We start from the raw sequence: 63,322 nt of genomic DNA on the forward strand, positions 1-63,322 counted from the left end.
ACTCGGTGTTATTCGAGATCCGCCACACTCTGGTCGTTTTTGTCCATTAGTCTGGACTGTTTCTGACCCAGTTCCAGAGGTGAAAGATTAGTGTCAAAGACAAGCTGTTTTACTGCCTCAATGCACTTAATTTAAACTTTGTGTATAATGAGGGCAATATTGCCAGTGCTCACCACCTCTTTCTGATACTCTCAACTCCCCAGAAGGAAAAAACAGTAAATATGAATACTGGCCCAACCTGGTATTGTATATTGTAGAATGGGGGTGGCAACGTGGTTAGCACAGCTGCCTCAAGCGCCAAGGATCCGTGTTCAATTCCAGCTGTGTGGAGTTCGCACATTTTCCCCATGTCTGCTGGGTTTCATCTGGGTGCTCCGGTTTCCTCTCACATCCGAAAAATGTGCAGGTTAGGTGGATTGGGCATGATCAATTGCCCCTTTGTGTGCAAGTTGCAGGGATAGGGCGGGGAGTGGGCCATGGTAGGATGTTCTTGTAGAGGGTGGGTGCAACGTCGATGGACCAGAGGGCCTCCTTGTGCACTGTAGGGATTCTGTGAAAGCAAGAAGGGGGAGGAGAGCAGAAACAGTTGAAGGAACAACATGAAACATTTGTTCATAACATGACCAGAGATTCACAGTGCGGTCATATGTGTCTCTCTCAGGCAGGGCGTGCTGTGTGGCAGTGAGAGGTGAGGGTTTTCTTGTTCACAACCAAGTTCACTTCATTCCACCGGCTCCAAGAGGGAGTTACTGAATTGCGGAGGGAGCCAATCGCCTTTGCCCTGCTCCTGCTCTTAACGCGTCAAAAGGCTTTTTTCCCCCTGTTGCTCGAGGGATTTATGAGCTGGTGTCTGGGTATTGCAAACTGCCTGCTGTTAATCACAGCACAAAATCCGTTATCAATCTCTGGGGTATTCGCACCATCTCTGTAATTGAAGTTCCCTCCTTTGTGGCCACGTTGACGAGAGGCTGCCTGCATGGACTGGAGACTTTGCCCTTGACTGGAGTTTGAAACTCGGGGGCAATAATAAAGGGGGGGGGAGGGGTGGGGGGGGGGGGGGGAGGGGAGGAGAGAGGGAAACAAATAGAATCATCCGCCATGGCCAATTCGGGGTTTCAGCTGCTTGGCTATTTCTTGGCGCTGGGAGGATGGGTCGGCATCATCTCCACCACAGCTCTACCCCAGTGGAAACAGTCTTCCTATGCCGGGGACGCGATCATCACCGCCGTGGGGCTGTACGAGGGGCTCTGGATGTCCTGCGCCTCCCAGAGCACCGGGCAAGTGCAGTGCAAAGTGTACGACTCCTTGTTGCTGCTGGACGGTGAGTAACAGTAGGGGAAGGGATGAGGGTGGCGTGTGTTGTGCCTCCTGCTCTGTAACTGTGCTGACCCCCCTACGACTTGTGATCTGCGATTGTTTGCTGGCCACAGTGAAATTGACAAACGGGCTTCCAGGTTAAAATAGAAATTGAGAAGTTGGGGGGGGGGGGGGGGGGGGGGAGATGTTTTTGGAGAGCTGTGAAATTGCCCGTTTGAAGGACACATTTGTCTCTGATTCCCCCAAGTAACTTTAGATTTGCACCCCCTTTTGATAAATGGGAGATCGTTGGTTGTAAAATTCGGCATGTGCTTGCTTACTTGTCGACTCGCTGCTGCAAAAAGCTGAGGGATTACTGAGGTAAACCGATTAGAACCTGCCGGACCCTTTGTTTCATCACTTCAACAGGAGTTGCCAACTCTCCTGGACTTTCCAAGATTTAAAAGTTTAATCTCCCGCTGTGAGCAACACGGTGTGTGTGTGTGCGGGGGCGGGGGGGGGGGGGGATAAATCATAGGACGATTATAAAGTGCGGCGTTTTCACTTTCTTTGGAGTCTTTTGCTTATTAATTAAAGAATTGGAGGGGGAGGGTTGGGGAACTGACCAATCTGGAAATGAGGAGCATGTGAGGATGGATGTGCCTCGACAACTAGTGAGGGGAGGGGGGATCTGTTTAATAAAACTCCAGGAATATGTCCAACCGCAGTTGGCAACTCGACACAGCAGCGGTAGAGTGGATTCCCAAGTTCGAATCTTAATATCCAAGTTAGGCTATAAGTTTAACCTGGCGAGGAGTCCGTCTGAAACATACAAGACCATCCTGCAGATGCTGGAGATCTGAAATTAACACAGAAAATGTTGGAAGATTCTGTTGGTCTGGCAGCACCGGTGTAAAGAGAAACAGAGTTAATGTTTCAGGTCAATGATTTAGTTTTTGAAAGGTCACCGACCTGGTACGTTAACTCTTTCTGTGTCTCTGTCACTGCACAGGAGCCAAATTTCTTATTGTCACATGTACCTGTCCGGGCTGTTCACACTCTCCAAACTTCACCCACTGAAATTTGAGCCTGAGATACACTTAAGATGGATTTGCAAATTGAACCTCGGAAAAACGCATCATCCCCGACGACCACATGGAATATGGGACTGAATCTTTTCATGTATTCAACACATTTTCAAATCTAAATTTTTAGTAGGTCCATTCTTCTAAGCGTTCAGGAGGAAATAAATCTTGTCCTTGAAACAACATTCTTGATCGTGAAATTGGAAATAAAATGCGGGAAAGTTACATTTTATTCTGCGATGATGGGTTTATGTTCGATTTCACGAATGGTTACTTTCCACCACCTGTTTTGTGAATTGAATTGGTGGACATTGCATTGTGTGAAATGAATTTAAATGAACTCCTGATACGTCTGGATAAGGAGTGAATGCCTCATTGTTATTAATTTCCCCCTCTGTGCTTTTTCCCATTTTCAGTCCACATCCAGGCGTCCCGGGCCCTGATGATTGTTTCAGTTGTCCTTGGCTTCATTGGCATCATTGTTAGTGTCGTGGGAATGAAATGCACAAAAGTAGGAGACAATAACCCACTCACCAAAAGCAGGGTTGCAGTCTCGGGAGGAGTGCTTTTTCTCATGGCTGGTGAGTTGAAAGTTTACTTCATGTATCTATATCGAGATATTCAAAGGGACTTTGTGTCAGATAGTGCTGGACCAAAAGCATTAACCAAGTTGTCATTTTCTGTGAGTGTTATGGTGCCCTCGTCGTGTTTCTGACTTTGTAAAGACTGTTGGACTCGGGGAATTTTAACTGTTTCATTGTGAATGGAGTCTGATTATATTATGATTGCACTCATTTATTTATTTTCAATCAATGGGGTCGGCTGCTCGAGGCACCTCTCCAGTTTATTAAAAGATCTGAGTCGCCTCTCCTCCCCTTCTCTACTTTCTCACTGTTTAAAGTAAAGACTTGTTGCATTGCCCCCTACGGCAACACATTATTTTCAGGCAGCACAAAATGATGGAACTCTTGACCTGCCTCAATCTTTTGTCCCTCCTACAATCTAAAGACTTTTAAAACTACAATCATCAAAAATGACTTGATGAACTCAATATTTTCCATTCTCTTTTAAACTTCCCTTTTAAACTAACCCTTCACCTGAGTTAATTTCTGTAAATAACTTGTTTGTGGCCGTAAACATTATTGATGCTCACTTATGATATTTATAGGACATTCATTGCAGCCGGGACTCAGTGGATGGCCCTCTTGAGTCACCAAGCTGTAGGTTGGTTTAAGTCCCACTCCTGGACTTGAACATGAAGATAAAGGCTGACCCTCCACTCCAATGCAATACTGAAGGAGTGCTGCACTGTTGGAAGTGCTTTCTTTCGAGTGAGAGATTTTACCGAGGCCCCTGCTGCCCTCAGGTGAATGGTCAAGCTCCCATGCTACTGTTTTTCGAGGAGGGCATTTCCCTGGTGTCTCCATCAATATTTATCCCTCAATCAATACCATAAAAACAGATTATCTGGTCGTTATCGTATTGCGGTTTGTGGGAGCTTCCTGTGCACATGCTGACTGCTACGTTTCCTACATTATCACGGTGACTACATTTTCTAAATTACCTAGTTGGCTGTAAAACATTTGAGATGTCTGCTGCTCATAAAAAGTGCTATATCAATGCAAGTGTTTCTTTTGTTCAATAAGATTTGTTGCTACTATTTATGAGCATTGCCTGAGCACAGTGAAGCAATGAGCTAATAATGTGACCATAGCTTGGATACATTATTCACCCATACACTGATTGATATGTTCCCATGTGGTTTCAATATTGTCCCCTCCTCTCCCAAAGGCATTGATTCACACTGCAATCTAATTCCATTGTGTGTGTGTGTGTGTGTGTGTGTGTGGGGGGGGGGGTGTAATCCCCCCCCCCCCCCCACCCCAGTACAGCCCCCAGTTAACCATACTCCATGAAGGAGCCTTGGCCATCAGTATTGGCAGACTGTTCATTCAATGGGAGCTATGGTTGAGCTTGATCTTACCCGAGGTCCATCCACACGGATTTGCCAGCAAGATCACTATAGGGGGTGGGAAGTCAGACTTCTCTTGCTCTCTAACCAAAGTACGCGGGGGTCAAACGTGTTACCTTTACCAGTTCATCTGGGAATAGTGAGCACAGCACAAACTAAATCTGGGATCTTTCTGATCTGTGCAACCAAGATACGTGTGTCTGGTCAGGATGCTCGAAGATTAAAGGAATGAGTTGTACTTATTCAGCTGTCCAATGCTGCAGTACTGATACGTTTTCAACTATTTTGTTTGAACCAATTAAACTAAATCAAACAAACTGAGGGAGAAATTAAAAGGGGCAGCCCCTTAACAAAAACAAAGTGCAAATGAAACTTAAAACATCATACGGAAATGTGCCTAAAAGGGTCGATAAAGCACTCCAGACCTTGCGGTGCCCATCAGGCACGGAAAACCTCGATGATGCCGGTGAATGCCGCATGCTCCCTCTCCAGGGACACCCGGCAGCGGATGTGGCTGCGGAAGAGGGGCAGACGGTGGAGTTGGACAACCCCCTCGGTCGCCTGTTGCCTGGACCTGTTTATGGCAAGGTTGGTCAGGCCCAGGAGCAGATTCACAAGGAGGCCCTCCTCCTTCCCCTCCCCTGTCCGCACTGGGTGCCCAGAGATCAGGAGCGCGGGGCTGAAGTGGAAACAAAACAGTAATAACAGATTTTTCAAAATAGGGGATGCAGCTTAAAACTGACATATACCTGCGGAGTCTGCAGCGTGCTAATAGCTAATGGGCCATATGTTTGCCATTGACGTGATTCCTAACATAAAACTGACTCCTGATTCCTTGTCTGTTGTCTATTCCACAGGACTATGCACCCTGGTGGCGGTATCCTGGTATGCAACTAAAGTTTCAAACGAATTCTTTGACCCATTAACACCGGTCAATGCCAGGTACAGAGCAGGGAGATAAGACTGTGGCCAGTGGGTTGCACAAATGGTGCCATCTCTGATAATTCAGTTTTCACTTTTGACGCTGAATGGGTTTCGTCCAAGTACAGAAGCGTCGGGGGAGTGGAGGGGGGGGGGGTGGGGGGGGGGGGGGGCGCAGAACTTGGCCTTAATGCAATAACAGGAGAACTGGGCACAAGTCCCAGTGACAGTACATTTTCCGTTCATATCCAGGTTTGGTGTGCTATTTCAAAATGGGTAACATCACAACTTAGCCCAAATGCTGCCTCAATCGAAACACAAGCACTTTGCAGCAGGGTTAGGGGTGCTAACGTTTAATGGACCTATTCCTGGAGGTTTTACCCCTTGACCTGGTTCCTCTCTCTATCATGTCCAGTCAAGCAAAATACTTCCCATCACCAATATATTTGTGAAGAGTGAACTTAACTCTTCAAAGTAAGGAAAATCTATATATTTTTAAAGATGTTTTTCTCTGGTAGCTGAAAGGATATATTTATTTGTTTCCTGGACACTCCAGGGCACATGCCCAGAGGGTTGATAACATTAGGTTATGTCAAATTGGTTACTCTCGATCCAGCCAGCGGCTTGGGCTGAAACAATCAATCTCCGCACTCCTTCGATGAGGAACCAGGTTGCCACTTCTGTTACTAATTCCTTCTGAAATGCCCGTGTGGATGGGTATTGGCTGAGCGCTGACCCACGGTGCATTACTCTGCAGTATGGAAAGACAACATTCACTGTCTGTCCTCATGTGTAAAGAAAGTATTTTGGTGAGGGACCAGAGGAGACACCATAACCCAGTGTGAGTGTGTACTTCGGATTAGGGAAAGGTGGTGGTGGTGGTGGTGGGGGGGGGGGGGGGGGGTGCGGAGGTAGGGGAGTGGGGAAAGAGGTAATAGTCATTGAAAAAAATATTGTAAATTTAAAAATTTGTCTTTAGAAATAAATGCTATCGAAGGACATCGCCATCTAATTATTAATATGGTGATTTTTATTTAAGCGTATATAAATCTTTTCTTAAACTAAAGTAGAAGATTACTGAGGTCTAAGTGTCTGCTTTGTTATAAGGTTAGCATATTCCAGACTGTGATCTTTGACCTCTTCCTGTTTGCGGTTGCAGGTACGAGTTTGGTTCGGCCCTGTTTGTAGGATGGGCAGCTGCAAGCCTCACCATTCTGGGAGGATCTTTCCTCTGCTGTTCCTGCCCAAACGAAGAGAGGAGGGGCCAGACATACTACAGATCCTCCCAGCCATCCACCGTCAAAGAGTACGTCTGAACTACGTCTTGCATAAAACGCAAGTTCACAGCCAGAGCTCTGCTTATAATTGGGGGCTCTGTCAAAGCCTCCGACAGTGTCCCGGCAGACTGCAAAAATGAAAGATAAATCTGCAGAATATTACCAGCAAATTCAGAGAAACATCACAGGGCCAGTAGAAAAATGTTGTGCTTTTTCAAAGTTTTCAACAATACTTATCATTTATTAATTATAAAAATGTTGGTGATGACTTACTGTCAAGCAGAGTCTTCCAATTGGCTTTGGAAGATGATGCGCTCTGGTGGTTGATATTTCCGATGACTTTTGCCGGCAGTAAAGGGCGGAGGGTGTGTGTGGAGGGTGGTTTATGGCTGGGGGGGGGGGGGGGGTGACCTGGAGGTGATAAGTCATGTGCTGAATGCAGTCAATCAGAGTTAGCAATAATCAAAGTTGTTAAAATTTCAAAATGGACAATTTCACTACACAAATTAAGTGGCTGAATAACTTAAAAATATTAATCCTCGAATTTTTATACTTAAAAAAAAAAAATTTGAGTACCCAATTCATTTTTTCCAATTAAGGGACAATTTAGCGTGGCCAATCCACCTAACCAGCACAGCTTTGGGTTGTGGGGGCGAAACCCACGCAAACACAGGGAGAATGTGCAAACTCCACACGGACAGTGACCCAGAGCTGGGATTGAACCTGGGACCTCGGCGCCTTGAGGCAACAGGGCTAACCCACTGCGCCACCGTGCTGCCTCAAATTTTTATACTTAAGTAAACCCGGTGAAATGAAACTAACAAATGATGCAAGTTACACACCTGCAGCGACTTGCCAAAGCTCACTCAGCAGCAGCTTTTAAACCCTCAACCACTATCGCCTAGAAAGACAAGAGTAGAAGGCACATGCAAACACCAGAACCTGGATGTTTCACTCACCAGCCAGACTTGGGAATATATTACAGTCCTCTCGCTGTCGCTGGGTCAAAATCCTGAAACGTCCTCCCTAACAGCAGTGTAGGTTTACCTACACCACAGGGACTGCAGCGGTTCAAGGAGGCAGCTCACCACCACCTCCTCAAGATCTAGGGGAGGGCAATAAATGCTGGCCTCGCCAGCGACACCTGCAACCCTGGAATGAATAAAAGAAGCATATCAAATCGTGCCTCATATTCCTCTTTTTAACTCTTTGTCTCAAGGTTCTCCTGTAGTTGCTGCCTCATCCTTGTTTACTCTCCATCCATGCATGAACTCATTTTGCTTTGGAATTGAGAAGGTAGAGAGACAGCAATGTTATTATGGTGTCTAAAATAATAAAAGGGATCTATGGAGCAGACGCAGAGCGCACAGGTCTCACAAAAGAAACCAGTTGCTTGTAAAAGATGCAAGAGGAGATCACCGGTGAAGCAGCACAGATTTACCGCGTACATCAACTGTGAACGTTCGGAATTAATTTACAAGGTTGAAGCTGTCAGGAATTTCTCTGTGTTACTGACAATGTGTTTCTCCTCTTAAACTCCAGGTCAAACTTTAAGAAAACGATGTCTATCAAGGGGGAACAGTATTTGTAGCACAGCAGCACACGGTGATTCTAAAACGTCACAAATGCCTTTGAGTCCTTCATATGAGCAACCTTTCTTTTAAAAAAAACACATGATTCCAAAGCTCTGTGCCTTTATCGAGAACATGCTTAGACTCTAGGGCAATGCATGTAGCCCAGACCCATTCCATCCCCACGGTTGCTTATGTCTGGGTCTGGTATTAGAACTCAGTTGTACATACATTCTCTGATTATATAAGATTGTATTTTCCTGTGTACTGAATGTTGTTAATTTAGCTGTTGCGGTGGACGTTGATAAATGTTTTCTTTTAATAAAGGCGAGTTACATGTGTCTCAGAACTTACTCAAAGGCAAAATGAGGGGATAAAAGAAAGCAGTCACATTTATTCATCACAATGGGCCTGTTTTTGGTGTGGGGGGGGGGGTCAGGTAAAATAAAGTGGGTGCCAACTCTACCACCTTCCCACATACCCCCAAGCTCACCCCTATAATATAGGTAGGTGGGCAGGTGCTGGAATTGGTAGCCTGCTTGCCATTTTAAAATAAATCATCAAGGGTCAATTGAGCTTCTTATCAATTAGCCCTAATAATATGCTGCTCACACCATAGCACGGATGGCAAGTGAAGTTGGGCAGTAGAGGGCAGGTCTTTTAAAACATTTTTTAAAAGGGCAGGATGGTAGGGGGGACAATATCTGTGGGGTTTGGCTGGACCCATTGCGCATGGGGGAGGGGGGGGGGGAAACCCCACCTAAAATAGGACTTCCCTCTTCCTACCTGCTTGCTCACCAAAACTCATCACCTTCCCTAAACTGCCCAAACACTCCCCATCCAATAGCTCGGTCTCCCTCAGGATCCAGTGCACCTTCTTGGGCCTGCTTGTAGTCCTGGCAGTGCCCACTAATGCATTCTGGGCACTGATGGGACTGCTGGTCAATCAAACTGACAAGCCATCTGCCCCCCCCCCCCTCCCCTCGCCAATCATATGCAGCCCTGTATTTTTCACAGCCAGTGAATCATTTCTGCACAACTGTCAAATAGACAAACCAAATTGTACACTGCAACACCCCACAAAGCAGAGGGTGAGGTGAATGTTGAATAGAGAGACCTGGGTGTCCTTGTACATGAATCACACAAAATTGGCATGCCAGTGCAGCAAATAATTAGGAAGGCAAGCAGAATATTGTTTTTAATCGCAACGGGGCTGGACTGCAAACGCAGGTAAGTCTTGCTACAGCTATACATGGTATTAGGGGACCATACCTAGAGTGCTGTGTGCAGTTTTGGTGAACATACTTAAGGTGGTTAGCACGGCTGCCTCATGGCGCCAGGGACCCGGTTCCATTACGACCTCGGGTGACTGTGTGGAGTTTGCACATTCTCCTCGTGTCTGCGTGGGTTTCCTCTGGGTGTTCTGCTTTCCTCTCACAGTCCAAAAGATGTCCAGGTTAGGTGGATTGGCTGTGTTAAATTGCCCCTTAGTGTCCAAAGGTTGGTGGGGTTACGGGGATTGGGCCTGTGTAGGGTGCTCTTTCGGAGGACCGGTGTAGACCTGATGGGCTGAATGGCCTCCTTCTGCACTGTAGTGATTCTATGAGGGGCATAATCGCATCAGAGGCAGTTCAGAGACGATCTAGGGGAGAGAGGGTTCTCTTATGCGGCAAAGGAAAAGAGCAGGTTGGGTCTCTGTTCATTAAAGTTTCGAAGAATGAGAGGTGGCCTAATCAAAGCATATAAGTTTCTGAGGGGGTAGATACTGAACGGATGTTTTCCCCACTATGAGTGTAGAACTGGGAGCACTGTTTGCAAATAAGGCGTCTCCCAGTTAAAATGGAGATGAGGAAGAATTTCCTCTTAGAGGGTCATTAGCAAGCGGTGGAGGCTGGTTCATTGAATATATTCAAGGGTGAGTTATATTTTTAATGTACAAAGAAGTCAAGGTTAAGGGGGATAAGTAGGAAAGTGGATTTTATTGACTGGTAGAGCTGGCTCGAGGGGCTGAATGGCCTACTCCTGCGCCAATTTGATCTATTGTTAGTTGAGGGAAGAATAGGAGTTCTACCATCTCTTACAGTGGTATGGGATCTTGTATGGGCACCTAGAGGGTGGTTTAGCAGGGTTGGTTTAGCTCAGTGGGCTAAACAGCTGGTTTGTGATGCAGAACAATGCCAGCAGCGTGGGTTCAATTCCCGTACCAGCTGAGAATTCTGAATTCTCCCTCTGTCTACCCAAACAGGCGATGGAATCTGGCAACGCGGGCCTTTTCACAGTAACTTCATTGCAGTGTTAATGTAAGACTACTTGTGACAATAAAGGTCATTTATTTTTTTATTTAAAGGGACCAGCAGTTTAACAGCCCATCAGAAATGAGAACATCCAGAAATGGAGCAGCTCCCTTCCCACTGCACTGGAGTTAGATTCTAGATTAGTGCCAATAGGTCCCTTTGCATTATCCCCCAGACAGACATGTAACTTAGATACAAAACAAATAAATGGTTCAGAAGTCAGTAAAAATTAAGTGTAAGTCATTATCATCCATCCACAAAACTGACCATGTCCCCAACATTCAGATACAAATCTCCAATTGCACTTGTTTAGGTAAGGGGTTGGTGGGGGAGGTCTGTGTTGGTTGCCGTTTCTCAATATTCTCACACACAGTTTGTGTTTTCTTGTCCATGATCAAAATATTGTTCTGTGTGAAGTTAGTATGGTTTTCTACCTTCAGAGTGGTTTCCCCCAATATAAATAATTTCCAGCAGCAAGCTTTTGGTGAATTTAAAGCAAAGAGGGCTATTTATTAACACATACTTTCCCCAGAGGTTAAAACATGATGTTTCACATGCACTGTTGTACACAAAAAACTGTGGTTATCACACATCGGTGCCCACACCGACGCCCCTTCTAGCCCCAAGTGGGTTTATGGATTTTGATATGGATACTTTTAAGGGTTTGGATGATTGACACTTTTATTGCCTTCTAAGTGGAAATACCTTTTTTTTTAACACAGTAGAAAGTTCTGAATGATTGTTTCAAATCTTTATTTTTTTCAGAGCCTACAACACTATAGGGTCCATTGGTTCAATACAGTGCATAGTGACTCAATGGGCATGGACGTGCATAGCTTGGCATTGGAGAGAAGGAGATCCATGAGGGTGGGTGCAGTGTCATAGCTTTGAATTGGAGGCAAAAGGGGAAAGAGGAGGCATGGGGGAGAGGGGACGCCATAGCTTGGCATAGTTTCTGATCCCTGAAACTATCCTAGTAATGCTACTCGTCGCTGCTCAGTGTCAGCTGTGACCGAGTTGGTTGCACCATTGTCTCTCATAGGTCGTGTGTTCAAGTTTCAGGCCAGGACTTGAGAGCATGTATCTAGACTGACATTTCTATGGGCTCCTGAAAGGGGTACTTTTCCACTCAGATGTTAAACTGAGGACCTGTCTGCTTGTTAGGTGGATGTAAAATAATCCCACTATTTTGAAGAAGACCTGCTCAATATTTATCCCTTGATCAACATCACACACATAGTCTGTTGGGTTACTATCTCATTGCTGTATGTGGGAGCTTGCTGTGTTTAAATTGATTGTCATGTTTCCTACATCACAACAATGACCGACTACATTTCTGAAGAATTTCATTGGTTGCAATGTGCTTTGAGATGTTCAGTGGCTGTGAACAGGGCTAGATAAATGCAAGACCTTTCTTTTTTAGGCAACTGGGAAGCAACCATTAGGTCAACTAGCCCATTTGATCATCTAGATCCTTGTTCTGGACTTGTCCACTTCGCAGTTTCTTCCCTTTTCTCCTGAAGATGCTTATTCACACTTGGGTACATCCCCTATCCTAACCTGATCTGCACGATTCTGCAGTCAATCAGGAGAAAGAATGCTGATTTATTTTTCCTCTTCCAGAGTGGAGAAGTATGTTCTGTGACAACCAAGAAACAGTCTTCACAAGCATTCTGGTTTCAGTGTCTTCTTCACAACCAGATTTGGAATTTCTCCAACATCCAATCACCGTCCCATCAATGTACCATCAATCAGTAACAAAGCAATGGATGTTGCATTCGACAGTGCCATGAAACGGCACTTATTCAGCAGTAATTTGTTCACTGGTGCTCAGTTTGGGTTCTTTCAGGGCTACTCAGCTCTAGATCTCATTATAATCTTGGTTTAAACATGGACAAAAGAGCTGAATTCCAAGGGTGGGATGTGAGTGACTGCCATTGACATCAAGGCAGCATTTGACTGTGCATGGCATCAAGGAGCCCTGTCAATGGGAAGCAAGGGGAACCCTTTCCATTTGATTGGTGTCATACGTAGCACAAAGGATGATGGTTGTAACTGTTAAAGTCAATCAACTCAGTGCCAGGATATTTTTCTCAGGATAGTGTGTTCGACCCAACCACCTTTTAATGTACAAGGAAGTCAAGGTTAAGGGGGATAGGTAGGAAAGTGGATTTCATTGGCTCGAGGGGCTGAATGGCCTACTCCTGCGCCATTCATTAATTACCTTGCCTCCATTACAAGGTCAGAAGTGGGATGTTTGCTGATGCTTGCACAATGTTCAGCACCGTTCATGACTGCACAGGTACAGAAAAAGTCCATGCCAACATGCAGCAAGGCCAGGGCGACAAGTCACATTCATGCTGCACAAGTGCCAGGCAATGACCATCTATAACAAGAGAGAAACTAATTATTTTGCCTTGAAGTTCAGCAACACATTCCAAACTTGCAACCTCTACCACCCTCTGCAAGCACCCCTCCAAGCCATACACCATCCTGGCTTGGGACATCAACTGGGTCAAAATCCTATGTCAAGAGACTTAGCCCCTTTATTTTTGAAATTATGGGGTGGGATTCTCCATCGGCCAACGCTGGAATCGGGATATACAATTGGACAGAAAATTTGGTGTCAGCCAAAAATTAAGGGTGAGGCCAGGTGGCAAATGGAATGCCATGCTCCGGTCCCTTGACAGCGGCTTAAATATGTTCCACACCACACGCGAGAGTGGGAATGCAAATTGTACAGTAAAGGCCATTGGCATATTAACGGGCCAAACCTGGCATTTTCCAGGCCTTCAGCAAGGCTCTGCCTCCATCAGCAGGAATTACTGACAACGTGGTATTTCAAATTGGGACACAGACATCATGGCTGCTGAGGGTACAGGGGGGTGGGGGGGGGGAGGTTACAAACAGTGTCCAACATCACTACAGTGTGATGACAGTTGTGCCATTGGGTGGGTGGGGGGGGCAGGGGGAGGATGTTGTCTGCCAGGGCTGGTGGAGTAGCGGGAGGGGAGGGACAGCTAGGAGATGGGTTGTGGGGTCAGGGTTGCCGGACACAGACCATGCGGCTGTGCACGCTGCTGACTGCCCACTGGAAACTTAGTGCCACAGTCGTATGGATGCCCTTCCAAGCCCCCCCCCCCCTCCCCCTAGGTACCCTCTGGCCCTGGCTGACCCATCAATGGGCTGGGCATGCTCCAGTGAACCCGTGCCATCATCTTGGCTGGGATGAGGGTTAGCATGCATTGGAATTGCGCGCGTTCTACATGGTGCCGGTGTTAGCCCGTTAACGGGACCTGAATCACTCTGGGACTGGCACTGCTTTCGTCCACGTAGAACACTCGCTATTCAGTCCTGGCGTCAGCACTTCGTCTCTCAAATGGTGAATTTGCCCCATGGTGTTTCAACTTTTTACAGACTGGAAAGTTTGTAGTTCGAATTGAGACAGAGCAAGCTGCTTACAAAATGCAAGGCCACATTCCAAGGTGAAGGTGAGAAACAAATAAATCACCCTTAGGGGAGTGTGAAGAGAGGAACATTTCCTATAACCCTGACACCCATCAAAACTCGTAACTGTCTAAAAGAAGAGACATTAAAAATGCAAAGTACTGAACATTGGAACAATAGTTGCCACTGACAGACACACCCCATAGCTCTTGGAAATACACAATGGATGAAGTATTTCAAGGGAAAGCTGTCCAGCCACTATAATGAGATTGCCAGTGACACAGCCGCTGTCAAGAAAGTCTCCAGTAAAAAGTCTTACAACACCAGGTTAAAGTCCAACAGGTTTATTTGGAATCACTAGCTTTTGGAGCGCAGCTCCTTCATCAGGTGAGTCAGCACTCACCTGATGAAGGAGCTGCGCTCCGAAAGCTAGTGATTCCAAATAAACCTGTTGGACTTTAACCTGGTGTTGTAAGACTTCTTACTGTGCTCACCCCAGTCCAACGTCGGCATCTCACATCTGGCAGCCTTCTGCCGAGGAAACAGGATGAAGGCTGCTCTCTCCTGTTCTCTTTCTTTTGGAATAAGGGTGTTATCTGGGTCAGGAAGCCACCTCTACCAGAAACCTACCAGCAAACTCAGATCTCGTAATAATTGTTGCACCTTCTACATCTGACTGAACCCAAGAAACCAGCTAACCCAAATCGGCAGTAGCATTTAACATCTATGCCTCAAACACAATCAAAGGACTCTTAACTATATATTCTTTAACTTTTTCAATTGGACTCTAACTCCCCTTATTTCTCATACATTCATGTGTATGCGTGTCCGAATGACTGCATGAGGGCTAAATGCTTGACGCTGCATTTTTATTATTTTTCTCAGGTTTAGGAGTTAATAAGTTTGCTCTTTCTTTGACTCAGTAAAACCGTGTTTGATTGGCTCCTTACTGCTCACACCTTAAACAGTTCAGTACATTCTGATGTGGAAGAGGTACATCCTCGTGGAAAATAAACTTAAACTTTTGTTGTGACCAACCAAAGAGTTTGAATAGAGGGGAGCCAGTTCACCCCTTCTCACCAGGTCATGACACCTGGAACTCCCTCTCTAACAGCACTGTGTCTATTACACCAGTGGTTCAAGAAGGCGGCTCACAAGGGAAATTAGGGACTGACAATAATTGCTGGCCTTGGCAATGATTCCCACATTCCATGAGAAAAGAAAACATATTAACATGGATGGTACACAAATATGAAAAATCTTGGAGATAGATAAGGCTGTCCATCCCAGAAATGACCCTATTGTGGACCCCTCACTCACAGTAATTTTTTTGAAGAGGTGATTAAAGTAATTGACAGCGGAATGTCTATGGATGGTACTTTGATGGATGTCCTGAAAACGTTTGATAAAGTCTCTCACATGACACCTTTAAAAAAATTTAAAGTACCCAATTCTTTTTTTCCCACTTTAAGTGGCAATTTAGCATGACCAATCCACCTACCCTGCACATCTTTTGGGTTGTGGAAGTGAAACCCACGCAGACACGGGGAGAATGTGCAAACTCCATGGGATCAAACCCGGGTCCTCAGCGCTGTGAGGCAGCAGTGCTAACCACTGCACCACCGTACTGCCCCTCATATGACACTGCTAACTAAGGTTGCATCTCATTGAATTGAAGGTCAATCACTGACCTGGGAATTTAGCTGAGTGGCATGAGACAGATAGTGGGGATAAAGGGCTGGGAATGCAATTGGTAAGATGCAGCTAGCAGAGTCCCAATGGGCTGCATGTTGGGCACTACACTGTAAGAAGGTATGTTCTCCAACGCTTCTCCAAGCATTCTCCAAGGTGGCCTTCAGGACGCGCAACAATGCAGTATCGCCGAGCAGAAGCTTATAGCCAAGTGCCGCACACATGAGTGCGGCCTCAACCGGGACCTGGGATTCATGTTGCATTACATTCATCCCCCACCATCTGGCCTGCAAAATCCTACCAACTGCCCTGGGTTGACACAATTCACACCTCTTTAATCCCCATCTCTGGATCTGTAAAGATTTAATCACCTGCTAATGCTCGCATTCCAAGCATTGTCTGGCATCTTTGAATCTGTCTATATATATGTTTCTGGAACATACCTCTTCATTCACCTGAGGAAGGAGCAGCGCTCCGAAAGCTAGTGACATCGAAACAAACCTGTTGGACTTTAACCTGGTGTTGTAAGACTTCTTCCTGTGCTCACCCCAGTCCAACGCCGGCATCTCCACATCATGTTGGGGCTGTGGTATAGAGTCTGAATGGGCTAATATGGGACTGAGTACAATGCCACCCACACAGTGATATAATAGAACACATGACCCGCACCGAGAGGTCAGTGTTGTGCTGGACCGAGCTGTGTTTAGAAACAAGCATGGAGACAGGCCCTGGCTTGGACCTTTACTGTGCCTAGTATAAAGTTTTGAGGAGTTAATAAATACTTACTGTTGAACTTCCTAAGACTATGAATACCTTAACAAAGCCTACTAAACTACTCACAACACCTTGGTACCTCAACTATTTACCATATTTATTAACCATTTAGCTGATAAGATAGAGTGCCACATATTCAAGTTTGCTGATGACACAAAGATAGACGGCATTGTAAACCGTGTAGATGCAAAATTACAAAGAAATATTGATAGATTAGGTGAATGGATTTCAATATAGGCACACGTAAGACCATCCACTTTGGATGTAAAAATATAGACCACAACACTTTCTAAACGGTATGAAATTAGAAACTATCGAGATCTAAAGAGACTTAGGACAAATGTTCCATGGATGCAGCAAATGAGCTGGAATGGGGTCGAGGGCTGAGCATCAAACCCAAACCACAAAAGTGATCTGTTCGAGGAAGACCGGGGGAAATCGCACCTATGATTGGAAGAACAGCAAGCATGGGGGAGAGGGGAACTCTGATTGGAAGACCAGGAAACTTTGGAGAGAACAGGGAACTTTGGAGAGAGGGAAGGGGTGAAATTGCTGGTGGCCTCTGATCCGCTTAGCAGCTCTGGGTTAGAGCATGATTGGAAGTGCTCCCCATATAATAGGTCTCAATGAGCCAGGACTCAAACTGAAGCTAAATGATCCAGAAAGACTTAACAGCAACTAAAGGTCACAAAGCCAATGGTAATGGTCCATCACGGCTAGATTAACACACAGAGGCTGAGGTGATATCGATCAATGAATGAAGTCTCAATGAATATTTAATGCTTCTTGATAGGCAGGCACATAATGGAGATTGTTCTATTGATCAGATTGTTAATTGTTCCCACCCTGTAAGGGACTTGCGGGTTATAACACCCAGATTTTCATGCTGTGTGCATCCTCCCTCAGACTTTCATATTTCATCCATTCTCCTGTAAGTATGAAGTTTTGTGTTCAGAAAGTCGAGGTGTGAGATGTGTTAGGAGAGGCAGAACGATACGCGTGAAAGGAAAGGGAGAATGGGACCAGTGAGGAGGAAGAGAGTGCAATGTATGAGAGGAGAGGTAGTGAGGACAGGGAGTATAGGACGCATAAAAAGAGAGGGCGAGATTGCAGCTGGTGAGAACTGGGAAATGTGAAAGTAGAAATATAGTGTGAGCTCTTAGAGGAGAATTGGATTGGGACCTGGGAAAGTTGGAGATGAAGTGGAACCTTTGAGGAGAGGGATGGGATGAGTGGGAGCAAAGTATTGCTCCCTTTAAGGTGCACAGGCAGGCAGCAGCCCGCAACCATTCATTAAAGGGGGCAGCAAGGTGGCACAGTGGTTAGCACTGCTGCCTCACGGCGCCGAGGTCCCAGATTCGATCCCGGCCCTGGGTCACTGTCCGTGTGGAGTTTGCACATTCTCCCCGTGTTTGCGTGGGTTTCACCCCCACAATCCAAAGATGTGCAGGCCATGGTGAATTTGCCCCTTTAATTCGGAAAAATGAATTGGGTACTCTAAATTTATTTTTTAAAAACATGCATCAAAATGAATAGGTCACTCACAACTTGGTGGAAATTCAGTGACATTGGAAATGTAAGCAGTTCATGGACAACAGAGCAGTGCTCAGAGGAGTTTGTAGCCCACGCAGCACACAGAGAATGTAGGGGGAATGTTGCTTAGAGGTCTAGGTACATCAATCGTTAAAATGTCATGGAAATTTCCAGAAAATTTCCATTAGATGTATTAGTTTCAATCAATACATTAGTGCTTTACGAAATTCTCTCAATGGGAAGGTACATCATTTTGGACTGTGTATTACAGAGCAGGCAGGGCCCAGGTTTAAATCATGGTCTGTGCTGAGTTGGCTAATCTCAACAAAGGTACCATGGGAGTTCATGCTCCTGATCATAGTAGTCACTCTTAAGGAAGATACTATGGGCAGGATCTTGTTGAGGGAACAGGGGCTCAGCTCAAGAGACAGTGAGATGTCCATGTCACCTTTATTTAGGAAGGCAGTTCCACTCAGGCAGTTGACAGGCTAGCGGCAGGCCTTCCCTTAGGATCAAAGAACCCACGACTAATTGAAGGCCAGAAGCTCTATGGAATGATAATGCCACCAGGGAGTTGGTGGTCACTGCTGATACTACATCCACCCGAGGCTTAGTATCGTCGCTGAATCTGAGGCCACAAGTGATCATGGGATGGGATCACGGGTGAGGGGGGGGGGTGGTGGCAGATGGGTCAAAGGGTTGGCCCTCAGCTGCGCTTCCCCTTCCTGATGCTGAATCGCTCGATCAGGCAATGAGTGCCTTTGAAAGACGGAACCCGCCCATCCACAGGAGCCCACAAGAAATCCTGCGCAGGTTCTCCTATTGTGCATCCCACAAGGGTGACCCCTGGGTTGACCTGTGTTAACACCAGTGATGGCAGGATGAGGCCCTTGAGTGGTCATTAATTGCTCAATTAAAGGCCCCAATTGGCAGCTATGATGGGGGAATGCTGTCCATGGGCCTTCTCACCATACGCTGATTCGGGGTCGGAGGAGGGAGCCCCACTCACCTTGGGGAGAAGGAAACTGGCTCAAGTAAAGAAATAATGCTGGAGAGAGGTGAGACGTTGAAATCTTAGGCTTCGGCATCAAAAAGCTGCTACAATAGGTGAAAGCTAAAACCCAATAAACAATGCATAAATATTCAAATGAAAAGGAAATAGGCAAGGGGCTGTCTGGATTTTTCCAGCTCCAACCAGATGTCAAGTGAAAAGTTCCGTTTGCACATTTTATTTTTACGGGCCTCCGAGCACAGAGGGTCAGAATAATTAGTTTCGGTGGTTGTGAAAGTGACTGATTATTTACAATGATTCCTGAGTGTCTCGGGTGGAGGTAATGTTTGAGCAAACCTTTCCTTTGAAATTATTTTTTTTTCCCAAAAGAGTATCTTATTTTGCCTTAAATGAATGAAGGGAGCTTGTTCACTGCGTGTGAATCTAGTCACCTTTTTTTGCTAAGTTCTGACGTTGAACACTCTTTTCTCACAAGTGCTGCAGCCTGAGGTGAAGATGATTTTCGTTCTGCAAATTATGTCTTTCACTCTGGCCTTTGTGTCCACTTTTTTCTTGATTGTGGCGACCTGGACAGATTGTTGGATGGTGAACGCCGATGATAATTTGGAGGTAAGTGAGAGCAGCAACTGGTTTTGCAAACCCTCCCTCCCCTTGCCCGACAAGACCGTGGTTTTTGGTGTTGAGTGTTGGCACTCAAAAATATTGGCTTGATTTTTTCTATTCACTTGTGTTCACGGTCCGGCCTATTTTCTACAGCGCCGCAGAGGGGGGAAGCTGCAGTGTGTAAGAAGGTTGTGGGTTCAAGTCCCTCTCCAGAGACTTGAACCACATAAGCCGGGCTGACTCTGCAAATGGGCTGCCCGCTTTCCCCACATTGAAATAGTGACTGCACTAAAATAACAAATCAGCTGTTAAAGAGTTTTGGGGCAAAGACCCTTTTTAAAGGCAAATTCTCTCTGTGGATGAGATGCGCTTGTGGTGGCAGGGCCGTTGCAGGTTATGGCAGGGTGGATACATTAGGCTGGGTCAATGGTGTTCACCCTTTGTCTCTGTTTTGTAGAAAAAGTCAGTCCTTCCTTGCGATGCATCTGTGGTTGTTCCTTCCCACCCACATTTATGAATTAAACCCATGGATTTGTGGCTTCTGTTTAGTGTGTGCTTGTGGGGAGGTGGGGCGGGGGGGGTGCATTTGGTTTGTGATGACTGGATAAATGAAATGCCATCATTCAGAACATTGAATTGCAGAATTTCGCTGGTGTTTTGAGGATTTGACTCATTTCCACCCATTTATCCACAAAAGCTGCAAATTGGGACCTTGGTCCTCAGTGAGGGAGTTACAGACTCTTCCCCCTATGGAGATTCGGGCTTGGGGCATGGGGCAACAAGGCTTGGTGAATTAAAAAGAACAATCTTAACATTTTAGGCTCACAAAGTGACAAAAGAAGGATAGAACGTCAATATTTATCCCTCAAATGCTTTTGCATGTGGAATGCTGGAGGAACACGACTGACCCTCCTTGAATGGCCTACTTACTGTTTTAGGAGCTGGCAACTGCCAGAGGCGCTAAATGGCCTTTATTTGTTCCGAACACATGTTCTGATGATGGCGCAAGTTGTACTTATTGTGTAACATTTGCCCTTTGCCATAAAACTATGCTAAAATGTTCGGCTAATGGGCTACATGTTGGCACTAAGCCAGTCCTAACCCCTTTAATACATCTTGGACAAGGATGTTGTGATGGCACGTCTTGTTAAAGGCCCAAGAGTTGATGGTTATGTAGGATGGAGATGCTTTGGGACCGCAAGCTAGGGGCATGCCGACAATGTGCCCATTGCTATGCCCCAGGGCCACAGTCTTCAGGCCCAAACTGTTTTCATGATTCAGGTCTCATTTAGGTGTCATCTGAAAACTGCGGGCACCAAAAAAGACCTTTGTACCACCGTGCTGGTTTGTGAAGGGCTTGGCTGAAGGTTGTGTGCGAATTCAGGCGGGATTGGGGGGGCGGGGGGGAGGGGGGGGGGGGGGGGGGGAGTTCCAGGGAAGAGCAAAGTTCCATCAATGATCCACCAGCTTTAAAAAGTAGCCATTTGGACACACCATGTCTATTCAGGATTAATTGATTCTTCTTTCAAAATTAGTCGCAGATATTTGTGTCGCTGGTGAGGTCAGCATTTGTTACCCATCCTTCCTTGCCCTTGAGAAGGTGGTGGTGAGCTGCCTTCTTGAAACATTGCAGTTCGTGTGACATCAGCACATCCATAGTGCTGTTAGGAAGGGAGTTCCTGGTCTCATTAACTTTTCCTAGGCAATTTGATCCAACTGAGTGGCTGATTGGGCCATTTCAGAGGGCAGCTCAGAGTCACCACATTGTTTTTGGCCTGGCAACACATATAGGCCAGACCAGGTAATGATGGCAGATTTCTGACCCTGGAGGACACTAATGAACAAAATGTTTTTTTTTTGCAACAGTTTAATAATTTCATGATCATCGTTCCTGAGACTGATTTTAAAATTCCAGGTTCATAATGGATTGAATTCATATGTCCCCAGATATTATGGTGAGATTCTTAGTCCAGGCCTCTGGATTACTTGTCCAGTAACATAACTGCTCCCTCAATTAGGCCCATCAGGACAAACTAGTCGGGGTTGCTGTTCTTCAATGCTGTCCAATGATTCCTGTTCAAAGGTTTCCATGTCGGATTCCTCCTCCAGTTGAGTAGCTTTGATGACTGTTCTCAGTTCATATCTAGGCATTAAAGAATGGATACTTGAACGGGTACAATCCCAGTGGATTGTGTCGACTATCTTCAAGGAAAGGGGGAGGGAAGGGATCTAATGGGGAGAAAGTGCTGTTCTTACCAGCTATGAAGATCCAGGGGGCCTGAGAAGGTAAGTAAACGGGAGTTTATTCAGGTCAAAGAAATGACTGCTTCAGCAGCGTACACACAGGTCCCAGTCGGGACTACCAGAATGCTGGTCTCAGTCTGGGCCAGCTTTCATAGAGCAAGATAATGAGTCTCAGCTGGACGGACCTCCATCCACTAGTGGGGGAGCTTGTATTCCATGGGAATCCATGGGGAGACCAATCCCTCAGTTAATTTCTGTTCTTTTATTTAGTTGATGGACCCTAAAATACATCATGGGATAACCAATTGTTGGACCCTAAAATACATCATGGGATAACCATTCGTTGATCAACTCTAAAATACATCCATGAGGAGATCGATTAGTGTATTCCCGTGGGCCCTGTAAGGATTATTACACCATGTAAGGCAAATGGACCTATGCAGCAGACAGCAAACGCCACAAGTACCATTGCTGAGATTGTGCATCTGCAATGGGAATTCTGAGCTTCGCATGTAGGAAGGGATAAAGCAAAGTGTAAGAAAAGGGATAAAGCAATGTGTAACCTGAGTTACAACAGGAAAACAAGCCATTCAGCTGAACAAGGCCACCACATCAGCTTCAATGGACACAGAATATCCCTCAACGTACATGGCAACTCCAGGAAAGTGGCTGATTCGCTGACTAGATTTGTGAGTTTTGACCTCACGTTGTACAATGCTCAAAAAATACTAACATTACAGTAATAAATCTACTTCAATGTAATTGGCTCCTGCTCCTGCCAGGGGCAATCCGCTGGTTTCAAATAAGCAGGTTTACTCAGCTTGGCAAATGTGAATGTCCAGAGTGGCCCCACCCAGCCCATCCCACCTTCGTTACATCACTCTGCCCTTGTCCTTTTATCCCCCTCTGACTCCCAATTTAAATGCTCTTTTGATGTGATTGAGTTTTGTAAACATTTCTGTGCTACATCAAGGCAAGTTGTTGTTGTCAATTGGATCGGCACCCTCTGTATGTCTAAGACTTTCCAGTCATACTTCAGAATTTCAGCCCTCATGGGTTTTTACTCCAGTTTTTGAAACACTTTACATGCCTGTTTGTGTTTTCTTCCACATCTCCTTTATCTCACTTTGAAGAGAACAGGTAGGGTGGCATTTTCCAAGGGGTTGGAGCAGAGGAACAGGAGTAGGCCATTCAACTCCTCAAGCTTGTTCTGCCATTCAATAAGAACATGGCTGATCTGTAACATAATTCATTAATTGGCCTCAGTTCCCTTGCCGAACAGAAAGCTATTTTGGGGCTCAATAACCAGTACCACCCCCCCCCCCCCCACTCCCCCACGCCCCTCCCCACCGCCTACCTCAACAGCTTATTTCTGGGGCAGGAAGTTCCAGATTTCCAAAACTCTTTGGCTGAGCACATGCTTTCTGACATCACATTGTGTACCTTGTGTTGCCCTATTATGTATTTTATTGTTATTTTGTTTTATTTTCATGTACTAAATGATCTGTTTGAGCTGCTTGCACCAAAATACTTTCACTGTACCTCGGTACATGTGACAATAAACAAATCGATCCACCCACCCCTGAATGATCTGGTTCTACTTTTACGGTTACGCATCTGTGTCCTGGACCCCCGCAGAAACCAGAGGAAATTGTTTCCATCCACATCACCAACTCCTTTTTTCATCATTCACAACACAATTATATTACCCTCTGTGGTAGTCACCACTGATGTATATATTGTATATATAGGATGTTGATATAAGTGCTTTACGGTAAGGCCCCTGTACTACAGGTACGGGGTAGATCCCTGCCTGCTGGCTCCACCCAGCTGGCGGAGTATAAATATGTGTGCTCCCAGTATATCAGCTATTTCGTCAGCTGCTGTAGGAGGCCAAACATCTCAGTTTAATAAAGCCTCAATTACATCCTACTCTCGTCTTTGTGTAATTGATTGTGCATCAATTTATTACGCTGAGTTTTTCAGAAGATGGACCTCCGCATCAAGCCGGATCACCTGCAGCTGTATCCGTAAGCAGACAACGCCAAAAAGGACGTTGACCATTGGCTAGCCTGTTTCGAAGCGTACATCGGTCTGTGCCAGACGAAATTCCAGAAGCACAGAAGCTCCAGATCCTTTACACGCGGCTGAGCTCCAACGTCTTTCCACTTGTCCAGGACGCACCGACCTACGCAGAGGCCATGGTGCTACTGAAGGAAAACTACGCTCAGCAGACTAACACACTCTATGCCAGGCACCTCCTCTCCACGCGGCATCAACTTCCCGGTGAGTTGGTGGAAGATTTCTGGCGCGCCCTGCTCCCCCTAGTTAGAGACTGTGACTGTCAGGCCGTTTCGGCCACGGAACACTCGAATTTGCTAATGAGAGACGCATTTGTTACGGGCATAGGGTCTGACTACATCCGCCAGCGCCTCTTAGAGGGGGCCACGCTCGACCTCGCGGCGACCAAAAAACTACTGCTTTCACTTACGGTCGTATCACGCAACATTCAGGCCTATGACCCTGACCGCGCGGCCCGCCCGCCCTGAGCATCGTGGATCCCATCAGCGACCGCCCTCAGCCACTCCCACGCCTGTGCCGCGCGGCAGTCAACCAACCCCGGGGGGCCCAAATGCTACTTCTGTGGGCAGTCAAAACACCCCTGATAGCGCTGCCCGGCGCGGAGCGCCCTCTGCAAGGCCTATGGCAAGAAGGGACATTTCGCTGCAGTGTGCCAGGCCCGTTCAATCGCTGCTATTGTCCCGGCATCCCCCACGTGCAGCCAGTGGGCGCCGCCACCTTCCCCTCCTAGGACCACTTGCAGCCAGTGGACACCACCATCTTGCTCGACTCGCAACACGTGCGGCCCGTGGGCGCCGCCACCTTGTTCCTCCCAGGCCCAACGGGCGCCGCCATCTTGCTTTCCCCACGACACGTGCGGCCCGTGGGCACCGCCATCTTACCCGACTCAGGACCCATGCCCGTCAGGCACCTCATCCGGCCGCCCATCGCTTGCGACCGCCAACGACCAGCCGCGTCTCGCCTCGGTCACGATCGACCAATCTCGACCACACAACCTCGCGACTGCATCAACTAAAGTGAAGGTCAACGGGCACGAGATCTCCTGCCTGCTGGACTCCGGGAGCACTGAGAGCTTCATTCACCCTGAGACCGAAAGGCGCTACTCCCTCGCGGTACACCCCGCTAACCAGAGAATCTCCCTGGCCTCTAGTTCCGGGGGAACTGCATCGCCACTCTCACTGTCCAGGGCATGGAGTTCAGCGGCTTCCGCCTCTACGTCCTCCCAAACCTCTGCACAGTCTGGCTACTCGGCCTGGACTTCCAGTGCAACCTCCAGAGCCTAACCCTGAAATTCGGCGGGCCCCTACCACCCCTTACCGTGTGCGGCCTCGCGACCCTTAAGGTCAACCCACCTTCCCTTTTTGCAAACCTATCCCCGGATTGCAAACCCGTCGCCACCAGGAGCAGATGGTACTGCGCCCAGGACAGGACCTTCATCAGGTCTGAAGTCGGGAAGGTCGGGAAGGCATCATCGAGGTCAGCAATAGCCTCTGGAGAGCTCAAGTGGTAGTGGTCAAAACTGGGAAGAGAAACAAGATGGTCGTTGACTACAGTCAGACCATCAATCGGTACACGCAATTCGTCGCGTACCCCCTCCCATGCATATCTGATATGGTCAATCAGATTGCACAGCACCGGGTCTTCTCGACAGTAGACGTGAAATCTGCCTACCACCAACTCCGTCGAGGCAGACGGCCGCCTTTACCACTTTCTGAGGGTTCTCTTCGGAGTCACCAACGGGGTCTCGGTCTTCCATCGAGAGATGGACCGAATGGTTGGCCGGTATGGGCTGCGAGCCACTTTCCCTTACCTGGACAATGTCACCATCTGTGGCCACGATCAGCAGGACCATGACGCCAACCTTGCCAAATTTCTCCACACCGCCACACTCCTCAACCTCACATACAACAAGGAGAAGTGCGTGTTCAGCACGAACCGCTTAGCCATCCTTGGCTATGTGGTCCAGAACGGAATTGTGGGGCCCGATCGCATGCGCCTGATGTTCAGTGACTCCGGGAGCGTAGTTTGGGACTCACTGGGCGTAGTACGAAAAGAACCCCAAGCAGTGTTTGAGGGCCTTGGGGCAGTGGGGGAGGGGAAGCTCCGTGAGGGGGCGCATGTGGTCGGGATCGGGCCCCAGAACTCCATTCTGGACCACATAGCCGAGGATGGCTAAGCCGGTCGTGCTAAACACGCACTTCTCCTTGTTGAGGTTGAGGAGAGTGGGGGTGTGGACAAATTTGGCAAGGTTGGCATCGTGGTCCTGCTGGTCATGGCAGCAGATGGTGATGTTGTCTAGGTACGGGAAGGTGGCCCGCAAACCGTACCGGTCGATCATTCGGTCCATCTCCCTTTGGAAGACCGAGACCCTGTTAGTGATGCCGAAGGGAACCCTGAGGAAGTGATAGAGACCACCGTCCATCTCGAAAGCAGTGTATGGACGGTCCAATTTACGAATGGGGAGCTGGTGGTAGGCGGATTTGAGGTCTACCGTTGAGAAGACCCAGTACTGTGCAATCTGATTGACCATATCAGATATGCGTGGGAGGGGGTACGCGTTGAGCTGCGTGTACCGGTTGATGGTCTGGCTGTAGTCCACGACCATTCTGTGTTTCTCCCCAGTTTTAACGACTACCACTTGGGCTCTCCAGGGGCTGTTGCTGGCCTCGATAATGCCCTCCCGAAGGGGTGGTAGGGGCCCGCTGAATTTGAGGGTTAGGCTCTGGAGGTTACACTGGAAGTCCAGGCCGGGTAGTAGGGCAGCGCAGAGGTTAGGGAGGACGTAGAGGTGGAAGCCGCTGAATTCTATGCCCTGGACCGTGAGTGTGACCATGCAGAACCCCTGGATCACGACGGAATGGGATCCGGAGGCTGGGGAAATTCTTTGATTGGCGGGGTGTACCACGAGGGAGCAGCGCGTTACCGTATCAAGGTGGATGAAGCTTTCGGTGCTCCCGGAGTCCAACAGGCAAAAGGTCACGTGGCTTTTGATTTTCGCACTGGTCGATGTGGTGGCCAGGTTGTGCGGACGAGACTGGTCGATCGTCACTGAGGCGAGTCGTGGCCGGTCGTCGCTGACGTCGGATGATGGGGAGCCTGGGGGGCCCAGGTCCTTGAATGCTGTCGGTGTCCATGTCCCGTGGGGGAGACAAGATGGCGGCGCCTGACGATCCTGCGGGAGACAAAATGGCGGCGCCCATCGGCTGCACGTTGCGGGGTTTGGACAAGATGGCGGCGCCCCTGGGCCGCACGTGGACTGAGGTAGAGAAGATGGCGTCGCCCACTGGCCGCACGTGGCCCCGGGAGGTGAAGATGGCGGCACCCACTGGCCGCGCGTGGTCCGGGGAGGTGAAGATGGCGGCACCCACAGGCCGCGCGTGGTCCGGGGAGATGAAGGTGGCGGCGCCCATTGTGTGTAGGCTAGGGGGGTGGGGGCGTGCCTGGCACATTGCAGCGAAGTGCCGCCTTTTTGCCGCAAGCCTTGCAAAGGGCAGCGGGGGCCGGGCAACGTTGGCGAGGGTGCTTCTGCTGGCCGCAGAAGTAACATCAGGGACCTCCGGAGTGTGCGGGCTGGCGTGTGGCGCAGGCGTACTGGCTGGGTAAGGCCCCCGCTGGGGCGGCCGTCTGTGGGGTCCACGAGTGGTAGGAGGGGTGGGCCGCGTGGCTGGTGGGGGAGCCTGAATGTTACTTGAGGCAACCATCTTGGAGAGCGCTAGCTTCTTTGTTTCAGCTAGGTCGAGCGAGGCCTCTTCTAACAGTCTTTGGCGTATGAGGTCCGACCCAATCCCTGTTACGAACGCGTCCCGCATACGAAGGTTGGAATGTTCGGTGGCCGTAGCAGCCTAACAGTCACAGTCCCAGACGAGTGGGATTAGGGCCTGCCAGAAGTCTCCTATGGACTCACCAGGAAGTTGAGAGCGAGTGGCGAGTACCTGCCTGGCGAAGAGCGTGTTCGTTTTCGGTGTGTAGTTTTCTTTGAGAAGCGCCATGGCGTCAGCGTAGTTCGGGGCATCCTGGATCAGCGGAAACACGTTGGAGCTCAACCTTGAGTACAGGATCTGTATCTTCTGAGCCTCCGGAACAGGGGTGGTCGCTGAGTTGATATACGCCTCGAAGCTGGCTAGCCAGTGATTAAAGTCCTTTTTGGCGTCGCTTGATTGCGGATTCAGATGCAGGCGATCTGGCTTGATTCGGAGGTCCATCTTTTAGAAAATCTTAGAGCAATAAATTGAGGCATGATCAATTGAACAAAGACTAAAGTTGGAAACAACTGAGGCTTTATTGCTCTAAGATGTGTGGCCTCCCACAGCAGCTGGCGAAATGGCTGCTGAATGAAGGACACGCATATTTATACTCTGCCTACTGGGCGGAGCCAGCAGGCAAGGACTACCGGCGAACCTGTAGTACAGGTCTTACCTTACATCACTTAATACAGATGCAACAGTCGTTTACCACAAACACACAGCGGGGCAAGATCAAAAACGATAAAATCTTCAGGTGAAGGATCGAGCTCTCCACCTACAATTACAAGATTTTGTATCCCCCCGGTAAGCTCAACGGGCCCCCCGATGCCCTATCCCGAGGTACATGTGCCAGCGCACAAGTGGACCGACTCCGGACCCTGCACGCCAACCTCTGTCACCCGGGGGCACACGTTTTTACCATTTCATCAAGGCCTGCAACCTGCCCTACTCCAATGGGGAACTCAGGGCGATCACCAGAGACTGCCAGGTCTGCGTGCAGTGTTAACCGCACTTCTACCTGCCAGACCATGCGCGTCTGGTGAAGGCCTCCCGCCCCTTTGAACGCCTCAGCGTGGACTGCAAAGGGCCCCTCCCCTCCACCGACCGCAACACGTATTTTCTCAGTGTGGTCGATGAATATTCCAGTTTCCCCTTTGCCGTCCCATGCCCCGACATGACGTCTGCCACTGTCTTCAAAGCCCTCAACACCATCTTTGCTCTGTTCAGCTTCCCCGCCTACGTCCACAGCGACCGGGGATCCTCATTCATGTGCGATGAGCTGCGCCAGTACCTGCTCAATAGAGGCATTGCCTCGAGCAGGACAACCAGCTACAACCCCAGGTGAAACGGGCAGGTGGAGAGGGAGAATGGGATGGTCTGGAGGGCTGTCCAGCTGGCCCTACGGTCCAGAAATCCCCCGGCCTCCCGCTGGTAGGAGGTCCTCCCCGACGCACTTCACGCCATTTGGTCGTTCCTGTGCACCGCAACTAATGAAACCCCCCCATGAACGTCTCTTTGCCTTCCCTAGGAAGTCCACCTCCGGGGTTTCACTCCCAACATGGCTGGCAGCTCCAGGGCCCGTTCTCCTCCGTAGACACATTCGACTCCACAAGGCGGACCCATTGGTTGAGAGGGTACAGCTACTTCACGCCAACCCGCAGTACGCCTACGTAGCATACCCCGACGGCCGCCAAGACACAGTCTCCCTCAGGGACCTGGCACCAGCTGGTTCCACACCCACCCCCCCTTCCGACCCGGCGCCACTCCCCCCCCCCCCCCGGTGCACCCCACCGCAGCCCCCGCTCCGGGACAATCCGTCCTCCCCTTGCTCACACCCGGGGATGAAGAGGATTTCGACACGCTCCCGCAGTCACCGAAGACCAAGCCGCCGTCTGAGTCACCACCAGCACTGTGGCGCTCTCAACGACAGATCAAGGCACCGGACCGCCTGAATTTGTAATATTATCTGTACTTTTAAAACGCAACTTTCTGTATATAGTTCTCCACCACCCCCGCCGGACTCATTTTTTAACAGGGGGTGAATGTGGTAGTCACCACTGATGTATATATTGTATATATAGGATGTTGATATAGGGGCTTTACGGTAAGGCCCCTGTACTACAGGTACGGGGGTAGATCCCTCCGCCAAGTAGGCGGAGCATAAATATGTGTGCTCCCAGTACAGCAGCCATTTCGTCAGCTGCTGTAGGAGGCCACACATCTCAGTTTAATAAAGCCTCGATTACATCCTACTCTCGTCTTTGTGTAATTGATCTTGCATCACCCTCAATTTTAGTTGTTTCCAAAAGCTGCTCTATTCTAGTCAAATCGAAGCTCAGAGATTGACAGCGTCCACTTGAACCCTTGAAGCATTGAAATCCATCAAAGCTGAAATTGATATTTCGATTGAGGAACCTCTCCAGTATTCCCTGGAGTAGAGCAGTGCCTGGACTAATAAACTCATCCATAGCACAGTAAAGGTTAATGCCATCCTTGTTTTCCTTAAGCATTAGTCAGTACTGACTCATGGCGAACATCAGACGCTGCAGAAAAGTGAAGCATCACAAATAAAATATTTAATGCAATTTCAACCCTGTGAGAACTTCACACATCTGTAATGTATTATTGGTGTGCTATTTTATTTAAGTAAATTAAATAAGCATCATGTCATGGACCAAACTATCCTGCCCAGTGCGATGTCCATCATGTTCCAGCTGCGATGTCTGATGAGATGACCATTATAGACATGGTCCAATTTTCTGGCCCATGGGGTGTCCATTGTAGACATGGTCCAGCTTTGATGGCCAATGAGCTAACCATTATAAGCATGGCTACACTGACCTGGTCAGTGAGATAATCACTAAAAGCAATCTAGATTAAGTACCTGATAGTGGAAAAGATGGAGGGCTGGTTTGGACAAAGAGTGATAAAGTAGTAAAGTCACTAGGTTAGTTATCCAAAGGCCCAGGCTAATTCTCTAGGAGTGCAGGTTCAAATCCCCACCAGGGTGGCTGGAGTAATTTAAATTCAATTAATCCTGAAGTGAAAGCTGGTCTTAGTAATAGTGACCATAAAATTGGCGTTGATCTCAGTAAAAACCTACCTGGTTGTCTAATGCCATTTAGGGAAGGAAATATGCCATCCTTACCTGGTTTGGCCTAAATGTGACTCCAGACCGACAGCAGTGGTGACACACTGGCACAATGGTTAGCGCTGATGCCTCACAGCGCTAGCGACCCATGTTCAATTCCAGCCTTGGGTCACTAACTGTTTGGAGTTTGTACGTTCTCCCCGTGTCTGTGTGGGTTTCCACCCGGATGCTCCGATTTCCTCCCACAGTTCAAAGATGTAAAGATGGGCAGGTTAGGTAGATTAGCCTTGATAAATTGCCCCTTAGTGTCCAGGTTAGATTGTGGGGTTATGGGGATTTGGGGGGGGGGGGGGGGGGGGGGGCATGGGTAGAGTGCTCATTCGGAGGGTCGGTGCAGACTCGAGGGGGTGAATGCCCCCCTTCTGCATTGTAGTGATTCTATTCTATTCAGTGTAGTTGACTCTTAACAGCCCTCTGAAATAACCTAGCAAGTCACTCAGTTCAAGGGTAATTAGGGATGGGCAACAAATGCTGGCCCAGCCAGTGACACTCACACTCACGAAAAAATAAAGAAAGAGAAAGGATAAAATGAAGTTAATAGGATAGGAAGAGGCTTGTGTTGAGCATAAACACTGGCTGAATGGCCTGTTTCTGTGTTGTAAATTCACTTAATTATGGATGTGGTCAGACTACTCTGTAATGATGAACACTATAGACATGTCCATGGAGTATTGGTGAGTGGGAAAGAAAACAGGGTCACACTGGCACTTATCTGACTGGTACAGACAGATGCAAATGATCTTAATACTTTTTCTGACTCACATTTCCAGGTCAGTCAGAAATGCAGGGGTTTGTGGTGGGAATGCGTCACAAACTCCGTGGATGGGATCAGGACATGTGACCAATATGACTCCATATTAGCAGAACATCCACGTAAGTAGCTCCAGAAGACCAGGCGTATACTGCACTGGCGTAGTCATTCATTGGCCGGAATGCTGGCGAATCTGGGTTCGCCTCACAAATATGAAAAGTGCTTGGGAGCACTAACAGTCCTCGGATATGATAATGGCTGAATGAGAATGGTTTTTTGTTGATTTATACTGTTGGTGAAAAATGAAGAAAAGTTCCATTGTTCCATTGGAAATAATTCCAATGCTGTAGGTATTCCTTGTCATAGTCACTATGGCGCAGAAGGAGGCCATTCGACCCAACAAGTCCATGCTGGACCTCTGTAAAGCAATCTGGTCAGTCCGATTCCACTGCTCTCTCCCCGTAGCCCTACAAGTTTATTTCTCCTCAGCGGCCATTCAGTTTCCTTCTGAAATCATTGATCGTCTCTGATTCCACCACCCTCATAGGCAGTGAGTCCCAGGTCATTGTCACTCACTGCGTAATAAAGTTTTTCCTTACATTCTACTGCATCTCTTGCACAAACCTTAAATCTCTGTCCCCTAGCCCTTGCACAATTGGTTAATGGAAACAGCCTTTCTTTGTTGATGTGGAGATGCCGGCGTTGGACTGGGGTGAGCACAGTAAGAAGTCTTACAACACCAGGTTAAAGTCCAGCAGGGTTGTTTCAAACACTAGCTTTCGGAGCACTGCTCCGAGGAAGGAGCAGTGCTCCGAAAGCTAGTGTTTGAAACAAACCTGTTGGACTTTAACATGGTGTTGTAAGACTTCTTACTGTTTCTTTGTTGAGCTTACGTAAAACTGCCATAACCTTATACACCTCAGACAAATTTCCCCTCAATCTCCTTCACTCCCAGGAGAACAGCCCCAGCTTCTCCAACCCAACCTTGTAACTAAAATCCCTCATTCTTGGAGCCACTTTGATAAATCTCCTCAGCACTCAAAGGTCCCTCAAACCCTTTCTAAATTCTGGTGGCCGGAACTATTTGGCATTAGATCTCCACAATTCACCCCCTTCAACTAATGTTTTTTGACATGAGCAGTTTTTCAAAGGGGATAAAGCTAATGTAATAATTTTTTAAAAAATGAGATAAAGAAATAAGGTCAGAAATCTGAGCCAGCCAACTGCGTGTATGAATGTTTAACGCACTTTGTATTATGTTCCAGGATCTTAGAAAGGCTTTGTCCCATTTAAAATAAACTCACACATCAATGTGGAATGATAGAGTTCTCACTTCTGAGTCAAGCAGCTGTAGATACAATCCTCTCTTCAGGATTTGAGCCGATAGATACTCCAAGGTAGTAGCACTGAGGGAGTGCTGCGTTGTCAGGATGCTGTACTTCTGATGAGGTGTCGAAGTGAAGTGATGTCCAGCTGATCAGTTGGATGCAAGAGGCCTCATTGCACTACTTGATGAAGAAATAGAGTGTTTTCCCAATGTCCTGACCAACACCGATCCCTCAACCACCACCATCAATTAACAGATTACTGGTCATTTATCTCATGTGCTTTTGCTGGAATATTGCTGTGTGCAAATTAGCCTGTGTTATAATTATGGCTAAATGTCAAATGTAATTCAATGGCTATGTTCAGATGCCTCGAAGATGTGAAAGATGCTGCATAAATACACATTCTTTCTCTCTGGTATGAATGCTTGAATTAATAAAGGTGGGGAAAAAAGGACATTGAGGGCCTGCCCTGTCTGAGCACTGGGAGCACCCACCCAGGAAACATGCCCTCCAATTTTTATGGGTATACAAGTCGAACACTGGGATAAGGGAGCAGCGTAATCTCTGGGAGGTAGCTCACAAATCTCCTGGATTCCAATCTATACCAGAGGCAGAATAAAAATTGCTTTGAATTGGCCATAAAAGGTGCTCCATTCCCTTTGGTACGGGATTGCATTTGCCTAAACCCATTAAGGTCAAATTTCTTTGGCAGTAATTTTAATGCAAGGGGAGCCAGGCGTAGTGGAGGCAGGGCGGGTATATCATAAGGGGCCGAAGTCAGGGATCAAGTTCAGGGAAAGGAGAGTTATAGGGCTAGAGGTGGTTGTTGACATGGAGACGGGCAAAGCCATTAGCAATTTAGTTACAAAGATAACAAAATAGGAATATGTAGAAAATATTAAACAATATGGAAAAATTAAATCCAGATCATCACTTTCCAGTACCTTTCCAGTATGATGAAGGGTTCAAGTTCAAAATTAGGGAAAAGCTCCGTAATAACAGCAAGAATTTCTTTGTGGCATGAAGAATGATTGACACAAGGAATGACTAGTTCCTGAAAAAGGAAAATCAGGAATAATATGGAAGCAAATGGACGTGTTGATGAGCATCGGAGAGAATCTGGGACAAAATTAATAATCACTTGGACGAATGTGGATTAATTAAGAAAAATCAGATGTGCTCTCTCTCTAGGAAGCACTTGAGAACAAGAGGCATCCTCAAATGAAAACTGTGGTTAGAAAACTGCGTGCTAGGGGCGGCACATGGCACAGTGGTTAAGTCACTGAGGACCCGGGTTCAAATCCCGGCCCTGGGTTACTGTCCGTTTGGGGTTTGCCCATTCTTCACAAGTCTGCGTAGGTTTCACCCCACAACCCAGATATGCAGGTTAGCTGTATCGGCCATGCTAAATTGCCCCTTAATTGGGAAAAAAAATAATTGGGTACTCTAAATTTATTTTTTTTAAAAAGAAAAATGCTTGCTCCACTGAGTTAATGAATCCCTGCAGAGCTATATAAATAAACAATCTGAATCTCCCCTTTGAAACTGTCTCGACTTGTCAGCCAAAAAGCCTATAGGAGGGAATGGGATGTGAAATTGAATGTAAACAAGGCAGTTCAAAGCTTTTAGCCTTCTGGTCTTGAAGGCAGAGGGCTGAAATGGAGGACTGGTTGGACTGAAGGGGGCATTGAGGGGGGCCTTTGCCAGTGATTAGGGTGGGGTGCCCTGCCAGCAATCTGGGGTGGGGGTCTGCAGCAGCATTTTGAGATTGGGGCGCTCTTTAAAACTGGCACCCTGGTCTCTGAGGTGTGGGACCTGTCAGCAAGATTAGGTCCCACTTGTCTCAGATCCAATGAGAACCGCGGTGTGCCATGGAATGGCACTGAAACCCATTTGAGGTTAAAAATGTTTCAAAGTGCCATTGCACGGCACATCAGGATCGTTCCGAGCACCAACAGGAATCACTCTGGTTTTCCCACTGACTAGAGCACTTAGTCACTGATCAGGAGAATCTGACTAATCCCTCTTTCATCCTGACCCTGATAGTATTTTCTTCCTTGACAAATGCAAAGTGTTCATTTAATTCCTTAGCTATGCCCCCTGCCTCCATATAGAGCCTTGTTTTGGTCCTTAATTAACCTGACTTGTCGTTTAACCGTCCTTTTTACGAATTTTTTAAAATTTAAAGTACCCAATTCTTTTTTTCCAATTAAGGGGCAATTTAGCATGGTCAATTCACCTACCCTGCACATCTTTGGGTTGTGGGGGTGAGACCCACACAGACACGGGGAGGATGTGCAAACTCCACGGTACAGTGACCCGGGGCTGGGGTCGAACCCAGGTCCTCAGCGCCATGAGGCAGCAGTGCTAACCACTGACCACCGTGCCGCCGTATCCTTTTTACTATTTATATGCCCAGAGAATACTTTTGGATTGCCTTTTATGTTGGCTGCGAGTAATGAGATATTTCACCATGAATATGCAACAAGGAGTATTTTTTTACAGAATGGAATAGAGAAGGCCAGCTTGAAGTAATACTTTTAAATCTATTGAGGCAACAGTTCAAGAAAGTTCAGGATTATGAAGGGATTATTTAGGACAGATATCAGGAGCAGCCAAACCTGTATTTATATGGCATTTGTCAGTCTCAGGATGTGCTACTTTTCAAGTGTAGTCACTGTTCTAATGTAGAAAACATGGCAGCCAATTTGTGCACAGTAAGACCCCACAAACAGCAATTAGATGAATGGCCATATAATTGTCCTTTATTGTAGCAACTTTACAATAGGTGGTGCTAGGATATTTGGAGCACTCCAGTGCTCTTCTTTGAAAAGTATCATGGGATATTATATGTCTACATGAGAGTTTTAACATCTCTTCTGTCAGTGTAACACACCACCGTACAGCACTGAAGCATCAGCATAGGTTATGCTCAGGTCTTTGGGGCTGAACTTAAAATCAGAACTTTGGAGGTGAACGTGTGCCAAGGCGGACAAGTCATGTTGTCTAGAGGTATCATTAATATCCTTTAGGGATGGAAAGCTGGCCATAGGTGGCTCCAACCCCACACCAGCATGACTGGCTCTCACTTGCCCTCAGAGGTTGTCCAGCAAACCATTCAACCATAGCAAACCAAAACAGGCCCACCACCTCCTTTTTAGGCCAATTAGGGATGGGCAATTAATGTTGGTAATGCCCACAACCTGAGAAGAAATAAAATAAAGGGAAGATTTTGTGTAGCCAGGATACAGGACTCATTTAAGAAAGTGCTATACACTGTAATGGAAACATACCCACAGATGATACTCTATTTATTTTCTGAGACGACTAGGGGCCTCACTTGACCTCATTTTAAGACAGTTGTGACTTTGAATACATGTATAATAAATGAGTTTCTTTCTTTGTTCCTCCTTTTCTTCCAGTTAAAATAGTGCTCACTCGAGCGCTAATGATTACAGCAGACATTCTGGCAGGTTTTGCACTTATTATATTAATTTTTGGATTGGACTGTGTGAAGATTCTAAGAGAAGAGCCTCAGATCAAATTAAGGATATGTTACATGGCGGGCTTCATTTTCGGAATAGGAGGTAAGGCCGGCTCGTTTCGTTGAGTTACTAGCACATTTTTTAAAGGGTGTTCAAGAGAGCATTTGCGCAGTGCTACTGCTGGTGCAGTTGGCTTGTGCATGGCCAGGTATTGACCTGAGCCATGCAGACCTGCGAGTTTGATTGTGTGTGCGTGCACTCACTGAGTTGGCTTCAGACTATACCTATGCGATAATGAGAATCTTTGGAGCAGGTAGTGAGGGGTAACCTCAGCCTGTGTTGCCGGGAATTGACAATCTGTGGGCACTGGTTGAGAACAGAACTGGGTTTTCCTGTGATGCCCTCCATTGTTAAAATAGTGCGATTCCACCAAAGCCTTGCTTCCATGATTGGTACATTAAAATAATGCCAATCAGAAAATTTAGGTTTCGCTGACTAAGGTTAGAATGTTTTTTGGCCGAGCTGTCAAAGGCTATGGGACCATATTGCAATGAGAGATAACACACTGAGAGGAAGGGAAGGGAACAGGAAAAAAATAATTGAGGTATACTTGAACTTCAGTTAAAAAAAAAGACATAGGAGAATTTTAATGTGTCAGCCGAGACATGGGATGAAATAAATTATCCTTTGGTTTGCGAAAAAGGATAGAAGTGCAAGATGAAACAAGTTGGATAAAAGATAGAGGGATTAGTTGGCCTAAAAACTGGATGCCCAAAGTACGAGACTTTAGGGTAAGGCCCACAAAAGTAATTCCCATTATATTATGTAGTAGTCTCGGAAGCCAATGGAAGTGATATTCTCAAGCTTCTTAAGATTCTGTCAGTATTAAGAGTTAGTGAAATGAAATGAAAATCGCTTATTGTCACAAGTAGGCTTCAATGAAGTTACTGTGAAAAGCCCCTAGTCGCCACATTCCGGCGGCTGGTACGGGAATTGAACCGTGCTGCTGGCCTGCCTTGGTCTGCTTTCAAAGCCAGTGAGGTCAGCACCAGGGCTCACTGAAGAGACAGCCAGATGGAAAAAGGAGGCCAGAATATTTTTGGAACAGAAATGCTTGGGAGTGGAAAGACAGAATATTGGTAATGGAAAGATAATGGATGAAATTCTCCCTTTGGGAGGCTAAGGGCGCCGTTCGTTAGCGACGGAATTCTATCTTCCCGCTGCTTGTCCTTGTGATTTCCCATTGTAACCAATCAATGCCAGCGGGAAGACTGCAGGCGTGGCTGCGCTGCTGGCAGGAAAAGTGAATTGCAATGACCAGAGAATTCTGGTTGAAGTGTTGATGCCAGGACTGAATTGCATGTGGTACGCATTCCCGTTGGGGTCGTTATTTCCATCAGCAGGGTGGCACCAGTTTGTGTGGTGGAGGGGCTCACTGTGTGCCACCAAGCGCCTCCATGCTTAGAGGCTTGTCTGCGGGCAGGTCCCATAGATGGGTGTGAGGCAGTGGTGTTTGCATCTGCTGGGAGCATAGCTGCAGTATGATGTGGGTCCTGGATGTGACACACAGGTTGTGACACCCTTGCCTGGGGCAGGATGGGTGGGAGCAGGAACGCAGTGGACAGGCAGGGCTTGGAGACAGCTGGTGGTCCTGCGGAGTGAGCTAGCTGATGGTGTCACTGTTGAGGCCTCTGCCTTGAGAGAGGCAGTGTGCCAAGGAGGGTGACAAAGGCCATGGTGCAAGAGTCCTTTGTTTGAGATGGGCTCTGCTGTTCCCCTGCTTCCCCTGCAGTGGGGCTGTGCTTCTGATGTGTGCACTGAGGAGTGGCAGCACCTGGTGTGCCACTGATTGAGCTTGGCCACGCCCATCCCATTGATGGGTCAGCTGGGGTCTGAGGGTTTCCAGAGGGGTGTCCTGGGTGGGCTCCCAAATGACCAGAGGCTCTGTGAACATCTACAGGAACACAGTGAGCAGTCAGCAGAGTGAACAACCAGGGGCCTGTGACTTGTACAAAATGTGTGCATTTAAAACAAATACTGCAGCAATGCCAGTTTTAGCCAGGTCACTCTGAACTGTCAGCATGTTGCTCCTCGCTACAACCCCCACCACTGACAGCCACCCCCAGCAAGCGGTACAATTTTAAACATCTTTTCCAACTTTTCTTACATTCTCTCTCCTCCCTGGGGATGATGGCCCTGATGGTCCCTATTCTCTGGTGTGGGGTTCCCCATTCTGGCTCGAATCTGATGATATCCTTCTTAACCTCGGGCCTTTTGCATTGCGGCTATCAGTGTAAGTTCCCCTTAGGTCTGGCGTCCTCGGGGTTCTCTCTGAATCTATGGGTGTTATGTAACTCTGTGTTCTGGAATGTATACTGTTCTGGTGCAGGTGGATCTTGTATCCTTGAAGGGGACACATTAGGGATATTGTCCGTGACTCATCCGGCCTTGCTTGTCCAAATGTTGGCAATGACTTGGGCCTATTTTGAGGTGATACCTGTGGCTTTTTATCTTTTTTCTTTTGTTTTGATGCGACGATTTGAGAAACTTCAATCAAAATATATTGTTAAAAATATAGGGAAACAGAATATTGGTAATGGAAAGATAATGGGTGGGATTCTCCGGTACCCCAGTGGCGTATTTCTCCTCACTGGTGGCGGGAATCTCTTCTCCCGCTGCTTGCCAATGGGATTTCCCATTGGAGCCTCCCCACACTGCTGGGAAACCCGACGGCGGGGATGCACTGACAGGAACAGAGAATCCCAAAGGTCGGAAAAATCCAGTCAATATATTTGGGAAAACATAGACAGAATAATGACAATGGAAAGATAATATAGTTGCCAGTAGGAAAACAGAATAGTAGGATTAGAAAGTTAATATAGCTGGTAATAGGAGGAGTGAATATTGGCAATGGAAAGATAGCATAGTTGTCAAGAGGAAGACAGTATGTTGGTAATGAAAAGATAATATCAATAGGAAGACATTGTGATGAATGTATGAAATTGGAATATATATTGTAATACTTGTATCTGGTGCAGTAATTGTTTTAAAAGCCTGGGTTACGGTGCATATATAGCTGCTGCTGTAATATGTTTAAACATCTTGGTTTAAAAGAAAGATAGACTGTATGGATGCAAAAGGTGCAATTAAGATGTCATAAAAGTGAGATCGTCATTCTTGCCAACCATGTTTATGATTACGCAGAGAGGCGTAATGGGATTTTGTTATGATTTCTGAGGATTCTCTGAGAAGTAAATAATAAGAGGCTATAGAGTGGAATTCTCCAGATCTCCACCAGTGTTTTCCTGGCAGAGCCTTGTTCGCTGGCAGTGGGATAGTGTCTTCCTACCGCTTGTCAATGGGATTTCCCATTGAAGAAACCCCACACCGCCAGGAAACACATGTTGACTTTACCTGAAGCAGTGAGGAAGGTGAAGATAATATAAGTGATAGCTCAGCATTTAAATTTGTCGGGGACACAGCCTGAATCATTGGAATTAGCTATAATTCAATTACAACTGGAAGAATTAGAAATACAGGAAAAAAGATAAACAGAAAAAATAGAACTGAAGAAATTAGAAATGCAAGAAAAGGAGAGAATGGCTGTGGCAGAAGAAAAGGAAAGAGAGAAGGCATTTCAAAAGGAAATGGAAATGAGGAAGGTTGATGTGGAAATGGAAAGATTGGCGGGCAGCACGGTGGCACAATGGGTTAGCCCTGCGCCAAGGTCCCAGGTTCGATCCCAGCTCTGGGTCACTGTCCGTGTGGAATTTGCACATTCTCCCCGTGTTTGCGTGGGTTTCGCCCCCACAACCCAAAGATGTACAGGGTAGGTGGATTGGCCACGCTAAATTGCCGCTTAATTGGAAAAAATGAATTGGGTACACTAAATTTTTATAAAAAGGAAATGGAGAGATTGGCAAGGGAGGAAAGGGACAAGGAGAAAAAAGAGGGAATTCAAATTTCAGAAACTGCAAAGAGAATATCAATGTAAAATGTGGCATGTAAAGGCAGAAGCTGAGGAAAGTCTTAGGAAGAAATAACTCCTCCTGGTCAAAAGCCTAGTGGCATATGTTTAAATATATTCAAGGACTGCCGAGGTTTGATAAGAAAGAGATGGAAGCTTTTTAAAAAAACATCTCATTTGAGAAAGTGGCTAAACAATTGAATTGGCCATAATCCATGTGGGTAGTGTTGGTTTAAAAAAGTTAGTAGCTAGAGCTAGTGAATTGTTTGCATCATTATCAGGGGAGGTATCTAGGGATTATAATGAGGTGAGAAAAGCCATCTTAAGTGCAGATGAACCGGTGCCAGAAGACTCCAAACAGAAGTTAAGGGCAGCACAGTAGCACAGTGGTTAGCACTATGGCTTAACAGCGCCAGGGTCCCTGGTTCGATTCCCGGCTGGGTTACTGTCTGTGCGGAGTCTGCATGTTTTCCCCGTGTCTGCGTGGGTTTCCTCCGGGTGCTCCGGTTTCCTCCCACAAGTCCCGAAAGATGTGCTGTTAGGTAATTTGGCCATTCTGAATTCTCCCTCTGTGTACCCGAACAGGCGCCAGAATGTGGTGACCAGGGGCTTTTCACAGTAACTTCATTGCAATGCAAGCCTACTTGTGACAATAAAAATTATTATTAAATCTAAGGAAAGAACCAGGTCAGACGTATATAGAATTTGAAAGAATTTTAAAAATAATTTTGATAGGTGGATAAGATCATTAAAAATAGACCAATTGTATGATACTCTCAGTGCAAAGGTTATTTTGGAGGAATTTAAAGATTCACTTCCCTCAGTAGTGAAAACTCATGCCAAAGAGCAAAGGATTAAAACTGCCAGGCAGGCAGCAAAAATAGCTGATGATTTTGAATTAGTTAATAATCAAGGTCTGGTTTTTGATATCAATTCCAAATTGTGAAGGATAGAAACTAAGGAAATTAGAAATTCACTGGCGGCCAAGGCAAAGGAGGTCAAGTGGGAGATATTAAGGAGAGTTTACCTCAGGTTAAAAAGGAAACCTACGATAGTGGAAGAGAGATAAGGGGCGTCATTCTCCGACCCCCCCCGCTCGATTCGGCCCATCGAGTCTGCACCGACCCACTTAAGCCCTCACTTGCACCCTATCCAATAACCCCTCCTAATCTTTTTGATCATGAAGGGCAATTTATCATGGCCAATCCACCTAACCTGCACGTCTTTGGATTGTGGGAGGAAACCGGAGCACCCGGAGGAAACCCACGCAGACACGGGGAGAACATGCAAACTCTGCACAGACAATGACCCAGCAGGGAATCGAACCTTGGACCCTGGCGCTGTGAAGCCACAGTGCTATCCAGTTGTGCTACCATGCTGCCCAACCCTACTGTGGTTGAAAATCCAGTGGAAAGTCACTGAGGTGCTGCAAAGAGGCATATCCCAAGGTGTTTCCAGATTGTGAAATGACAAGATCACAAAGCCAGAGGCTGAGACAGGAGGAGGAGAAATTAAGGAGTCAAGATAGGAAGGCTGAGGTTCAGTTATCAGAAACAATCTTTGATGAGATGGTTGATTTAAAAAAAGAGCAGGTAGTGTGAAGCGGGTATCTTTAGTTCAAGAAACCTGGTAGAATTACAGCACAAGGATTCAGAGATAAAGCAGTTGTATCTGAAAGTATATACAGAAATAGAATATGAATGTTGACTGGAGTGTTGTTACATTGGAAATAATATATTAATGAGGAAGTGGAGACCTCCATTCAGGCAGTGTGGAGTTTACACATTCTCCCTGTGTCTGCGTGGGGCTCACCCCCACAACCCAAAGATGTGCAGGTTAGATGGATTGACCGCACTAAATTGCCTCTTAATTGAAAAAAATAATTGGGTACTCTAAGTTTATATTAAAAAAAAATTGATTTGAACATTCGAGTAGCTTTTTACTCGGGTGCCTAAAATGAAAAGTCGGGACCATAATTTGTTGGCCATAATGTATGCGTCTACTAGATTTCCAGAGGCCATTCCATTAAGAAATAATACAGCTAAGAGGGTAAACTGAATTTTCTTTACCAGATGAAGTGGAGACCTTCATTCAGGCAGGTGAGAAGTGGGCATACGTTCATCAAGTGGTATTGGCAATAGCTTATAGAAAGGAGGTTTTGCATGTAGCGCATGAGGTTCCAGTAGGGGGTCATTTAGGAGTTAGGAAAGCGAATATATAAAACATTTTTATTTGCCTGGACCATTCTTTACCAAAATAAATCCAATCAGATCAGGGATCCAATTTTATGTCAAAGTTATTCAGGGAAGGTATGGATAGCTTAGAAGTAAAGCAATTTAAATCAACTGCGTATTATCCAGAATTACAGGGAGAATTAGAAAGGTGGCATCAGGCTTTAAAGACCATGTTGAGGGCCTATAGTCAGCTTGTGGTGAAAAAAGAGGCAGATTCTTCAGCGATGTCATGTAAAGACAAGACGCATGGAAAAGTGGCTCCCGTCAAGGTCTTTTAGGTGAATTTTTTCCTGATGGTGACATGTCGATATTGTCAACAAAAAAGCCCAAAATTAAGAAGGGTCAGGAGGGTAACCTCTCAAAGGAAGGTGAGGGAGGAAAGGTGGCCGCCTCACCCATTATGCTAGACACATTGACTGTGGTAATGGTGCAGGAGTGGAAATGTTTGGCAACCAAATGGACAGGTAGTCTGAGCGGCAAGACCGAGAAATTAAAGTATCTTTTCAAGCCATGGTTGGGGAGGTTTTGGGCCCGATTCGTGAGCAGTTGGTGCAAACGTTGAATGTGGTAAAGGCACAAGGCGAGGCGCTGGAAGAGGTGGAGGGAGACCTTTCGCAAACAAGGACCAACTGGCCTCATTGGAGACTGAGATAGTGATGGTGACGGATAACAGCAAGGGCCTGAGCCTCAAGGTGGGGGACCTCGAGAATAAGTCACGGTGGTTGAACCTCAGGTTGGTGGGGCTGCCGGAGGAAATAGAGGGCCCGAAGCAGATCCCAGTACTTCTCTGAAATGTTTCCTCGGCTGGTGGGAGGGATGAAGTGGTGCCCACTCCCAGCCCCACACTCACCAGAGTTGGGTAGAGCACAGCGGGTGCCCGTGCAAAAAAAAGCGAGACCGAACAAGCCACTGAGGGTGATACTAATCTGCTTCCATAGTTATCAAAGAAAGGAAAGGGTCTTGGTATGGGCAAAAACGATTCGGAACATCAACTGGGGTGGGCACACGGTTTGAATATATCAAGGTATTGGGATGGAGTTGGCATAGAAGCACGCCTTCAACAGGGCGGAGGCAATACTATATAAGAAGGATGTGCAGTTTGGGGTCGTGTACCCGGTGCGACTATGGGTTACACTGGATTCAAATGATTACTTCTTTGATACACCGGAACAAGTACAAGCCTTCATCAGAGAGGGGAAATTGGGATCTTTGTGAAGAGGACATTTTGGGACTTTGTGTTTGAAGGGGGGTATTTGTATGATGTATTTATGCTGATGTGTTTTCTACTGCTTCACTTTTGTTCTGGTGAGGGTGGGTTTTCTTCAAAGAAAAGGGGAATGTTATGTGTTCCTTGCTTTTATTTCCTTGCAGAGTGGTTTTGTTTCTCTTGCTGGGATTTGGACATGGGTTGGGGAGAAAAGTGATACATTGGCTTTTGTTTGAGGGGATTTGGGATGGGAGCCACTTTGCTAGTGATAGAGAGAGGGTTGGCTAGCAAAAGGGAGGGGAGTGGGGTAAGAAGGTGCGGCCCTAAGGCCAGGATGGGAGGGGCATAATAGGGATAGCTGTGGGTCCGTGTTTGTGTGGTGGGGAATGGGGGACGATGGGGCACCAGGCAGTCTCTAGACCGGAGGCGGGGGGGGGGGGGGGGGGGGGGGGGGGAATAATAGGAGGGAGGGGAATTAACAGTGACCAGGGGCTTATCTTTGTCTCAGCCTTCGGATGGGGCTGGCAGCCCTCTTAGATGGGCCTGGGGCCAGGGAATTGGAGCAGGAATGTTACACTCCTGGAACGTGCAAGGTTTGGGAGGGAGGCCTGTGGAGAGAGCAAAGATTTTTACCATTTAAAGGGTTTGGGTGCCGATGTGGTGTTCCTCCAAGAGACTCACCTGCGGGTTCAGTACCAATTCAGGTTGCGGTAGGTGATAGTAGGGTTGCCAATTCTGGTTAGTAGGAGGGTGCGCTTTCAGGCGAGAGGAGTGGTGGGTAACCTGGGGGTGGTATGTGATAGTCACAGGTATGTTGAAGGGGAGGGCTAGCGTGATGGTGAACTTGTATGCCCGGAATTGGGACGAGAAGGCTAGCCGTTTGTTCAGTCATCATTTAAGGCGGTAAGAGGCTGCCAAAGAGATTGCACGGGTGCAGGAGCCAGGGTTGGGGGGGGGTTGATCTCTGCCCCGAGAAAATCAACAAGGTGTTTTATTCTTTCTATGAGGGGCTTTACAGGTCGGAGCCGCCAGAGGATGAGGATGGTTGAGTCCTTGGAGGATTTGGAGTATCCTCAGGTGGGGGATGAGTTGTGGAAGGCTTTGAAGTCATCGATGGGATTGAAAGAAGTTCGCAGGGTTGTAAGCAAGATGCAGATGGCGAAGGCATCTACCGGGGCCTGTTGGGTTCCCGGTAGAATTCTATAAGAAGTCCGCAGACTAGCTGGTCCCATTGGTGCTGGAGATGTTTAATGAATCATCGTGTGGGGTTCCTTTCCGAAGACACTGGAGCAGGCGTCCATCTCCCTCCTTTAAAGAAGGGCAAGGAACTCACAGAGTGCGAGGCGTACCACCCAATTTCCCTGCTTAATTTGGATGCGAAACCTTATGCTAAAATCCCCAAGCATTGATGTTGGGGTCCTGCTTCCTGGAGGTGGTGGGGGAAGACCAGACAGGATTTGTGAGGGGTAGAAAGCTGTTGGCAAAGGTTAGGCGGCTACTTTGATTTGACTTATTGTCACGTCTACTGAGGTACAGTGAAAAGTATTGTTCTGCGTACAGTTCAGGCAGGTTGATCCATACACGAAAAACATAGGACTTCCAATAAATACACAATGTAAATACATAGACATTGCTGGTGATGTTTACACCTAGGAATTTGAAGCTGTCAGCCATCTCCACCTTGGCACCATTGATGCAGACAGGGGTGTATACAATACTTCACTTCCTGAAGTCAATGACCAGCTCCTTAGTTTTGCTGATGATGAGGGAAAGATTGTTGTCTTTACACCAGCCATTAGGTTCTCTATCTCACTCTTGTATTCTGACTCATCATTGTTCAAGATCCGACCCACTCCGGTCGTGTCATCAGCAAACTTGTAGATGGAACTGGAGCCAAATTTTGCCTCACAGTCGTGTGTGTATATGGTGTATAGCAGGGATCTAAGTGTGCAGCCTTGCGGGGCCCCGGTATGGAGGACTGTCGTGAAGGAGGTGTTGTTTATCCTCGCTGATTGTGCTCTGTGGATCAGGAAGTCAAGGATCCAGTTTCAGAGGGAGGAGCCTAGTCCTAGGAGTTTTGATATGAACTTGGCTGGGATTATGGTGTTGAAGGCAGAACTGTAGTCAATGATAGGGTGGCATGTGGCGCAGTGGTTAGCACTGGGACTGCGGCGCTGAGGACCCGGGTTCGAACCCCGGCCCTGGGTCACTGTCTGTGTGGAGTTTGCACATTCTCCCCATGTCTGCGTGGGCTTCACCCCCCACAACCCAAAGATGTGCAGGTTAGGTGGATTGGCCACGCTAAATTGCCCCTTAACTGGAAAAGAAAAATAATTGGCTATTCTAAATTTATATTAAAAAAACATGAATAAGAGTTTGGATATTGAGTTCTTGTCAAGGAGCTCCAAGGATGAGAGTAGGGCCAGGGAGATAGCGTCTGCTGTGGACCAGTTGTGACGGTATACGAATTGCAGTGGCTCAAGGCATTCTGGGAATATGGAGTTGATCTGTCTCATGACCAACTTGAAGCACTTCACAATGATAAATGTCCTAATGTTGTTCTTACACCGACAGCGGGATCGGATACAGAAATAATTGTGCCTCTAGATGCTGAAAAAGCGTTCGACAGGGTCAAATGGTGTTACCTGTTCACCTGTTCTGGGGATGTTTGGGAATGGTCCTGAGTCTGCATCATGGGTTTGGCTGTTATACAACGTGTCGGCTGCTAGCGTGCACACCAGGATCGTTCAGGCTACACAGTGGGACGAGACAGGGGTGTCCTATGTCATCTTTGTTGTCCACGTTGGCGATTGAACCACTGGCAATTGCTCTGAGAGCATCGGATGGATGGAAAGGGATTGTGCGGGGTGGGATGGGGTGGGGCACAGGGTATCCCTGTACGCAGGTGACTTTCTGCTGTACACAAGGAATCCAGGGCTCGTGATGGGGGGATAATGGGGATATTGAAGGAGTTTGGTTCCTTTTCAGGATATAAATTAAATGTTGGGAAGAGCAAATTTTTGTGGTTAGTCCTCAGGGGGAAGAGACTGGGTTGAGAGGTTTCCTATTCCGTTTGGCGGAGATCAATTTTCACGACTTTGGAGTCTAGATAGAACAGGGTTGGACGCGACTTCGCAAATTGAATTTTACAAGTTTGATGAGCAGTGTTAGAGAAGGGACAACCTTCCAATTTCACTGGCAGGCTGAGTACAATCTATTAAGATTAATATTTTGCTGTGATTTCTGTTTCTGTTTCAAGGCCTGCCAATCGTTCTCACAAAGGCTTTTTTTCGAGAGGTGGATCAGCTCATAATGGGCCTCAGATGGGTGGGGAGAGCGCCTCGGATTCAGAGAGGGGTCCTACAGAGAGGAAGGCAAGGGGGGGGGGGTGGTGGTTTAGCACTGCCAAACTTGATGTATTCTTATTGGGCTGCCAACGCGGAGAAGGTGTTGGGGTGGGTTGGGGATCAGGAAGTTAGTTGGCTGCGGATGGAGTCGGGGTCTTGCAAAAGGACAGGTCTGGAAGCCCTGGTGACAGCGTCTCTGCCGTTGGCTCCAGCGAAATACTCCATGAATCCGGTGGTAGTTTCTATGTTAAAGATATGGCGGCGATGTCAAGGTGGGTCCCTATCTGTGGGAACCATTTGTTGGCACCGGCAAATTTGGATGCTACATTCGGGGGGGTGGGGAGGCAAAGGTCGGGGGAGGGTGAAAGACCTGTTCCTGGAGGAAGTGGGTTGTGAGTTGGGACAAGTTGAAGGAGAAAGCAGGGCTTCGGGGGTCAGATAAGTTCTGGTCCTTTCAGGTCCAGGACTTTTTGCGGCGGGCATTTCCGACATTCCCAGTGGCGTCACCATCTACCCTGTTGGAAAGGATACTCTCGTGTGCAGCATCAGAGGAGGGCAGCACGTCCAGTAAATATGGGCGAATTATGGAGGAAGAGCAATATGGTGGAAGAAGTGAAGGCCATGTGCGAGAAGGTGCGGGGCCCTTTCTGGAGGAGGAGGCATGGAGTGAGTCCCTCTGTAGGGTGAATGCTACGTCATCCTGTGCGAGGTTGAGTTTGATACAGCTCAAGGTGGTATTTAGCGTGCACCTCACCAGGGCCAGGGTGAATGGATTTTTTTGAAGAGGTCGAGGATAAATATGAATGGTGCTCACCACATGCACATGTTCTGGTCCTGTCCCATGCTGGTGGATTTTTGGAGATCTTTTTTCAGCACCATATCAGCAATCCTTAAGGTTGACTTAAAACCCTGTCCGCGAGCTGCTGTATTTGGGGTGTCGGACCAACCGGAGTTGAGGACGGAGTGGGGGCGGATGCATTGACATTCGCATCACTGTTGGCCCGGCGATGGATATTGTTGGATATTGTTGAGTTGGAGGCAGGTGACTCCACCCAGTGTGGCAGCGTGGCTGGATGATGTAATGGAATCCCTGAACCTCAAGAAGATTACGTTTGCGGTGAGAGGGTTGCTGGATGGGTTCTATCGTAGATGGCATCCGTTAATTTTGCACTTTAAAGAGCTGCTCCCTGTTAGCACTTAGTTGGTGTGAGGGCGGGATTGATTGTCATTAGAACGTAGAACATGCAGTGCAGAAGGAGACCATTCGACTCATCGAGTCTGCACTGACCCGCTTAAGCCCACACCTCCAGGCTATCCCCGTAACCCAATAACCCCTCCTAACCTTTTTGGACTCTAAGGGCAATTTATCATAGCCAATCCACCTAACCTGCACATCTTTGGACTGTGGGAGGAAACCAGAGCACACAGAGGAAACCCACGCAGACACGGGGAGAACGTGCAGACTCCGCACAGACAGTGACCCAAGCCGGGAATCGAACCTGGGACCCTGGTGCTGTGAAGCCACAGTGAAGCCATAGTGCTATCCACCTGTGCTACCGTGCTGCCTATTGTTGTTTGAGGTTATATTAATGCTATTGGGGTTCATGTGACTGTTGTTGTTTGTAATGTTTGATGTTTGTGTTGCACATTTTTGATATAAATATGTTAACCTTCCAATAAAAATATTTTTTGAAAGAGAAGAATTAAAAAAATCGTGGTTTTGGTAGCGGGGAGAAATCATTTGTGTTATTACTAGTGGTAGATGAACCATTAACTGTAAGGTTTAGAGGGCCTTATCAAATTAAAAAGGAATTGAGTGATGTGAATTATTTGATAAAGGAAAACTTCATGTTAATATGCTCAAAAGGTATTTTGATGGGTAAGGAAAAAGGGAGGATCTGTTAGTTGTAACTCAGGGAGAAAAGATAAATCCAGATGATTCTGAATTTGACATTCATCAAAATTAGATTGAACAATGAATAAGTGATAAGAAATTGAGACAAATTACTGAGGTACTTTCCTTTTCTTATTACTGGTTCATTTTCTTTAAGGGGGAAGCGTGACAAATGTAAGAAACTGGAATATATATTGTCTTACATGTATCAGGTGCAGTAATGTTTTAAAAGCCGCCTGGGTTAGGGTATGTGCATATATCTGCTGCAGTAATATTTTTTAAAATCCTGGTTTAAAGGAAATACGGACTTTGTGGCTGCAAAAGGTGCAATTGAGATGTTGTAAAGATGAGATCATCATTCTTTCCACCCATGTTTATGTTTACAATGAGAAATCTAATGGGATTTTGTTATGATTTCTGGGGTTTTCTCAGGGGAGTAAGTAATTAGAGACATTGGACAGGATTCTCAATTGGGGAGACTATGGGCCAAATTCTCCGTTTCTGAGGCTAAGTGCGGAGGAGTTGTGTCATTTTATGTGGAAAAAATTGGCGGCGCCCCCTCACCAATCCTGCGACCGGTGAGGGGCTGGCAGCCGTGCCGCATAAAACTCACGGTTTCCAGGAAATAAATGGGCCAGTGAGTGGCCACGCATGCGCACGTCGGCGACCTGCAGCAGTCGTGCCGCAAAACATGGCGCTGGCCGTGTACGGACCTGACCTGCCAGATAGTGCCACCCCTCACCACTCCCTGGTCACCCCTCCTACCAGTCCCCCCAGCCTTCACGGAAGCCCCCCCGGCCGGCAGCATGGCTCCCGCCTGACTGTGGTGGCGCTGGACACAGTCCGCAGCCGCCATGCCGTGTTCCCGCACAGCTGGGACCATAAGTGAACCACGCCATTGGGAATTCAGCCCATCGGGGGAGGGCCTTCAGGTGACGCGCTGAGGCCATCCCAACAGTGTGCGGCACACAGTGCGCGCCGTGCGCCACGATGATGCTGCTTTAGAGGGGGGCGGAGCATACTAAACACAAAACCTGCGTCAAACAGGTGCTGCCCCCCGATTTTTACACCAAAAGGGATTCTCAGCCCGATCGTCGATTACAAAATCGGTGTTGGGGAAGGGAGAATCCCGCTCTATGTTCTCCCGCTAGAGCTGAATTGCAACCAATTTATGATTCCCTAGAAGTGCAAACCAGTAAGCAATTCAGTGTCCCACACCCTGCAAATTTATGACCACATCAAAGAGAGGTAAGTGCAGTGAAATCACACTTTTGAGTGATTGGGATGCACTTAGTGCCATGAATGAACTTACCTCTCTTCGATGTGGTCAATGTTTAAATACATTGGGATTTCACCACTTAGGCCACAAAACCGTGAAGGAAGATCAATGAATCAAAGCTGCAGATTGTTTGTAAAAGCTGTCAATCACAGACCACTACTAGAAAGCTATGAATGGCTTGCAGCTAATGGATCTGTGGGAACCAGATGCAGGCCACAACTGCTCTCCTTCCAGGAATGAACATGTGGAGCTGCAAGTTAAGTGTTACAACTATAATTCTTCTCACTGCCCCTATCTGATCTGCTCTCTAGCTTCCAGTAAGAGGTTTCTTTTCTGGGAGTGGATGGATGGGTGGGGGCACTGGGGGGGTCCCTTTAGGCAGGGGGTCCTTGTGAGGGATCGCCCTATTACAGGAGTTCCTGGGGCACCCCTCCACAGGAGGGCTCCCTGGGGGGTCGGGTCACCACCGTACTTGGGAGTGGGCGGGGCACCCAGTCAATCTGGGGTGGGCGGCTGATGTGCGGTGGAGGGGGTCAGGGCCGATTTGCAGTGGGAGGGTGTCAGGGCCGATTTGCGGTGCGGATTGGTAGTTGGCTGACTGTGGGACATCGTTATCAGGCCGACCGTTCAAAATGGTGACCACGAAAGTGGGATTTCCTGGGAATCCTTCGTATCCCATGCCATGCAAATTTGCAATTCAGCTCTGGCGGGAGAACATGGGGCTCATCGCTTTTGAGACTAAGTGTTGACGCCAGCGGAGGAACTGTGGCATTTTACGACGGAGATATCAGCTCCAAATCCTCACTGGGACTACCAGCCATGCCGAGTAAAACTCCTGACTCCCATGATGTAAATGCCTGGAGAATGGCCAGGGCCGTGGCTGCTCATGTGCACAGCGGCTGCGCCGTCAAACATGGCGCCGGTTGTGCACAGACCAGACCTGCCAGATAGTGTCCCCCTGGCCACCCCCCACCAGCCCTCGTGGCAGCCCCCCCCCCCCCCCCCCCCCCCCCCCCCGGCCAGCAGCTCAGCTCCCACCCGACTGTGGACAGTCCACAGTCGCCACGCCGGGTTCCCAACAGCTGAGGCCTTACATCAACCACGCGGTTGGGAACTCGGCCCATCGGGGGTGGAGCATCGGGGGAGGGCTGTCATCCTGAGGCCGTCCCAACGACATGCAGCACGCGACACGATGACGCCATTTCGGAGGGGACAGAGGATACAAAACTGGCGGATTCTGCCCATTGTCTCCGAACAGGAGTATCCCGCCCAAAATGTTTCCTTTTATTTTATTGTTAAACATTGTTTACATGGTAATTGTAAGCTATATTTCTGTACTGTTAATGTAGTTTAGTACTGTGTTAATAATAAGGTTTGTTTTAATATACCGTATCCCTATTTGTACGTGGAATCACTCCTGGAGTGAAGTATCCTTTTCTCACAGTCTTACAAATTTTCAAAAAGTGATTGAGGTTCCTGTCAGTATCCCAGTAGACATTGAGGTCTGGCTGGGAATTGTAATTACAGAGTAGTAAGGTAAAGTCACCATAGTCCCTGATGACCTTGGGCTGCTTTCTTCTTTGAGGGGGAGAGCTGACTGGTGGTGATTTAACCTGAGGATCACCACATTTCTGCAATAATCTCAGCTGGTACAGGGATTGAACCTGTGACGAAAGAGAAAATGCTGGAAAATCTCAGCAGGTCTGGCAGCAACTGTAGGGAGAGAAAAGAGCTAACGTTTCGAGTCCAGATGACCCTTTGTCAAAGCTAACAGACAGAGAAAGTGGGAAATATTTATACTGTGGAGTGAGAATGAAAGATGAATCATAGCCACAGAAACCCAGGGAAACCGGGTGCAGTGGCCACAGAAACCAAGCGGAAAGAGTGCTAATGGCCGTCCCCAGAGAGAACAAAAGATGTGAAAGGCCAAACAGCAGAGAAACTAACATCAGAGGGTGAACTGTGATAGATGTAGATGTGGGGCGAGGGGAAGGGGGAAGCTAAGAGGAGAAAGGGTAAAGAAAAGTTGATCAGATGGTGGGGGTTAAATACATATTAAGAAAGACACGAAAGAACAAAATGGTAAAAGACAGTTAAAATGAAATGGAATGAAAATAAATGGGTAAAGGTGGGGTAGAGTGTGGTGAACCACTGTAATAGGAGATGTAAGGTAGGGTCTGCACTACAGGTTCGCCAGTAGCTCCTGTCGGCTGGCTCTGCCCACGGAGAAATGTGTAAATATGCATGACCTCAAGTGCCCTGCCATTTCGTCAGCTGCAGCAGGAGGCCACACATCTGACTGTAATAAAGCCACAGTTGTATCCAACTTTAGTCTTTGTGCAATTGATTGTGCATCAATTTATTACAGTCAGATTTTCCACAGAATGGATATCAGAATTAAGCCCGATCGCCTGCAGGTGGATCTGCACTCGCCCGATGCCAGGAAAGTCTTTACTCACTGGCTAGCATGTTTCGAGGATTGCATCAACGTGGTGGACCCCGAGCCAACGGAGGCTCAGAAGATAAATGTCCTGTACTCCAGACTGAGCTCCAGCGTGTTCCCGTTGATCCAAGATGCCACGAATTACACAAAAGCAATGGAACTTGGGTAAAGGTGGGGTAGAGGTTATCATCTGAAGTTGTTCAATTCGATGTTGAGACCGGAAGGCTGTAGCATGCCTAAACGGAAGATGAGATGTTGTTCCTCCAGGTTGCATTGAGCTTCACTGGAACATTGCAGCAGGCCAAGCACAGACATGTGGGCATGGGAGCAGGGTCTTTTGTTAAAATGGCAAGCAACAGGAAGGTCAGAATCCTGAATGTGCACAGACCGAAGATGCTCAGCAAAGCGATCACCCAGTCTGCGTTTGGTCTCTCCGATATAGAGGAGACCAAATTGGAAGAGATGCAAATGAAACGCTGCTTAACCTGGAATGAGTGTTTTGGGCCTGTGATGTTAAGCATGGAAGAGTTAAAGGGCAGGTGTTACACCTTCTGCGATTGCATGGGAAGGTGCCATGGGTGATGGGAGAGGTACTGGGTATGGTGGAGGAGTGGACCATATTATCTCGGAGGGAACGGTCCCTGCGGAATGCTGACAGAGGGAGTGAAGGGAAGATTTGTTTGGTGGCGGCATCATGCTGGAGTTGGTTAAAATGGCGGAGGATTATGCTTTGCATACGGAGGCTGATGGGATGAAATGTGAGAACGAGGGGGACTCTATCTTTGTTCTGGGAGGGAGGGGAGGGGGCGAGGGTAGTGACGTGGGAGATGGACCGCACACTGTTGAGGGCCCTGTCAACAACTGTAGGTGGGAAATCACGGTTGAGGAAGAAGGAACACATTTTCGAAGCACCATTTTGGAAAGTGGCATCATTGGAACAAATGCGACGGAGGCAAAGAAGCTGAGAGAAAGGGATGGAGTCCTTACAGGGTGTAGGGTGCGAAGAGGTGTAGTCCAGAGAGCTGTGGGAGTCTGTGGGCTTGTAGTGGATATTAGTAGATAGTCTATTGCTGGAAATGGAGACAGAAAGATCAAGGAAGGGAAGTGTCTGAGATGGACCAGATGGAAGTGATGGAGGGGTGGAAACTGGAAGCGAAGTTGATGAATTTTTCCAGGTCCGGACTAGAGCATGAAGCAGCACCAAAATAGTCATCAACGCTGTGTTACTGTCCTTGCTATGCATCATGAACAAGGAGTCCAGCCAAGTGAGCTAAACCATCCTCCAACAGAGTAGCAGTGATGGAAAGGTAACACATCTGGGATTAGGAAGACAGAATATTGGAAGTAGAAAAATAACGTAGCTGGGAATGGGAAGACAATGGAAAGATAATGTAGTTGTCAATAGGAAGCCAGAATATTAGAAATGGAAAGGTGACAGAACATTGTTCATGGAAAGATAACGGATGGGATTCTCTGTCGGCCGACGCTGAAATCATGACGGGTGATTGGGCGGAGAATCGGTTTTGATGCCAAAATTATGGCGGGTGCCGGATTCACGCCAAATCGCAATTCTCCGGTGCCTCAACAGCGCCGTCAATGCATTCCACTCTCCACATACAGTAAACGCCATTTGCATATCATTAGCGGGCCTGACCTGGTACCTCCGGGGCCTCCGCGATTTTTTTATCTCCACCAAGGGGAATTCCCGACAACGAGATTGCCTGGTCAAAATTGTGACACCCCCTCCTCTTTTACCTCCTTCCCGGTCTCGCCTGAAGATCCTACATCTTATATCCTGGAACATTGAGGTGCCGATCCTGCCCCTCTCTCAATCATAGTTTGGAATGGGAAGACAGAATATTGTTAATGGAAAGATATATACTTGGGAATAGGAAGACAGAATATTGGTAGCGGTTGACTCTTAACTGCCCCTCAAGGGCAATTAGGGATGGACATTAAATGCTGGCACAGCCAGCGACACCCATGTCCCATGATTGAATTAAAAAAACAGTGGCTTTGGGAAGGGGAAGATGACAGGCTGGGTATCCTGGAAAGACAGCGTCTTCTTCATTCAAAATTTGTCTCCTGACCTTGCAAAGCCCTCAATTAATGGAATGTATTGACATAGCGATTGTCTATCTGCAGGAATCCCAGGTATGATCGGTTCCGTGTGGTACGCCGTGGATGTGTACGTGGAAAGAGCGACACTGGTACTGCAGAATGTGTTTTTAGGAATTCAGTACGAATTCGGGTGGTCTTGCTGGTTGGGAATGGCCGGGTCGACAGGCTGTTTCCTGGCCTCTATCATGTTAACCTGTTGCCTTTATCTTTTCAGAGGTAAGTTGAATGGAAAATTATTGCTTCCACAATAATTACCTCTCTTTCTCTTCTTAAGGTGTAGAGCCTTGTTCCTCAGGCACTATCACCTCTTCGATATCATCCTCATGTGTTAACCTGGACAATGATTGTCAATGGGCTATTTAATCAGGGAGAACTAGATGTTACACGCAAACACACACACACCATTTACAGTAGAAGTCATTAGATAGGGGCGAAACGTTGGCGCAGTAGTTTGCACTGCTGCCTCATGGCCCCGAGGATGCGGTTTCGATCCTGGCCCCTGGTCACTGTCCATGTGGAGTTTCCACATTCTTCCCGTGTCTGCGTGGGTCTTATCCCCACAATTCAAAGATGTGCAGGGTAAGTGGGTTGGCCAAGCTAAATTGCCCCTTAAAAAACAGATCATGAGATAGCAAATAGGAACAAGCACTCTATCGCTTTTTCCCACCTCTCAAGGCCGTGGGTGCTGAGGGCAACTCCTGTACCAGCTAAGATCAGCAAATTCAGTACAATGAACCTGCAACCTTATTGAGCTGTACAATTTAGCTTTTCCTCTGGACCAGTTGAAAGGGACTCTTCTTGTTCACCAGTGTTTAAATTTTGCGACATTGTCCTCGTCAAGGAACAGAAAAACGGACAACCCGCTGTTGAAGCAATACATTGTTGGGGTATTTTAAAATTTGACATTTAAAGGGGTTGGCTATTTAGGCAGCACAGTAGCATAAGTGGTGAGCACTGTGGCTTCACAGCGCCAGGGTCCCAGGTTCGATTCCCTGCTGGGTCACTGTCTGTGCAGAGTCTGCACGTTCTCCCCGTGTCTGCGTGGGTTTCCTCTGAGTTCTCCGGTTTCCTCACATGGTCCAAAGACGTGCAGGTTAGGTGGATTGGCCATGATAAATTGCCCTTAGTGACCAAAAAGGTTAGATGGGGTTATTGGGTTACGGGGTTACGGGGATTGGGTGGATGTGAGGGCTTAAATGGGTCAGTGCAGACTCAATGGGCCGAATGGCCTCCTTCTGCACTGTATTTTCTATGAGGAGAAATTTCTGGTCTATCTTTGGAATTCTTTACCCAAGAAAGTTGTGGGTGCTCAGTTCTTGAGCGTATTTGAAGACCAATAGATTTATGAGTACTGAGTGAATTAAGGGATATGGGATAATGTGGGAAGGTAGAGTTGAGGGAGAAGATCAGCCCTGATCACACCGAATAGCAGGGTTGGCATGAGGGGCAGAATGGCCTAATCCAGCTCTGATTTTCTATGTCCTTATGTTCTAATGTTCTAAATTCCTCCCCTTCATATGTCATAGCAATGCCTCACACTAATGATGCACAAGATTTCTTCTGCCTCGAGCCACTGCACAAATGTCGTGAATTACATTGTAACATGTACTCAAAGACAATTGCTCATTGTTACAGTATGCCCATCCTTGGTAAAGAGGAATCATTGACATTTGACATGACTTCTGGTGGCTACTTCAGGAGTGTAGTTGAATAGTCAGGAAAGATCCCTGCTCAGTTTTTTGTCCCTGCCTTTCAAAATCATGCCAGGGAACTTTAAAAAAAAAGTATTATTTTGTGGGATGTGAGCGTTGCTGTTCAAGCCGGCAATTATTGCCCATCCTTAATTGCCCTTGTGAAGGTGGTGGTGAGCTGTCTTCTTGTGGTGTAGGTACACCCACTGTGCTGTTACGGAGGAATTCCAAGATTTTGACCTAGCGACAGTGAATGAACAGCGATATATTTCCAAGTCAGCTTGGTGGGTGGCTTTGAGGGATCTTGCAGATGGTGGTGTCTGCTGTCCTTTCCTTCTGGATGGTAGAGGTCACCGGTTTGGAAGGTGCTGGTCACAGGAGCCTTAGTGAGTTGCTGCAGTGCATCTTGTAGATGATACACACTGCTGTCACTGTGTGTCGGTGGTGTAGAGGATGGATGTTTCAGGTGTTGGATGGCGTGCCAATCAAGCGGGATCCTTTGCCCTGGATGGTGACGAGCATATTGAGTATTGTTGGAGCTGCACTCATCCAGACAAGGGGAGAGTATTCCGACACACTCCTGACTTGTGCCTTGCAGATGGTGGCTAGGCTTTGGGGAGTCAGGAGGTGAGTTACCCTCCGCAGAATTCCCAGTCTCTGACCTGCATTTGTGGCCATAGGGCCGGCTAGAGAGGGAGATCGCTCCACAACACTCTTAGAAACCCCATCTGGAATGATGCTTCTTTCTGTTCCTTCAAACAGATTTGAGAACTGCACGATACAACCTATCCTTCTATCAATATGGACGAACAGCCACAGGCAAAATGTACGCCATGGACTCCCGAGTCTAGAAGCAGCTCCTCTAGAACTGTGTCCCAGAGTTTAATCCAACGGCTTCTCCTGTCCGTCAAAGGACATATTACACCTTTAAAAAAAGGTGAAAGGCTACATATTGCAGCTGGTTTTAATTGTTAATGCTTTAGAATTGTTATTTTGTGTCCACTGAATCACAAAGAGGATGTAGTTTAGTTAAATGCAATCATCAAGTGCAAACACATGTTTCTATTTCGAGGAATAAATTGTTTTAATAAACCCTTTACGTGCATTTGTGATGAATAGCTTGATATTACGTGACAAAAAGAATAAAATGTACCTTTGGAAAGTGTGAGAATTCTATATTTCAAATCTGTGTAGCGCCCGCAGTCAATTGTACATGAATGAACATGCTAATTGCTCAATGGAATTTTAAGTTAGGTAATGAGGCAGAAATATCATGAAAACTACTGCCCAAGGGGTAGAAAGGGTGGCTTGTACCTTGGTGCCCCTAACTCTCAAGGGCAAAGATTTGACTGTCGTAATATGCACTGTTTGTAAAAGATTACTTGTAACCTTTGTTCCTGAAATGCAAAAACGAGATGAAAAGCCAAAACTCCAAGGCGGAGGATGAAGGTAAGGTTGAAAGGTAACTATTAAGGTTCAGGGTGGGAGATATAGGAGGGATGTCCGAGGTAGGTTCTTTACTCAGAGAGTGGTTAGGGTGTGGAATGGACTGCCTGCTGTGATAATGGAGTCGGACATTTTAGGAACTTTCAAGCGGTTATTGGATAGGCACATGGAGCACACCAGAATGACAGGGAGTGGGATAGCTTGACCTTGGTTTCGGACAATGCTCGGCACAACATCGAGGGCCGAAGGGCCTGTTCTGTGCTGTACTGATTTATGTTCAAAAAGAGTAGGAGGGTGACAATTTAAGTCTGATAGTGGCAATTATATGATACCAAACTCGTCTTTTTAAAACCGGCAGATTATAGGAGGAAGGATAGGGCCAGGGAGATAAAAGTTCCAAAGTTTTTTGAGTCACTGGGTGAATGTGACAGTATAATGAGACTTGATTTCAATAGAGTGAAGACATATTTATGCACCATTGGCTTCTTTGGACTTCTCAAGGTGAGAAAGAGAAGGCAAGGTAAATCAGGGAGTAGTAGTTCTGTTACACCAAATTTGGATATCCTTCTATTTTGTGTTAATCCAAGAGAAAAAATGTGTTGCCCAGACAGTGGCTTCATCGTTAGTGGATGTTTCTCTCGTCCTCGATTATCATTCGATGACCTCTCTCAATGGCTCAGTGGGTAACTTCACCACCTGACGTGATTTAGACTACAAGCATCAGAAAGGTTCCAAGTGCAACCCTAGCTCAACTGACACATTTCAACCAACAGTCGATGAGAGTGACTGTACTTGACATCAAGTCAGTATTTGACTGAGTGTGGTAGCATCAAATAGCCCCAGCAAAACTAGAGTCAATGGGAATCAAGGATCAAACTCTCCTCTGGTTGGAGTCATACCTGGCACAAAGGAAGATGGTCAGTCACCTCATTCCCAGGGCACCACTGCAGAAATTCCCAGGCTAATGTCCTAGGCCCAACCATCTTCGCTGCTTTATCAATGACCTTCCCTCCATCATAAGGTCAGAAGTGTGGATGTTCACTGATAGTTTCACAATGTTCAGCAACATTGATGACTCCTCATATAATGAAGCAGTCCATATCCAAATGCAATAACCTGGACAATATCTAGGCTTGGGCTGACAAGTGGCAAGTAACATTTGTGCCACACAAGTGCCAGCAATGACCATCTCCAACAAGAGAGAATTTATCCATCGCCCCATGACAATCAATGCCATTATCATTGCTGAATCCCCCACTATTAACATCCTGGTGGGTTACCTTTGACCAGAAACTGAACTGAACCAGCCATATAAATACTGTGGCTACAAGAGCAGGTCAGAGGTTAGGAATCCTGTGGTGAGTAACTCACCGCCTGACTCCTCAAAGCCTGTCCACCATCTACCAGGCACAAGTCAGGAGTGTGAAGGAATACTCTCCACCTGCTTAGATGAGTGTAGCTCCAATAACACTGAAGAAGCTTGACACCATCCACCCTGACATAGTCATAGTCATGGAATCAGACCTTACAAGTAATGTCCCAGATGCCATCATCACCATTCCTGGGTATGTCCTGTCTCACCGGCAGGACAGCCCCAGCAGAGATGGTGGCACAGTCGTATACAATCAGGGGCGTGTTACTCTAGGGGTCCTCAACATCGGCTCTGGACTCCATGAAGTCTCATGGGACCATGTCAAACATAGGCAAGGGAACCTCCTGCTGATTACCACGAACCGTCCACCCTCAACTGATCCAGTCAGTGATGGTGGACAATTAAACAACTCATTGGAGAAGGAGGTTCCACAAATATCGCCATCCTTAATGATGGAGGAATCCAGCACATCAGTGCAATAATCCTCAGCCAGAGATGCCAAGTGGATGGTCCATCCACAGATGTCAGTCTTCAGCCAAATTGATTCACCCCATGTGATATCAAGAAACAGCTGAAGGCCTGGATACTGCAAAGGTTATGGGCCCTGACAATATTCCGGAAATAATCCTTAAGACTTGTTCTTCAGAATTTACTACGCCCGTAGCCAAGTTCTTTTACCTGGCATCCACCTGGCAGTGCAGAAAATTGCCCATGTGTGTCCTGTACACAAGAAAAAGGACAATTCCAGCCAGGCCAATTACCGCCCTATCAGTTTATTCTCGATCATCAGTAAAGTCATGGAAGGGGTAATCAGCAGCCCTATCAAGCGGCATTTACTCAGTAATAGCCTGCTCACGGACGCTCAGTTTTGGTTCCTCTAGAGTCCCTCAGCTCCTGACCTGATGACAGCCTTGGTTCAAACATGGACAAAAGAGCTGAATGCCAAATATATCGCTGTTCCTTCACTGTTGTTGGGTCAAAATCCCAGAACTAACAGCACTGTGGGTGCGCCTACACCACATGGACTGCAGCAATTCAAGAAGGCAGCTCACCTCCACCTTCGAAGGGCAATTAGTGATAGGTAATAAATATCGGTCTCATTCCCTGAAGTGTTGGATCATGGAACCAGCACCTGAATTCCTTTTCCAGCTGTAGGCAATACATTTCTATTGAGATGAGAAATGAACGACTATTATTTAAAGACTGGACAACAGACCCTGCATTGCTGGAGAGTTCCAGCTACTGTTCTCAGACCAAATGGCTGACAGATTAATTTATAACACGTTTCTGGTTACTTCAATTGCGCATGTCCCCCAAAACATGTATTCATGAAAATCCCTACTCCCTGAGTTTGCCTTTGAATCATTGACCATGACTTAAAGAACTGCGCAGTAAATGTAGGGTGACAGCACGTTAACATCTACTTGATGAAATCTGGGCAGCTCTGCTCCTTTACTGCAGTGCTGTTCAGAATAACAGTTCCCAAAAAATCGCGCTCCCTGATTTTCCACTGGCGACCCCTACCCGTTCCTGTGCCCGACAGCCTCCCTTCCTGGCCCGACCATAGCTGTACAATCACTGGCAGCAATAGTGATCGCAAGGAAGGATTTTCAGAAGCTGTGCATTTCTAGCAGTAACAAATGAGGCAGGGCTCTGTTATACTGATAGGGCTGGTCACTGTAATGGAACTATTGGTCCTGCAAGTATTTTTTCCCCTTTGTGGAAAAGATGCCCCAAGTCAGACACAAAGTCAAGAGCTCAATCACTCAAAGGCTCAGACCCTAATGCCAATAGCCTTTGGTACCAGGTTTTGCAGTTTTCTTGAGAATGGCCTTCCTAGAAGACTGGGATTGGGACCCCGATGGAAAGTAACTAAAGGATTGTTGGACAAAATCTCTGGACCATAGGATGTGGGAGAAAAGATCCTAACACATGGAATTTAGACATGAAAGAACCTTCTTTTCACTGCCTGACAACCTGGTTCACCCATGTTCTTGTGACCCTGTCATTCACTTACTAGGGTGAAAGAGGCCAGTACAAGGAGCAGAATGGACCAATGCGGTGAAGCACCTATGGATTGGGAAATTAAATATTATTTTCAGTTTTTGTGCTACACGTCTCCTTTACAGATAAATTTTGAATGTGATTATTGCAATATGTTTCAAAGATGTGCGTGTAACAGCCAAGATAAATGCCAAATATTAAGATTAAAGTTCAGGATTTATGTGCATGGTTTTGCTCGACATTTCTTGTCATGCAACAATATTCATCTTAAGGTATGACGGACAAAATGAGGAGCGTTATTGGAATGTGCTTTTACTGAACTTTCTGACTAACCAAGGACACACTCCACTTACCCTGTTCTTTAGAAACTTGCTCTTTCCTCACCGGATCATGAGGTTTACTCATCGTTGTGTCTGGTACCACAGGGGCCTAAATGGTAAACCTAGACCGTGAAGATAATTGTCTATGCAACCTGGCACCCACTTTTATTTTACGTAGTGCCCATCTTTCTAGCAAGGGTCAACAGATGGCCACCACGATTGGGGATGCAGGCTGACTTACCTTCTCCTTGGGTCACCTCGAGGCCTCCCCCTATTGAGATATGCAGCACAGTGCTGAATGTGAACCTGAGAGTGAAAACAGGCCATGCACTTACTCACTAGGCCACCAGTGGGCCCTCTGTTGATAACCTACTAGCATTGCGGAGACAAGGCATTTTTAAATATTGATCTGTAACCACTATAACATGGTTTCTCTTTCACTTACAATTCAATGTTTTTCACACACATATCACTTAATTTGGATTGGGCAGACTGTTCTAATCAGTTGCTCAAATAAAGCTGATGCCCCTGAACAAGAATTCTTTATGCTCCGGCCAGAATCTCGCAATTAAAACAAACATTAGTTTATCTGTGATAATGGAGTCGTGATGAAGTACTTCAACTACCTTCTGTTTCAAATTCGGCTTATTCTTTTGGTTGGACTAAATCTGCGGGATTTCAGTTAGAACCAACCACTGGCTTAACGAGGGACATGCTGGGAGATCCCACTCCTTTCTGCGGAGTGCAATTGTGTGCCCAGCTGGTGAGGATATGTGTGTGCAGAATCGCTATTTGACTTGGGTTGTGGAGGGCTGCTGGGTGCCTCCCAAACCAGCACCTTGAAACAGTAAATAATGAATATAAACAGAAGATCACAAGATGGTGCCGGAGCATGGCGACTCTCTGCTCTCCTGAACAGATCCTTTTTTTACTTATCTTCTAATCGTACTAATCTTTTAAAATTTAATTCTCCCTATTATGCATTTTCTTTTCTTTTCACGTACTTAATTATCTGTTGAGCTGTTCGCAGAAAATTTTTTTTCACTGTACCTCGGTACACGTGACAATAAACAAAATCCATCCAAAAAAACGAAGGGTTGGATTCTCCGGATCCCAGCCACGTGTTTCTCGGTGGCGAGCCGTTCTCTGGTGGCAGGACTCTCTGTTCCCACCGCTTGTCAAAGGGATTTACCATTGTAGCCACCGACACCACCGGGAAACCCGCGGGCGGGGGTGTGCTGCCGGTCTGAATGGAGGATCCCGATAGTGGAGAATTCACCCCAAAGTGTATTATAACTGTTTCATTTTTAAATTGAGTCTTGATGCCAACACTCAACTTTTCAAATAACTAAAAGGGACGAACTTAAGGTCGCTGCTTCCGTGCGCATTTAATACACTTGTATAAAATTCTATTCTGTACTGTTTCAATGAAGATGATAGCCCAGTAAACATTCTGGGAGGTTACCAGTAACCAGAAACTGAGCTGAACCAGCCATATGTACACTGTGGCTATAAGCGCAGTCAGAGGCTGGGAATTCTGCGGGGACTAACCCATCTCCTGACTACCCATAGCCTGTCCACCATCAACAAGACACACAAGTCAGGAGCGTGATGGAATGACTGGACCAGTGCAACTCAAACAACGCTGAAGATGATTGACACCATCAGGGAGAAAGCAGCCCGTTTGATTGGCAGCCCTCCCACAAACATTCACTTCCTCCACCACCAAGGGACAG

At 47.1% G+C, this 63,322-nt stretch overlaps 2 protein-coding genes across 4 annotated transcripts; both read left to right on the plus strand.

The window, feature by feature from the left end:
• Positions 1–1,066: 1,066 nt before the first annotated feature.
• LOC140392798 (claudin-19-like) lies at positions 1,067–8,471 on the plus strand. Its single transcript, XM_072478443.1, has 5 exons — positions 1,067–1,321; positions 2,798–2,962; positions 5,211–5,295; positions 6,434–6,580; positions 8,094–8,471. Exons 1-5 carry the CDS (start codon positions 1,099–1,101, stop codon positions 8,140–8,142), a joined length of 669 nt encoding a protein of 222 aa, XP_072334544.1. The 5' UTR covers positions 1,067–1,098; the 3' UTR covers positions 8,143–8,471.
• Positions 8,472–19,059: 10,588 nt separating this feature from the next.
• On the plus strand, positions 19,060–57,609 carry LOC140392799 (claudin-16-like). 3 transcript variants are annotated; one of them, XM_072478444.1, is made up of 6 exons: positions 19,060–19,193; positions 19,350–19,483; positions 31,468–31,570; positions 36,199–36,363; positions 54,778–54,969; positions 57,207–57,609. In XM_072478444.1, exons 2-6 carry the CDS (start codon positions 19,370–19,372, stop codon positions 57,293–57,295), a joined length of 663 nt encoding a protein of 220 aa, XP_072334545.1. In that variant the 5' UTR covers positions 19,060–19,193; positions 19,350–19,369; the 3' UTR covers positions 57,296–57,609. The 3 variants fall into 3 exon arrangements, with proteins under 3 accessions (XP_072334545.1, XP_072334548.1, XP_072334546.1); XM_072478445.1 differs by having other exon boundaries at positions 19,175–19,193; positions 19,358–19,483; XM_072478447.1 differs by lacking the exon at positions 54,778–54,969 and having other exon boundaries at positions 19,093–19,483.
• Positions 57,610–63,322: the final 5,713 nt, after the last annotated feature.

The sequence above is a fragment of the Scyliorhinus torazame genome, chromosome 16 (genome assembly GCF_047496885.1).
Source record: "Scyliorhinus torazame isolate Kashiwa2021f chromosome 16, sScyTor2.1, whole genome shotgun sequence".
Taxonomy (NCBI): domain Eukaryota; kingdom Metazoa; phylum Chordata; class Chondrichthyes; order Carcharhiniformes; family Scyliorhinidae; genus Scyliorhinus; species Scyliorhinus torazame.

Excerpts from the sequence above, each read along its gene's own strand:
- LOC140392798 (XM_072478443.1), top strand. The coding sequence starts at position 1,099 with ATGGCCAATTCGGGGTTTCAGCTGCTTGGCTATTTCTTGGCGCTGGGA. Across the intron at positions 1,322-2,797 it reads CTCCTTGTTGCTGCTGGACG|TCCACATCCAGGCGTCCCGG; the intron begins GTGAGTAACAGT and ends TCCCATTTTCAG. Across the intron at positions 6,581-8,093 it reads CAGCCATCCACCGTCAAAGA|GTCAAACTTTAAGAAAACGA; the intron begins GTACGTCTGAAC and ends CTTAAACTCCAG.
- LOC140392799 (XM_072478444.1), top strand. The coding sequence starts at position 19,370 with ATGATTTTCGTTCTGCAAATTATGTCTTTCACTCTGGCCTTTGTGTCC. Across the intron at positions 19,484-31,467 it reads ACGCCGATGATAATTTGGAG|GTCAGTCAGAAATGCAGGGG; the intron begins GTAAGTGAGAGC and ends TCACATTTCCAG. Across the intron at positions 54,970-57,206 it reads TTGCCTTTATCTTTTCAGAG|ATTTGAGAACTGCACGATAC; the intron begins GTAAGTTGAATG and ends TCCTTCAAACAG.